The sequence below is a fragment of the Nansenia antarctica genome, assembly GCF_963989245.1.
Source record: "Nansenia antarctica genome assembly, chromosome: 20".
Lineage (NCBI taxonomy): Eukaryota > Metazoa > Chordata > Actinopteri > Argentiniformes > Microstomatidae > Nansenia > Nansenia antarctica.
This window is the reverse complement of record NC_137693.1, coordinates 17080639-17152727: the sequence shown is the minus strand read 5'-3', so window position 1 is coordinate 17152727 and position 72089 is coordinate 17080639. Positions and strand designations below refer to the sequence as shown.

At 47.4% G+C, this 72089-nt stretch overlaps 2 protein-coding genes across 2 annotated transcripts; both read right to left on the bottom strand.

The window, feature by feature from the left end:
- Positions 1-28081: 28081 nt before the first annotated feature.
- Positions 28082-29259, bottom strand: LOC308174392 (meiosis expressed gene 1 protein homolog; the record flags this gene model as incomplete). The annotated part of the gene is made up of 2 exons (XM_080549471.1): positions 28082-28216; positions 29107-29259. 2 exons carry the CDS (start codon positions 29257-29259, stop codon positions 28082-28084), a joined length of 288 nt encoding a protein of 95 aa, XP_080405597.1.
- A 35827-nt stretch (positions 29260-65086) lies between these two features.
- Positions 65087-71029, bottom strand: zbed4l2 (zinc finger BED-type containing 4-like 2; the record flags this gene model as incomplete). The annotated part of the gene is made up of 3 exons (XM_080549470.1): positions 65087-65141; positions 68763-70051; positions 70847-71029. 3 exons carry the CDS (start codon positions 71027-71029, stop codon positions 65087-65089), a joined length of 1527 nt encoding a protein of 508 aa, XP_080405596.1.
- Positions 71030-72089: the final 1060 nt, after the last annotated feature.

Sequence of the window (72089 nt, the reverse complement as noted above, 5' to 3'; positions counted from 1 at the left end):
TTTGGGAGCCCATGTTGGGTCCCTACGTTTCAGCCACAGCCAGTGACTGCTCCGTTCTGCTGCAGTGGACAGTTCTTTAATTGCCTTCCGTTGGGCCTGTCCTCTGATCCCTACTGCCCTCAGGAGCCTTGTGGTGGAGCTGGCTACAAAGCCTCTGCAGCCCACCTCCACTGGCCACACCTTCACGTTCCAGCCCCGCCCCTCTGCTTCGACTCCTAAATTGGCATACCGCAGCCTCTTCCGTTCAAATGCCTCATCGATGGCCTCCTCCCATGGGACCGTCAGTTCTACGATGAAGACACGCCGGCAGGACTTGGACCAGAGGACTAGGTCTGGGCGCAGGTTGGTCGCTGCAATTTCGGGTGGGAAGGTGAGCCTCTGGCTGAGGTCTACCCGCATTTCCCAATCCCGGGCTGCGTTCAGTGGGCCTGAGTCTGGAGGTGATGGCTTGGTCCGCTGTTTCTCCCCTTCCCGGATGAAGATTGTTTTCCGTGGAAAGGTAGTCTGGGCATTTAGAGGCATGGCGTTGGTGGTTACCCTCTTGTGCTCAAGTTCGGCAGCCAAGCACTTTAGCACTTGGTTGTGGCGCCAGGTGTATCTTCCTTGAGTTAGACTGGTCTTGCAACCCACCAAGATGTGTTTGAGGCTTGCTGGGGCTGCACACTGGAGACAGGCTGGGTCCTCTCCATACCAGAGATGTAGGTTGGTAGGAGAGGGCAGGACATCATACACACACACACACACACACACACAGACATCATCACATACTCCATCCCCTTGGTCCGGACCATGAAAGGCAAAAGGGCGTTCTCATTTGCAGCCCCTTCCTCTTGGAATTCATTACAGCAGAGTCTGAAACTGTCTCAGCTGATCCCTCTCTCCAGTTTCAAGCTCTTGCTGAGAGGCATACAGTGCGAGTCCATGATTTGTTCTTGCTATTAAGTTGACCCTCCCTTTTGCCCATTACTGACCCCTCCCTGTCCCTAGATCTTTAGCTGTCTAGTTTTAGGTTTTTGTAGTTTTAGTTTAGTTTTAGATTATCTTAGACTGTTTTAGACTAGTTTTAGTTTTAGACTATGTCGTTTTAGTTTAGTTTTAGACTATGTAGGCCAGGTTTTGTATTGTATTTGTTTGTGGTGGATGTTGTATGCCTGTGAACAGGTCACACTTGAAAATGAGCCCTTGGGGCTCAATGTGTTTCTTACCTGTATAAATAAAGGTTAAATAAAATAAAATAGAAAAAAAAAATACATTTGGATGCGGTGATGTCATAATCAAAAAGTGCATCGTAGCAACGGAATGTTTGAGTTAAAATGTTTGGTTGATAGGTGCCAGAATTCAGTTTTGGTGGTAACAGCCCTAAGACTAGACCTGAAACGTATTACTCCAAGCTAATATTCTAGACTTTTCCAAAATGAGCTTTTACGTCCAGCAACTTCATCCACTTGCACCCCCATGCATGGCTCAAGGTAGACAGCATCTTCCTTTGCCACAAAGTAAGAACAGTTTCATGTCTTATTTCATTGATTTGTTACCATTTGAATAATAATAAAAAAAAATGTTTTACCAAATAAAGCTGTTTTGTGTATCAGTCAATGTGACTTGATGTTGACCAATATTGAATGTGTATTCTAGTGCCTGGTCCTGGTCACCAGCAGGTGCAGCACATAGATCTCTGTCTCCAAGAGCGGGACTACATGGAGCAGTGCCAGCAGAACCAGTTCCACTGCAGTTCCATGGCTCAAGGTAGACAGCATCTTCCTTTGCCACAAAGTAAGAACAGTTTCATGTCTTATTTCATTGATTTGTTACCATTTTAATAATAATTTAAAAAAATGTTTTACCAAATAAAGCTGTTTTGTGTATCAGTCAATGTGACTTGTTGACCAATATTGAATGTGTATTCTAGTGCCTGGTCCTGGTCACCAGCAGGTGCAGCACATAGATCTCTGTCTCCAAGAGCGGGACTACATGGAGCAGTGCCAGCAGAACCAGTTCCACTACTACATCTCTGAGCTACAGTACTACCTCTGGCTGTTACAACACGACCCAATGGTTCTCCACTACCTGCCTGAGGAGAAAAGGGGGCGTATGTTCAGCTTCTTCTTAGAGCAGAGGGACAGAGCTATGCGGGTACGCTCAGTGGAGAGAGAGGTCAACAAGAGCACAGTAACACAGCTGAGGAAGAGAAAGGCCCAGGAGGAATGGACGGTGCCTCCTCAGAAGAAACAGTGTGTGGGTTCAAACCAGCAGCTGCTTTTCGCTGAGGAAGAGATGGAGAAACTGGAGGCCATTCCAGGGATCCTGGACCTGGCTGTGAAGATGGGCTTCCTGTCTGCATCTGACTAGTTAACTTTAACCCTCTGATTGGTAGCCCTTCCTGACTGAATAATACACATTTATTTATTTAGTAGTAATATGATAATATGTTAGATAATATATGTTATGTTATAAGATATTTATATCAGGTATGTATTTATCATGTTAGGGTTTAATTATGAAGATAGATGAAAGCACAGGTGGGTATACCTGCTGGGCATTGCTGCCTGTCGCACCTCCGACGGTGCCAGTGGGCTGACTGCAGGGTCGTCAGCCGGGAGCCACCCTTCACTGATGTTTCGCTCCTTTAATCCCGGAACATCTCAAGGTGGTGGAGCAGTGACAGGGACGTCTCCCTGCCACTCCCTGCAGCCAGCCCTAGGATCCTCCTTTCCCCCACGCCTTGTCCTTTCTTCTGAGCCAGAGCCAGAAGCTCCCTTGTTCAGCCTCCTCCGCCAGGTCTTTGAGCGCCTTTCTCAGCTTGGATCCTGTGATCCCCAGCGACCTCAGGAGCCGCTGTGTAGATGTTCCTGTATAGCCTCTGCACCCAACTTCCACAGGATAGGTGACTGCCCTCCACCCTGCTTGCGAGCACGCAGCTGCCAAGTCTGTGTACTTTTCCTTCTTTCTCTCGAAGGCAGCCTCCATCCCCTCTTCCCATGGAACGGTCAGCTCCGCCATGATGACTGTCCTCATCGGGGTAGACCAGAGTACGACATCTGGCCGAAGGGAGGTTGATGTGATCTCGTGTGGGAACTTCAGCTGTAGATCGAGGTCAGCTCTCATGTTCCACTCTCCTCCAGTAGACAGGAGGGACCACTGCTTCGTGCTGCTGCCCTGACTTTTTCCCCCTTGCCGGACAAACTGGATCCGCTGCTGTGATGTGACTGGGCTGCTCTTGTTTGATTCCAGTCTGCGTGCTTCCAGAATTTCCGCTAGTTTGCGCAGCACCCGGTCGTGCCGCCATCTGTACCGACCCTGCGTCAGTCCCGCCTTGCATCCAGAGAGGATGTGTCGCAAGTTTGGGTTGTTGGCGTTGCAGAGTTGGCAGGTCTCCTCTGTGCCGTACCAGAGGTGCAGGTTCCGGGAACTGGGAAGGGTGTCGTAGGTGGCCCTGATCGAGAAGCTCAACCTTGCTTGGGGCAGCCTCCACATATCCTTCCATGTGATGGCTCTGTTGATCACAGCCTCCCACGTTGTCCACCTTCCTTGCTGTTGTTGGCCCACGGCTCTGATTTTGTAGCACTCCTCTTCGATCTTTACGACTTCGGAGATCACTAGATCTTTCCTTTCCTTCCTCGTTGCCTTGGACCACATCTTGGGTGCTGATCCCCATCCAAACCCAGTCCTGCCTGGCTGCAGCACCCCGACGATCTCCTGGTGTTTCAAGCGATTGATGGCCTGGTCAACTGCCTGCGTGGCATCCCACTTGCGTCCTGTGCGAACCTGGGCCTTGCTGTGTTGGACAAACGGGTCGGGTGAGTCTCTCAGCTCGAACACGAGTCTCACCTTCTCCTGTTTATAGCCCAGGCTGATGGATTTCAGTGGGAGCTTCAGTGTGGTTCTTCCAAACAGCGCTGTATTAGTGAGGCAGCGGGGAAGGCCCAGCCACTTGCGGATGTAGTTGTTGGCTTTTGCGTCCAACTTCAGCACTGTTGTTAAAGTGATGTCACACAACTTCAGGGGCCACATGAGACGTTGGTATAAGGTGAACTGGTAACACCACACCTTGAATTTTCCTGGCAGGAGGCTTTGGTCAATCTTCTTCAGGCCGTCCAAGAGCTGGGAAGTGACAGAAGAAGCCATGTGCTTGTCAGAAAGGTCAGCCGTGTAGAGCCTTCCGAGGCTTCGCACAGGATGGTCCACTAGCAGCGGGATATTCTCGCCATCCACTGAGAAAGAGATGTTGTCATTCCGGACTCCTTTCCTGATTGAGAGACTGCGGGACTTAGTTGGTTTTATCCTCATCCGGGCCCATGTTAGGAGCTCCTCAAACCTCTTCAGAAGTCTCGCTGTGCACGCTGCAGTCTGAAGGAGTGTGGTGACATCATCCATATAGCTCCGTAGGGCTGGGAGTCGCAGACCTGACTGGGATCTGACTCCTCGGACCATCTGTCTTCCGCCGATTAGGATGATCTCAAACGCTGCTGTGAAAAGGATGGGGGAGATCGAACAACCCATCGCTATCCCTTTCTCCAGCCGGTGCCAACACGTTGAGAACTCCTGGGTTGTGTAGCATACATGGGAGTTGTTAAAGTAGGTTGCTAGTAGGCTCTGGATGCACGGTGGTATGTGGAAGAATTTGAGGGCAAAGTGGATGAGCTGGTGGGGAACAGACCCATATGCATTTGCAAGGTCCAGCCAAACGACGTGCAGGTCTGATTTGCTCCGCTTCGCTGTCTGGATCTGTTCCCAGATCATAGCCGAGTGCTCCACGCAGCCAGGAAATCCTGGGACGCCTGCCTTCTGACAGCTGGTGTCGATGTAATTGTTTGCCAGGAGGTAGCTGGTCATGCGCTTTGCCATCACTGAGAAGAAAATCTTCCCCTCCACATTCAATAAGGCTATGCCTCTGAATTGGCTGATGTTATGGGAGTCTTTCTCTTTCGGGATGAAGGTAGTGACTGCTCTGCTCCATGCTGAAGGGATGGATTCTGTTTTCCAGGCAATGCCCATTAGTCTCCACAAAAGCTTCAGGGTCATTGGGCAGTTCTTGTATACCCTATAGGAGACGCCATTTGGTCCGGGTGCAGATGCAGCTCTCGCATGCTCCACCACCTGCTTGACTTCAGACCATCTGGGGGGAGTGGTGTCAAACTGAGAAGAGGGCTCGGGTGGGAGCGGTACGTGCCCTGGGGAACCAAGGGGACTCTCCTTTTGGCTGTCACTGAGCTGGTCCTTGATGTGTTCCTCCAGCTCCTGCTCGGTGGTCTGCAGCTTCCCCGATTTCGTCTCCTCAAGCAAACCCCCGGCGTACTTGAACGGGTCCCGGAAGAAGTTCGTCCTTGCCTTTTCCTTGTTGCTTCTATGTTTCCTGATCCTTTCAGCTCGCCTCAGGTGGGTGAGTCTGGTTCTGATCTGACTCCAGAGGTTCTGCAAGCCCTCCTTCTCCTCTTCCTCAGCTCTCCTCCATGCCTTCCGCAAACGTCGCCGCTCCTTTACCAGCTGGAGGATTTCTCTCTCCCGTCTCCCGCTCTGCCTAGGAACGGTCCTCCTCTGAGGCATCTCTCCAAATCTTCCCTTGCCTTCCTCATAGATGATATGGCCGAAGATGTTCAGCTTGGACGTTGCGCTGCCTCTTAGACTGTTCTGGAGGGTGGTATGTAAGCTTTCGTCGAAGCTTCTCCATGAATCCTTGTCGCTGGCCTTTGGCCACTTGATCTTGGGTTTCCGGTCTGGCTTCTCTGGGGTTTCTTTGGTGGATTCTCTACCTGACGTTCTGCTCTGATGCTCCTGTTGTGGGTCGTGCAGATGTGGTTGCAAATCCTGCTGGGGAGGCTGTTCTTGCTCTCTCTCACTGGATGCAATGGTGGGATCAGTAGCACTGTGGTGCTCAACCTGGCTCTGATTCCTCCTTGTCTGACCTGCTGGCGCAGTGCAAGCTTGCATCTGGTAGCTGCCGCCGCATTTTGTCCTCCCCTGGTGGATCCGCAGGCCCAAGTAGGTTGTTACTTTGGACCACCCACAGCTGCATTCTCTCAGGATCCTTTGATCGTTAGTCGTTGCCGTTCCAGTCGTTACCGTGTTATCTGTCCTGATTGGTCCATCTTCCATCCCGCCTCTCGGTGGACCGCCGGGTTGTTTTTTCCTTATTCTGCTTGTAGTTAGTTTGGGGAGTCCCTGTAGCAAGGCTACAAGGACGTGTTTAAAGGGTAACTAGCCCCGCCACCCCCGGTGCAGTCTTTCCTGCATATAAAAATACAAATAAACATAAATAAAATATAATAAATAAAAAATAATTTCACTTATCAAAGTTGTGATGTGTTTTTCTTTAGTTAAACTTGAGTCCAATTGAGTCTGAAAACACACACTCTCTCTCTCTCTCACACACACACACAGACACACACACACACACACACACACGCACGCACACACACACACACACACACACACACACACACACACACACACACACACACAGACATCATCACATACGCCATCCCCTTGGTCCGGACCATGAAAGGCAAAAAGGCGTTCTCATTTGCAGCCCCTTCCTCTTGGAATTCATTACAGCAGAGTCTGAAACTGTCTCAGCTGATCCCTCTCTCCAGTTTCAAGCTCTTGCTGAGAGGCATACAGTGCGAGTCCATGATTTGTTCTTGCTATTAAGTTGACCCTCCCTTTTGCCCATTACTGACCCCTCCCTGTCCCTAGATCTTTAGCTGTCTAGTTTTAGGTTTTTGTAGTTTTAGTTTAGTTTTAGATTATCTTAGACTGTTTTAGACTAGTTTTAGTTTTAGACTATGTAGTTTTAGTTTAGTTTTAGACTATGTAGGCCAGGTTTTGTATTGTATTTGTTTGTGGTGGATGTTGTATGCCTGTGAACAGGTCACACTTGAAAATGAGCCCTTGGGGCTCAATGTGTTTCTTACCTGTATAAATAAAGGTTAAATAAAATAAAATAGAAAAAAAAATACATTTGGATGCGGTGATGTCATAATCAAAAAGTGCATCGTAGCAACGGAATGTTTGAGTTAAAATGTTTGGTTGATATGTGCCAGAATTCAGTTTTGGTGGTAACAGCCCTAAGACTAGACCTGAAACGTATTACTCCAAGCTAATATTCTAGACTTTTCCAAAATGAGCTTTTACGTCCAGCAACTTCATCCACTTGCACCCCCATGCATGGCTCAAGGTAGACAGCATCTTCCTTTGCCACAAAGTAAGAACAGTTTCATGTCTTATTTCATTGATTTGTTACCATTTGAATAATAAAAAATAAAAATGTTTTACCAAATAAAGCTGTTTTGTGTATCAGTCAATGTGACTTGATGTTGACCAATATTGAATGTGTATTCTAGTGCCTGGTCCTGGTCACCAGCAGGTGCAGCACATAGATCTCTGTCTCCAAGAGCGGGACTACATGGAGCAGTGCCAGCAGAACCAGTTCCACTGCAGTTCCATGGCTCAAGGTAGACAGCATCTTCCTTTGCCCCAAAGTAAGAACAGTTTCATGTCTTATTTCATTGATTTGTTACCATTTTAATAATAATAATAAAAAATGTTTTACCAAATAAAGCTGTTTTGTGTATCAGTCAATGTGACTTGTTGACCAATATTGAATGTGTATTCTAGTGCCTGGTCCTGGTCACCAGCAGGTGCAGCACATAGATCTCTGTCTCCAAGAGCGGGACTACATGGAGCAGTGCCAGCAGAACCAGTTCCACTACTACGTCTCTGAGCTACAGTACTGCCTCTGGCTGTTACAACACGACCCAATGGTTCTCCACTACCTGCCTGAGGAGAAAAGGGGGCGTATGTTCAGCTTCTTCTTAGAGCAGAGGGACAGAGCTATGCGGGTACGCTCAGTGGAGAGAGAGGTCAACAAGAGCACAGTAACACAGCTGAGGAAGAGAAAGGCCCAGGAGGAATGGACGGTGCCTCCTCAGAAGAAACAGTGTGTGGGTTCAAACCAGCAGCTGCTTTTCGCTGAGGAAGAGATGGAGAAACTGGAGGCCATTCCAGGGATCCTGGACCTGGCTGTGAAGATGGGCTTCCTGTCTGCATCTGACTAGTTAACTTTAACCCTCTGATTGGTAGCCCTTCCTGACTGAATAATACACATTTATTTATTTAGTAGTAATATGATCATATGTTAGATAATATATGTTATGTTATAAGATATTTATATCAGGTATGTATTTATCATGTTAGGGTTTAATTATGAATACATATAAAAATACAAATAAAGATAAATAAAATATAATAAATAAAAAATAATTTCACTTATCAAAGTTGTGATGTGTTTTTCTTTAGTTAAACTTGAGTCCAATTGAGTCTGAAAACACACACTCTCTCTCTCTCTCTCTCACACACACACACACACACACACACACACACACACACACACACACACACACACACACACACACACACACACACAGACATCATCACATACTCCATCCCCTTGGTCCGGACCATGAAAGGCAAAAGGGCGTTCTCATTTGCAGCCCCTTCCTCTTGGAATTCATTACAGCAGAGTCTGAAACTGTCTCAGCTGATCCCTCTCTCCAGTTTCAAGCTCTTGCTGAGAGGCATACAGTGCGAGTCCATGATTTGTTCTTGCTATTAAGTTGACCCTCCCTTTTGCCCATTACTGAGCCCTCCCTGTCCCTAGATCTTTTGCTGTCTAGTTTTAGGTTTTTGTAGTTTTAGTTTAGTTTTAGATTATCTTAGACTGTTTTAGACTAGTTTTAGTTTTAGACTATGTAGTTTTAGTTTAGTTTTAGACTATGTAGGCCAGGTTTTGTATTGTATTTGTTTGTGGTGGATGTTGTATGCCTGTGAACAGGTCACACTTGAAAATGAGCCCTTGGGGCTCAATGTGTTTCTTACCTGTATAAATAAAGGTTAAATAAAATAAAATATTTAAAAAAATACATTTGGATGCGGTGATGTCATAATCAAAAAGTGCATCGTAGCAACGGAATGTTTGAGTTAAAATGTTTGGTTGATAGGTGCCAGAATTCAGTTTTGGTGGTAACAGCCCTAAGACTAGACCTGAAACGTATTACTCCAAGCTAATATTCTAGACTTTTCCAAAATGAGCTTTTACGTCCAGCAACTTCATCCACTTGCACCCCCATGCATGGCTCAAGGTAGACAGCATCTTCCTTTGCCACAAAGTAAGAACAGTTTCATGTCTTATTTCATTAATTTGTTACCATTTGAATAATAATTAAAAAAAATGTTTTACCAAATAAAGCTGTTTTGTGTATCAGTCAATGTGACTTAATGTTGACCAATGTTGAATGTGTATTCTAGTGCCTGGTCCTGGTCACCAGCAGGTGCAGCACATAGATCTCTGTCTCCAAGAGCGGGACTACATGGAGCAGTGCCAGCAGAACCAGTTCCACTGCAGTTCCATGGCTCAAGGTAGACAGCATCTTCCTTTGCCACAAAGTAAGAACAGTTTCATGTCTTATTTCATTGATTTGTTACCATTTTAATAATAATTTAAAAAAAAATGTTTTACCAAATAAAGCTGTTTTGTGTATCAGTCAATGTGACTTGTTGACCAATATTGAATGTGTATTCTAGTGCCTGGTCCTGGTCACCAGCAGGTGCAGCACATAGATCTCTGTCTCCAAGAGCGGGACAACATGGAGCAGTGCCAGCAGAACCAGTTCCACTACTACGTCTCTGAGCTACAGTACTACCTCTGGCTGTTACAACACGACCCAATGGTTCTCCACTACCTGCCTGAGGAGAAAAGGGGGCGTATGTTCAGCTTCTTCTTAGAGCAGAGGGACAGAGCTATGCGGGTACGCTCAGTGGAGAGAGAGGTCAACAAGAGCACAGTAACACAACTGAGGAAGAGAAAGGCCCAGGAGGAATGGACGGTGCCTCCTCAGAAGAAACAGTGTGTGGGTTCAAACCAGCAGCTGCTTTTCGCTGAGGAAGAGATGGAGAAACTGGAGGCCATTTCAGGGATCCTGGACCTGGCTGTGAAGATGGGCTTCCTGTCTGCATCTGACTAGTTAACTTTAACCCTCTGATTGGTAGCCCTTCCTGACTGAATAATACACATTTATTTATTTAGTAGTAATATGATAATATGTTAGATAATATATGTTATGTTATAAGATATTTATATCAGGTATGTATTTATCATGTTAGGGTTTAATTATGAATACATATAAAAATACAAATAAACATAAATAAAATATAATAAATAAAAAATAATTTCACTTATCAAAGTTGTGATGTGTTTTTCTTTAGTTAAACTTGAGTCCAATTGAGTCTGAAAACACACACTCTCTCTCTCTCACACACACACACACACACACACACACACACACACACACACACACAGACATCATCACATACTCCATCCCCTTGGTCCGGCCCATGAAAGGCAAAAGGGCGTTCTCATTTGCAGCCCCTTCCTCTTGGAATTCATTACAGCAGAGTCTGAAACTGTCTCAGCTGATCCCTCTCTCCAGTTTCAAGCTCTTGCTGAGAGGCATACAGTGCGAGTCCATGATTTGTTCTTGCTATTAAGTTGACCCTCCCTTTTGCCCATTACTGACCCCTCCCTGTCCCTAGATCTTTAGCTGTCTAGTTTTAGGTTTTTGTAGTTTTAGTTTAGTTTTAGATTATCTTAGACTGTTTTAGACTAGTTTTAGTTTTAGACTATGTAGTTTTAGTTTAGTTTTAGACTATGTAGGCCAGGTTTTGTATTGTATTTGTTTGTGGTGGATGTTGTATGCCTGTGAACAGGTCACACTTGAAAATGAGCCCTTGGGGCTCAATGTGTTTCTTACCTGTATAAATAAAGGTTAAATAAAATAAAATAGAAAAAAAAAATACATTTGGATGCGGTGATGTCATAATCAAAAAGTGCATCGTAGCAACGGAATGTATGAGTTAAAATGTTTGGTTGATAGGTGCCAGAATTCAGTTTTGGTGATAACAGCCCTAAGACTAGACCTGAAACGTATTACTCCAAGCTAATATTCTAGACTTTTCCAAAATGAGCTTTTACGTCCAGCAACTTCATCCACTTGCACCCCCATGCATGGCTCAAGGTAGACAGCATCTTCCTTTGCCACAAAGTAAGAACAGTTTCATGTCTTATTTCATTGATTTGTTACCATTTTAATAATAATTAAAAAAAATGTTTTACCAAATAAAGCTGTTTTGTGTATCAGTCAATGTGACTTGTTGACCAATATTGAATGTGTATTCTAGTGCCTGGTCCTGGTCACCAGCAGGTGCAGCACATAGATCTCTGTCTCCAAGAGCGGGACTACATGGAGCAGTGCCAGCAGAACCAGTTCCACTGCAGTTCCATGGCTCAAGGTAGACAGCATCTTCCTTTGCCACAAAGTAAGAACAGTTTCATGTCTTATTTCATTGATTTGTTACCATTTTAATAATAATTTAAAAAAATGTTTTACCAAATAAAGCTGTTTTGTGCATCAGTCAATGTGACTTGTTGACCAATATTGAATGTGTATTCTAGTGCCTGGTCCTGGTCACCAGCAGGTGCAGCACATAGATCTCTGTCTCCAAGAGCGGGACTACATGGAGCAGTGCCAGCAGAACCAGTTCCACTACTACGTTTCTGAGCTACAGTACTACCTCTGGCTGTTACAACACGACCCAATGGTTCTCCACTACCATAGACGGATCATTAAAAAATGGGCCCCTGGGCCTGGACGTGTAGAAAGGCCCCCCCCCCCTCCCCAGCGCAAACACATTTTTTTTTTAGAGCGCAAGTAAACACAATGCCAACAGCATATAAGACATAGCCTACGTTTACCTGCATCTCAACAGATTTTACAGCGGAGGAACACTCAAAGCCAACAGCACAATAACTAGAAAAAATTCACCTGTATTTCAACGACACAGGATTTACAACACAGGCATGCCACACTCACTTTTTTTTGAAGATCTAAGATGCCCAAGTAGTTTCCATTGTGTGGGGAATCTAGCAATTCTTCACGCCCCCTAAATGCGAGACCCCTCTCCCCTAAGAACTTGATGACGGAGACAACTCTCCTAAGCACCTCTCTCCAATATTGCCTCTCTCCATCGATTTGCTTCATAAGGTTGGCGTCCACGGTGGCACATGTGATTCTCTGATGCATGGCAAGCATGCAGGCTCGATGTTCTTCACTTCTCTCGTGCTCGCCGATTCGCTCTGGGTGTTTCCAGTCACAATAGCCAGTAACGAATGCAGCATGTGACTTAGTGGACAACAGCTTGCATGCAAAACAATAAATATTTCCTGTGAATGGGGAATACGTAATCCACTCTCTATCAACCACTTGGCTATTGGGCAAAATGCATTTCAGCTGTTCATTTGTTAATACTCTGGATTTGCCACCAATCCCACTATCCCTTACAGACGCTAGATAATGTGCACGCCGATTCTGGAACACTTTAACTCCTCTGTCAATTAGAACCGCTTTGGCCCGCTTACTTTGAGTGATCTCCCACAAAGCTGGGTCAGTTACGGTTTCAAACCAAGCCTCGCTCTCCTCTCTTTGAGGAGTCTGTAACTGATCCTCCATGTTAGTAGGCGGCGGAGGCGACACGCGTCGCCGTTTGGCCTCTTGAGCACCGGCCTGCTCCTCTTCCTCACTCGCCAGCACCAACAGTTACCCTGGTGGTGCAGCATTCGCACTAGCACTAGCAGTGCTGCTGACTGGCTCTGGCTGTTGCTCATCTCCCACGATGGGCTCGTCAGCCTCCCCCGCAACCCTAATGTTGTTCTCTTCATTTGTTTTAATATTCTTGAAAAAATGTGAAATTCGAGGAACATGATGTAAAATATCAGATTGTTTTGCTTCTTTTTCTTTTTTTATCTTTCGTTTAGCTGCTCCACTTAATGTGTGAAGGTGCTCCATTTTACCTGTGCGTTGTCAGTCTCAAGTTCATTGTTATTGACATTGACCTCGCGACCTGCACCAGTGTGACCTCGTGACCTGTCCCCGGTACACAAACTTTAATGGCGCCCTCTAGTGTCTAGTTTCTATAGCCTACTCATTAATCTAATGGGAATGTAGCCTGTATTCGCATTATAATCTGAGTAGGCTATAGAAACTATGTAGCCCACACAAGCTTCTCTTTTTTTTGCAAGACGTGGGCCCCTAACAATAAAATTGTTCAAAATAGTATATTCAAAAGTATATTAAAAATAGTTTTTTTACGTTCATATAAGGAATCTCATTTGTCCCAGTTACAGTAGGACATTTTCTACCGGCATCCCTGCGACAAGAAATGCAAAGGGCCCCCTGATCTCTGGGGCCCCTGGGCCTGGGCCCGGTAGGCCCGTTCAGTAATATGTCTTTGTCCACTACCTGCCTGAGGAGAAAAGGGGGCGTATGTTCAGCTTCTTCTTAGAGCAGAGGGACAGAGCTATGCGGGTACGCTCAGTGGAGAGAGAGGTCAACAAGAGCACAGTAACACAGCTGAGGAAGAGAAAGGCCCAGGAGGAATGGACGGTGCCTCCTCAGAAGAAACAGTGTGTAGGTTCAAACCAACAGCTGCTTTTCGCTGAGGAAGAGATGGAGAAACTGGAGGCCATTCCAGGTATCCTGGACCTGGCTGTGAAGATGGGCTTCCTGTCTGCATCTGACTAGTTAACTTTAACCCTCTGATTGGTAGCCCTTCCTGACTGAATAATACACATTTATTTATTTAGTAGTAATATGATAATATGTTAGATAATATATGTTATGTTATAAGATATTTATATCAGGTATGTATTTATCATGTTAGGGTTTAATTATGAAGATAGATGAAAGCACAGGTGGGTATACCTGCTGGGCATTGCTGCCTGTCGCACCTCCGACGGTGCCAGTGGGCTGACTGCAGGGTCATCAGCCGGGAGCCACCCTTCACTGATGTTTCGCTCCTTTAATCCCGGAACATCTCAAGGTGGTGGAGCAGTGACAGGGACGTCTCCCTGCCACTCCCTGCAGCCAGCCCTAGGATCCTCCTTTCCCCCACGCCTTGTCCGTTCTTCTGAGCCAGAGCCAGAAGCTCCCTTGTTCAGCCTCCTCCGCCATGTCTTTGAGCGCCTTTCTCAGCTTGGATCCTGTGATCCCCAGCGACCTCAGGAGCCGCTGTGTAGATGTTCCTGTATAGCCTCTGCACCCAACTTCCACAGGATAGGTGACTGCCCTCCACCCTGCTTGCGAGCACGCAGCTGCCAAGTCTGTGTACTTTTCCTTCTTTCTCTCGAAGGCAGCCTCCATCCCCTCTTCCCATGGAACGGTCAGCTCTGCCATGATGACTGTCCTCATCGGGGTAGACCAGAGTACGACATCTGGCCGAAGGGAGGTTGATGTGATCTCGTGTGGGAACTTCAGCTGTCGATCGAGGTCAGCTCTCATGTTCCACTCTCCTCCAGGAGACAGGAGGGACCACTGCTTCGTGCTGCTGCCCTGACTTTTTCCCCCTTGCCGGACAAACTGGATCCGCTGCTGTTATGTGACTGGGCTGCTCTTGTTTGATTCCAGTCTGCGTGCTTCCAGAATTTCCGCTAGTTTGCGCAGCACCAGGTCGTGCCGCCATCTGTACCGACCCTGCGTCAGTCCCACCTTGAATCCAGAGAGGATGTGTCGCAAGTTTGGGTTGTTGGCGTTGCAGAGTTGGCAGGTCTCCTCTGTGCCGTACCAGAGGTGCAGGTTCCGGGAACTGGGAAGGGTGTCGTAGGTGGCCCTGATCGAGAAGCTCAACCTTGCTTGGGGCAGCCTCCACATATCCTTCCATGTGATGGCTCTGTTGATCACAGCCTCCCACGTTGTCCACCTTCCTTGCTGTTGTTGGCCCACGGCTCTGATTTTGTAGCACTCCTCTTCGATCTTTACGACTTCGGAGATCACTAGATCTTTCCTTTCCTTCCTCGTTGCCTTGGACCACATCTTGGGTGCTGATCCCCATCCAAACCCAGTCCTGCCTGGCTGCAGCACCCCGACGATCTCCTGGTGTTTCAAGCGATTGATGGCCTGGTCAACTGCCTGCGTGGCATCCCACTTGCGTCCTGTGCGAACCTGGGCCTTGCTGTGTTGGACAAACGAGTCGGGTGAGTCTCTCAGCTCGAACACGAGTCTCACCTTCTCCTGTTTATAGCCCAGGCTGATGGATTTCAGTGGGAGCTTCAGTGTGGTTCTTCCAAACAGCGCTGTATTAGTGAGGCAGCGGGGAAGGCCCAGCCACTTGCGGATGTAGTTGTTGGCTTTTGCGTCCAACTTCAGCACTGTTGTTAAAGTGATGTCACACAACTTCAGGGGCCACATGAGACGTTGGTATAAGGTGAACTGGTAACACCACACCTTGAATTTTCCTGGCAGGAGGCTTTGGTCGATCTTCTTCAGGCCGTCCAAGAGCTGGGAAGTGACAGAAGAAGCCATGTGCTTGTCAGAAAGGTCAGCCGTATAGAGCCTTCCGAGGCTTCGCACAGGATGGTCCACTAGCAGCGGGATCTTCTCGCCATCCACTGAGAAAGAGATGTTGTCATTCCGGACTCCTTTCCTGATTGAGAGACTGCGGGACTTAGTTGGTTTTATCCTCATACGGGCCCATGTTAGGAGCTCCTCAAACCTCTTCAGAAGTCTCGCTGTGCACGCTGCTGTCTGAAGGAGTGTGGTGACATCATCCATATAGCTCCGTAGGGCTGGGAGTCGCAGACCTGACTGTGATCTGACTCCTCGGACCATCTGTCTTCCGCCGATTAGGATGATCTCAAACGCTGCTGTGAAAAGGATGGGGGAGATCGAACAACCCATCGCTATCCCTTTCTCCAGCCGGTGCCAACACGTTGAGAACTCCTGGGTTGTGTAGCATACATGGAAGTTGTTAAAGTAGGTTGCTAGTAGGCTCTGGATGCACGGTGGTATGTGGAAGAATTTGAGGGCAAAGTGGATGAGCTGGTGGGGAACAGACCCATATGCATTTGCAAGGTCCAGCCAAACGACGTGCAGGTCTGATTTGCTCCGCTTCGCTGTCTGGATCTGTTCCCAGATCATAGCCGAGTGCTCCATGCAGCCAGGAAATCCTGGGACGCCTGCCTTCTGACAGCTGGTGTCGATGTAATTGTTTGCCAGGAGGTAGCTGGTCATGCGCTTTGCCATCACTGAGAAGAAAATCTTCCCCTCCACATTCAATAAGGCTATGCCTCTGAATTGGCTGATGTTATGGGAGTCTTTCTCTTTCGGGATGAAGGTAGTGACTGCTCTGCTCCATGCTGAAGGGATGGATTCTGTTTTCCAGGCAATGCCCATTAGTCTCCACAAAAGCTTCAGGGTCATTGGGCAGTTCTTGTATACCCTATAGGAGACGCCATTTGGTCCGGGTGCAGATGCAGCTCTCGCATGCTCCACCACCTGCTTGACTTCAGACCATCTGGGGGGAGTGGTGTCAAACTGAGAAGAGGGCTCGGGTGGGAGCGGTACGTTCCCTGGGGAACCAAGGGGACTCTCCTTTTGGCTGTCACTGAGCTGGTCCTTGATGTGTTCCTCCAGCTCCTGCTCGGTGGTCTGCAGCTTCCCCGATTTCGTCTCCTCAAGCAAACCCCGGGCGTACTTGAACGGGTCCCGGAAGAAGTTCGTCCTTGCCTTTTCCTTGTTGCTTCTACGTTTCCTGATCCTTTCAGCTCGCCTCAGGTGGGTGAGTCTGGTTCTGATCTGACTCCAGAGGTTCTGCAAGCCCTCCTTCTCCTCTTCCTCAGCTCTCCTCCATGCCTTCCGCAAACGTTGCCGCTCCTTTACCAGCTGGAGGATTTCTCTCTCCCGTCTCCCGCTCTGCCTAGGAACGGTCCTCCTCTGAGGCATCTCTCCAAATCTTCCCTTGCCTTCCTCATAGATGATATGGCCGAAGATGTTCAGCTTGGACGTTGTGCTGCCTCTTAGACTGTTCTGGAGGGTGGTATGTAAGCTTTCGTCGAAGCTTCTCCATGAATCCTTGTCGCTGGCCTTTGGCCACTTGATCTTGGGTTTCCGGTCTGGCTTCTCTGGGGTTTCTTTGGTGGATTCTCTACCTGACGTTCTGCTCTGATGCTCCTGTTGTGGGTCGTGCAGATGTGGTTGCAAATCCTGCTGGGGAGGCTGTTCTTGCTCTCTCTCACTGGATGCAATGGTGGGATCAGTAGCACTGTGGTGCTCAACCTGGCTCTGATTCCTCCTTGTCTGACCTGCTGGCGCAGTGCAAGCTTGCATCTGGTAGCTGCCGCCGCATTTTGTCCTCCCCTGGTGGATCCGCAGGCCCAAGTAGGTTGTTACTTTGGACCACCCACAGCTGCATTCTCTCAGGATCCTTTGATTGTTAGTCGTTGCCGTTCCAGTCGTTACCGTGTTATCTGTCCTGATTGGTCCATCTTCCATCCCGCCTCTCGGTGGACCGCCGGGTTGTTTTTTCCTTATTCTGCTTGTAGTTAGTTTGGGGAGTCCCTGTAGCAAGGCTACAAGGACGTGTTTAAAGGGTAACTAGCCCCGCCACCCCCGTTGCAGTCTTTCCTGCATATAAAAATACAAATAAACATAAATAAAATATAATAAAAAAAAAAAAAAAACACTTATCAAAGTTGTGATGTGTTTTTCTTTAGTTAAACTTGAGTCCAATTGAGTCTGAAAACACACACTCTCTCTCTCTCACACACACACACACAGACACACACACACACACACACACACACGCACACACACACACACACACACACACACACACACACACACACACACACAGACATCATCACATACTCCATCCCCTTGGTCCGGACCATGAAAGGCAAAAGGGCGTTCTCATTTGCAGCCCCTTCCTCTTGGAATTCATTACAGCAGAGTCTGAAACTGTCTCAGCTGATCCCTCTCTCCAGTTTCAAGCTCTTGCTGAGAGGCATACAGTGCGAGTCCATGATTTGTTCTTGCTATTAAGTTGACCCTCCCTTTTGCCCATTACTGACCCCTCCCTGTCCCTAGATCTTTAGCTGTCTAGTTTTAGGTTTTTGTAGTTTTAGTTTAGTTTTAGATTATCTTAGACTGTTTTAGACTAGTTTTAGTTTTAGACTATGTAGTTTTAGTTTAGTTTTAGACTATGTAGGCCAGGTTTTGTATTGTATTTGTTTGTGGTGGATGTTGTATGCCTGTGAACAGGTCACACTTGAAAATGAGCCCTTGGGGCTCAATGTGTTTCTTACCTGTATAAATAAAGGTTAAATAAAATAAAATAGAAAAAAAAAATACATTTGGATGCGGTGATGTCATAATCAAAAAGTGCATCGTAGCAACGGAATGTTTGAGTTAAAATGTTTGGTTGATAGGTGCCAGAATTCAGTTTTGGTGGTAACAGCCCTAAGACTAGACCTGAAACGTATTACTCCAAGCTAATATTCTAGACTTTTCCAAAATGAGCTTTTACGTCCAGCAACTTCATCCACTTGCACCCCCATGCATGGCTCAAGGTAGACAGCATCTTCCTTTGCCACAAAGTAAGAACAGTTTCATGTCTTATTTCATTGATTTGTTACCATTTGAAAAAAAAAAAAAAATGTTTTACCAAATAAAGCTGTTTTGTGTATCAGTCAATGTGACTTGATGTTGACCAATATTGAATGTGTATTCTAGTGCCTGGTCCTGGTCACCAGCAGGTGCAGCACATAGATCTCTGTCTCCAAGAGCGGGACTACATGGAGCAGTGCCAGCAGAACCAGTTCCACTGCAGTTCCGTGGCTCAAGGTGTTACGTTTCTCTAAAGGTTCTGTATGTATACAATAGTGTCGGGTCCAGGTGCGGTGTAAGTAAACAAAGACACGGAGATGTAATAAAATAAAGACTCTCTTTACTGAGGTGTATAGTTCGCAGGTACAAACATAAACTTTCAGACGGAACAACAAAAAGGGGAGCAGTAGGGCTCAGCACGTATGCAATAATAACTAAGGAACTGAGGTCAATAATAAAGTACATGGAAACTAAAGTTTGAGCAAAGGGCTCCAAAGGAGGTACAAGGTTTCCACCAAGCAAACAAAGTCAAGGCTCAATCACGTTCCGGGTAACGGATACGTGAAGTGGTAATACGTACACAGGATACTGAAGCATACCAAACGGGGTAACACAAGTGATCGACGAACAAGGGAACAGGGAAAAGGGACACACCTAAATACCCACATACAAACATACAACAGGTGACAGGTATTAGCAATTAGTTCCAATAAAGTCCAGCCACCAGTAGGTGGTGTCGGAGAGTCGGAGACTCCCCTGGTGATAGTGCCCCCCCCCGACGAGCGGCACCAGCCGATCACCCGGGTGCCTCGGGATGGAGCAGGCGAAAGTCAGAAATAAGACTAGGGTCCAATATGTCCCGCCGAGGCACCCAGGTACGCTCCTCCGGCCCATATCCCTCCCAGTCCACAAGAAACTGGACACCCCTACCCACCTTCCGGGAGTTGATGATCCTGTTGACCGTGTAGGCAGGTTGTCCATCAATGAGATGGGGCAGGGGGGCGGGGCGGGGTGGAGGGGCCATGGGGGAGAAAACAACGGGCTTGAGGAGTGATACATGGAAGGTGGGGTGAACTCGCATGGAGGGTGGGAGTAGCAGTCTGTAGGCCACGGCATTGACCCGCCGCACCACCTTAAACGGCCCCACGAAGCGAGGAGCCAACTTGCGTGACTCCACCCGGAGGGGGAGATCCCGGGTAGACAGCCAGACCCTCTGACCAGGACGGAAGACCGGGGCAGGACGGCGCCTGCGGTTGGCCTGGCGTTGGGACCTGTCCGAAGCCCGCACAAGCGCCGCCCTCACCCGCCTCCAGGTACGGCGACAGCGGCTGACATGGGCTTGGACCGATGGTACAGCTGCCTCCTCCTCCTGCTCAGGGAAAAGGGGGGGCTGATACCCGTACTGGCATTGGAAAGGGGAGAGGCCAGTGGAGGAGCAGAGGAGGTTGTTGTGGGCGTATTCAGCCCACGCCAGCCGCCAGTTCCATGTCGCCGGATTGCTGGAGACGTAGCACCTCAAGACCCCCTCCAGGTCCTGGTTGACGCGCTCCGTCTGCCCATTGGATTGGGGGTGGAACCCGGAGGACAGGCTGACGGAGGCGCCAAGGCTGGTGGCGAATGCCTTCCAGAACCTGGAGGCGAATTGAGGACCCCGGTCGGATACCATGTCCAGGGGTAGTCCGTGCACCCGGAAGACATGCTGGACCACTAGCTCCGCCGTCTCTTGGGCCGTGGGGAGTTTGGGGAGGGGGATGAAGTGCGCCGCCTTAGAGAACCGGTCTACCACCACGAGTATGGCGGTGAACCCATCAGATGGGGGTAGACCCGATATAAAATCGAGGGCTATGTGCGACCAGGGACGTTTGGGGATGGACAGGGGGTGTAGGAGTCCCGGCGGCCGTTGCCGGGAGGCTTTACTGCGCGCGCATAGGGCACAGGCTGCCACAAACGCACGCGTGTCCCCCTCCGCTGTGGGCCACCAGAACCTCCTTCGTATGAAGTCCAATGTCCTGGTGGCCCCTGGGTGACTGGTGAGGGAGGAGGCGTGCGCCCACTGCAGCAGTCGTGCGCGCGCAGTCCTCGGAACGTAAAGCCTCCCCGGCGGACCCCCGCCCGGGTCAGGCTCCCGCCTCAGCGCTGTTCTCACTACCCTGTCGATTCCCCAGGACACGGGGGCGACGACCAGGCCAGTGGGAACGATCGAATCCGTACTCTCCACCAGGTCCACAGGATCGAACTGCCTCGACAGTGCATCGGGCTTGGTGTTCTTAGAGCCCGGTCGATAGGAGATCATGAACTGGAACCTGGTGAAGAATAACGCCCACCTGGCCTGTCGGGAGTTGAGGCGCTTGGCCCCCTGGATATAGGCCAGGTTCTTGTGGTCCGTCCAAACCATAAAAGGATGCACGGCCCCCTCCAACCAGTGCCTCCATTCCTCCAGCGCGAGTTTGATGGCAAGCAACTCGCGGTTCCCCACGTCGTAGTTGCGCTCCGGCGCGGACAGCCTGCGAGAAAAAAAGGCACAGGGGTGAGTCTTACTGTCTTTAGTAACCCTTTGTGAGAGAACCGCCCCCACTGCAATGTCCGAAGCGTCCACCTCCACTACGAACGGTTGGGACGGGTCCGGGTGCACCAGGATGGGCGCTGAGGTGAAGCGCTGTTTAAATGCCGTGAAAGCGGTGTCCGCCTCCGGGGACCAAGAAAAGGGGCGTAGGCTAGTCTGGGTGAGGGCTGTCAACGGGGCCGCTAAGGCGCTAAACCCGCGAATGAACCTCCTATAAAAGTTTGCGAAACCTAAAAAGCGTTGTAAGTGCTTGAGAGAGGAGGGCCGTGGCCAGTCCAACATCGCACTGACCTTTCCGGGATCCATCAGTAAATTCCCCTTGTCCACCACGAAGCCCAGAAAGGAGACAGTGTCCACATGGAACTCGCACTTTTCTACTTTAACAAAAAGTTTGTGATGGAGAAGGCGTTCGAGCACCTGCCGCACATGTATTCGGTGTTGGGCTAGGTCCTTGGAAAAAAATTAAATGTCGTCGAGGTAGACGAACACCGAGTGGTCGAGGAGGTCTCGTAGGACATCATTAACAAGCGCTTGAAATACCGCTGGCGCGTTGGCAAGGCCGAACGGCATTACTAAGTACTCATAATGTCCTCTGGGGGTGTTAAAAGCTGTTTTCCACTCGTCCCCCTCCCGGATCCTCACTAAGTTATACGCGTTTCGTAAGTCCAGCTTAGTGAAGACCCGGGCCCCCTGCAAGGACTCAAAGGCCGTCGTCATCAACGGAAGGGGGTATCTGTTTTTCACCGTGACGTTGTTTAACCCCCTATAGTCAATGCACGGCCTCTGCCCCCCGTCCTTCTTGGCCACAAAGAAAAACCCTGCACCCGCCGGGGAGGTGGAAGGGCGAATGTGGCCCGCGGCGAGTGCGTCGTCGATGTACTCCTTCATGGCCAGGGTCTCAGGTCCGGAGAGGGAGAACAATCTCCCCCGAGGGGGCGTGGTGCCGGGCAGGAGGTCGATGGCACAGTCGTAAGCCCTGTGGGGGGGTAGTTCCCTAGCCCGCTGATTACTAAAAACCTCCCCCAGATCCCAATAGACCTGGGGAACGCCCACTACGGCCGGAGCCACTGGAATGTCTGTAGACCCCGCCGCTAGCGTGGAAAAGGGTCTAGGGGCTGTAGCTAGGGAGTGGGATGGGACTGGGAATGGGGCTGGCAACGAGACTGGGAAATGGAGTGGGGTTCTGGGAGGGTTGGTGATTCGCCCCGTGGACCAGTTAATGTTGTGGTTGTGCACCGCCAGCCAGGGGTGCCCCAGGACCAGAGGACAGTCAGGAGACTCAATAATAAAAAACTGGATCAGCTCCCACTGTTCTCGCTCCACCTGGAGACGAATAGGTGGTGTGCACTGGGTAATGAAGCCGGTCCCCAGAGGCCGGCCGTCCAGGGCGCGGACCGGTAATGGAACGGGAAGGTCCTTGAGAGCTAGTCCCCACTCGTGGGCTAAGCCTGTGTCCATAAGGTTCCCCGCCGCCCCCGAGTCCACCAACGCCCACACCCGTCGTATGCGGCGTCCCCCCTCTAACGTTACCCCCAAAAAAGTCTGGTGATCGCCCATTGCAGAAGGTGATTCATGGCTCACCAATGCCCCTCCCGACATTAGCGAGCCCTCCCGTTTCCCGGCTTCTCCGGGCACGTAGCGACTAGGTGTCCAGCCCGCCCGCAATACAGACAGCGCCCCTCTCTCTGACGCCGCTGTCGCTCGGTCTGGGAAAGGCGTGCCGCTCCTAACTGCATTGGCTCCTCGTAGGTTGGCTCCTCCATGAAGCCACTGGGTGGTTTCACACCCGGCGTTAGGTGGGAGGGCGCGCCCCTAGCCGAGCCTCTCTCGCGGTCCCGCTCCCGGCGTCTATTATCCACCCGCCGAGAGAGGTCGACTAAGTCGTCCAGCTGCTCAGGCAGCTCTCGGAAGGACAACTCGTCCTTCATGACCTCCGAGAGCCCCTGAGCATACAGGACGACCACAGCGCGCTCCTCCCACCCGGTCTCTCTGGCCAGGGTGCGGAACTCCACGGAATAGTCCGCCACCGTGCGATGACCCTGTCGACAGGCGGTGAGTCTCCTGCCTGCCTCGTAGGTAGAGAGTACCCGGGTGTGATCGAAGACTTTACGCAGCTCTGCTATGAAGAGCTGGGAACTGGCACATATCGCAGTCCCCCTCTCCCACTCTGCCGTCGCCCAGGACAGGGCACGTCCCGTTAGCAGAGTGGTGATATAGGCCACCCGGGACTGCTCGGTGGGAAAGGAGGTCGGCTGTAGGTTGAACACTAAGGTGCACTGTGTGATGAACTCTCGGCAGCCCTCTGGACGTCCGTCGTACCTCTCTGGAGGTGGAAGGCGAGGCTCACGAGGTGTAGGCGGAGGTGTAGGGACCAGTAGTGGAGGTAGGGCTGCTGCGGCGTTGGCTGCGGCGGCGACCAGTTCAGCGTTGTCCTGGCGGTCCACCAGGCTCTGGACGGTGAGGGACAGCTGGCGGAGATGTTCACTCATCTCCCTGAGGAGACGTTCATGCTGGGTCAGCATGGCACCTTGGGTGGCCAGTACGGTGCGAAGTTGTAATACATCCGCTGGATCCATAGTGGTTTGTCGATCTGTTACGTTTCTCTAAAGGTTCTGTATGTATACAATAGTGTCGGGTCCAGGTGCGGTGTAAGTAAACAAAGACACGGAGATGTAATAAAATAAAGAGTCTCTTTACTGAGACGTATAGTTCGCAGGTACAAACATAAACTTTCAGACGGAACAACAAAAAGGGGAGCAGTAGGGCTCAGCACGTATGCAATAATAACTAAGGAACTGAGGTCAATAATAAAGTACACGGAAACTAAAGTTTGAGCAAAGGGCTCCAAAGGAGGTACAAGGTTTCCACCAAGCAAACAAAGTCAAGGCTCAATCACGTTCCGGGTAACGGATACGTGAAGTGGTAATACGTACACAGGAAACTGAAGCATACCAAACGGGGTAACACAAGTGATCGACGAACAAGGGAACAGGGCAAAGGGACACACCTAAATACCCACATACAAACATACAACAGGTGACAGGTATTAGCAATTAGTTCCAATAAAGTCCAGCCACCAGTAGGTGGTGTCGGAGAGTCGGAGACTCCCCTGGTGACATCAAGGTAGACAGCATCTTCCTTTGCCACAAAGTAAGAACAGTTTCATGTCTTATTTAATAAAAAATATTGTATGTTTTACCAAATAAAGCTGTTTTGTGTATCAGTCAATGTGACTTGTTGACCAATATTGAATGTGTATTCTAGTGCCTGGTCCTGGTCACCAGCAGGTGCAGCACATAGATCTCTGTCTCCAAGAGCGGGACTACATGGAGCAGTGCCAGCAGAACCAGTTCCACTGCAGTTCCATGGCTCAAGGTAGACAGCATCTTCCTTTGCCACAAAGTAAGAACAGTTTCATGTCTTATTTCTTTGATTTGTTACCATTTTAATAATAATAATAATACAAAATGTTTTACCAAATAAAGCTGTTTTGTGCATCAGTCAATGTGACTTGTTGACCAATATTGAATGTGTATTCTAGTGCCTGGTCCTGGTCACCAGCAGGTGCAGCACATAGATCTCTGTCTCCAAGAGCGGGACTACATGGAGCAGTGCCAGCAGAACCAGTTCCACTGCAGTTCCATGGCTCAAGGTAGACAGCATCTTCCTTCTCCACAAAGTAAGAACAGTTTCATGTCTTATTTCATTGATTTGTTACCATTTTAATAATAATAAAAAAAAAATGTTTTACCAAATAAAGCTGTTTTGTGTATCAGTCAATGTGACTTGTTGACCAATATTGCATGTGTATTCTAGTGCCTGGTCCTGGTCACCAGCAGGTGCAGCACATAGATCTCTGTCCCCAAGAGCGGGACTACATGGAGCAGTGCCAGCAGAACCAGTTCCACTGCTACATCTCTGAGCTACAGTACTACCTCTGGCTGTTACAACACGACCCAATGGTTATCCACTACCTGCCTGAGGAGAAAAGGGGGCGTATGTTCAGCTTCTTCTTAGAGCAGAGGGACAGAGCTATGCGGGTACGCTCAGTGGAGAGAGAGGTCAACAAGAGCACAGTAACACAGCTGAGGAAGAGAAAGGCCCAGGAGGAATGGACGGTGCCTCCTCAGAAGAAACAGTGTGTGGGTTCAAACCAGCAGCTACTTTTCGCTGAGGAAGAGATGGAGAAACTGGAGGCCATTCCAGGGATCCTGGACCTGGCTTTGAAGATGGGCTTCCTGTCTGCATCTGACTAGTTAACTTTAACCCTCTGATTGGTAGCCCTTCCTGACTGAATAATACACATTTATTTATTTAGTAGTAATATGATAATATGTTAGATAATATATGTTATGTTATAAGATATTTATATCAGGTATGTATTTATCATGTTAGGGTTTAATTATGAATACATATAAAAATACAAATAAACATAAATAAAATATAATAAATAAAAAATAATTTCACTTATCAAAGTTGTGATGTGTTTTTCTTTAGTTAAACTTGAGTCCAATTGAGTCTGAAAACACACACTCTCTCTCACACACACACACACACACACACACACACACACAGACACACACACACACACACACACACACACACACACACACACACACACACACACACACACACACACAGACATCATCACATACTCCATCCCCTTGGTCCGGCCCATGAAGGGCAAAAGGGCGTTCTCATTTGCAGCCCCTTCCTCTTGGAATTCATTACAGCAGAGTCTGAAACTGTCTCAGCTGATCCCTCTCTCCAGTTTCAAGCTCTTGCTGAGAGGCATACAGTGCGAGTCCATGATTTGTTCTTGCTATTAAGTTGACCCTCCCTTTTGCCCATTACTGACCCCTCCCTGTCCCTAGATCTTTAGCTGTCTAGTTTTAGGTTTTTGTAGTTTTAGTTTAGTTTTAGATTATCTTAGACTGTTTTAGACTAGTTTTAGTTTTAGACTATGTAGTTTTAGTTTAGTTTTAGACTATGTAGGCCAGGTTTTGTATTGTATTTGTTTGTGGTGGATGTTGTATGCCTGTGAACAGGTCACACTTGAAAATGAGCCCTTGGGGCTCAATGTGTTTCTTACCTGTATAAATAAAGGTTAAATAAAATAAAATAGACATTTTTTTTACATTTGGATGCGGTGATGTCATAATCAAAAAGTGCATCGTAGCAACGGAATGTTTGAGTTAAAATGTTTGGTTGATAGGTGCCAGAATTCAGTTTTGGTGATAACAGCCCTAAGACTAGACCTGAAACGTATTACTCCAAGCTAATATTCTAGACTTTTCCAAAATGAGCTTTTACGTCCAGCAACTTCATCCACTTGCACCCCCATGCATGGCTCAAGGTAGACAGCATCTTCCTTTGCCACAAAGTAAGAACAGTTTCATGTCTTATTTCATTGATTTGTTACCATTTGAATAATAATAAAAAAAAATGTTTTACCAAATAAAGCTGTTTTGTGTATCAGTCAATGTGACTTGATGTTGACCAATATTGAATGTGTATTCTAGTGCCTGGTCCTGGTCACCAGCAGGTGCAGCACATAGATCTCTGTCTCCAAGAGCGGGACTACATGGAGCAGTGCCAGCAGAACCAGTTCTACTGCAGTTCCATGGCTCAAGGTAGACAGCATCTTCCTTTGCCACAAAGTAAGAACAGTTTCATGTCTTATTTCATTGATTTGTTACCATTTTAATAATAATAATAATACAAAATGTTTTACCAAATAAAGCTGTTTTGTGCATCAGTCAATGTGACTTGTTGACCAATATTGAATGTGTATTCTAGTGCCTGGTCCTGGTCACCAGCAGGTGCAGCACATAGATCTCTGTCTCCAAGAGCGGGACTACATGGAGCAGTGCCAGCAGAACCAGTTCCACTGCAGTTCCATGGCTCAAGGTAGACAGCATCTTCCTTTGCCACAAAGTAAGAACAGTTTCATGTCTTATTTCATTGATTTGTTACCATTTTAATAATAATTAAAAAAAAATGTTTTACCAAATAAAGCTGTTTTGTGTATCAGTCAATGTGACTTGTTGACCAATATTGAATGTGTATTCTAGTGCCTGGTCCTGGTCACCAGCAGGTGCAGCACATCGATCTCTGTCTCCAAGAGCGGGACTACATGGAGCAGTGCCAGCAGAACCAGTTCCACTACTACGTCTCTGAGCTACAGTACTACCTCTGGCTGTTACAACACGACCCAATGGTTCTCCACTACCTGCCTGAGGAGAAAAGGGGGCGTATGTTCAGCTTCTTCTTAGAGCAGAGGGACAGAGCTATGCGGGTACGCTCAGTGGAGAGAGAGGTCAACAAGAGCACAGTAACATAGCTGAGGAAGAGAAAGGCCCAGGAGGAATGGACGGTGCCTCCTCAGAAGAAACAGTGTGTGGGTTCAAACCAGCAGCTACTTTTCGCTGAGGAAGAGATGGAGAAACTGGAGGCCATTCCAGGGATCCTGGACCTGGCTGTGAAGATGGGCTTCCTGTCTGCATCTGACTAGTTAACTTTAACCCTCTGATTGGTAGCCCTTCCTGACTGAATAATACACATTTATTTATTTAGTAGTAATATGATAATATGTTAGATAATATATGTTATGTTATAAGATATTTATATCAGGTATGTATTTATCATGTTAGGGTTTAATTATGAATACATATAAAAATACAAATAAACATAAATAAAATATAATAAATAAAAAATAATTTCACTTATCAAAGTTGTGATGTGTTTTTCTTTAGTTAAACTTGAGTCCAATTGAGTCTGAAAACACACACTCTCTCTCTCTCTCTCTCTCACACACACACACACACACACAGACACACACACACACACACTCACACACACACACACACACACACACACACACACACACACACACACACACTCACACACAAATCAAGCCGTTTTCAGACAGCCTCATATCTTTATTCAGCTGCCAGTTTCTGCCGTGATGACATCGTCTTCTTTAAAAACATGTAGAAAGTCATTAGAAACGGAGGAGAGATGCTGGAGCCTATTCACTGTAGGAGTAGACCTTCACCTTGTGGACCTCCCTGTCCTCACACTCCCGCTTCCTGTTGTAGTAGTAGAAGGTGTTGTCTCTCCGCTGGAGCTTCTTCACAAAGCCTGTCTCAGGCCACCTGTCAATCTAGAGACAGAGACACCTGTCAATCTACACACACAGACACCTGTCAATATACACACACACAGACACCAGTCAATCTACACACAGAGACAATTACACCTGTCAATCTACACACACAGACACCTGTCAATCTAGAGACAGAGACACCTGTCAATCTACACACACAGACACCTGTCAATCTAGAGACAGAGACACCTGTCAATCTGCACACAGAGAGACAATTACACGATCTACACACACAGACAGCTGTCAATCTACACACAGACACCTGTCAATCTACACACACAGAGACAATTACACCTGTCAATCTACACACACAGACACCTGTCAATCTACACACACAGACACCTGTCAATCTACACACACAGAGACAATTACACCTGTCAATCTACACACCTGTCAATCTAGAGACAGAGACACCTGTCAATCTAGAGACAGAGACAATTACACATGTCAATCTACACACACAGAGACAATTACACATGTCAATTTACACACACACAGACACCTGTCAATCTACACACACAGACATCTGTCAATCTACACACACAGAGACAATTACACCTGTCAATCTACACACATAGAGACAATATTATTATATATATTATTATATCATCCTTATATCACTATTTGCATTTTTGGTTGGATGCTAAACTGCATTTCGTTGTATAGTACTCTGCGATGACAATAAAGTTAAATCTAATCTAGATTCCTAACCCTAAAAATTCCAGTCTGAACATAACATACGCCATTGAGCTGACGCTTTTATCCAAAGACATTACAGTAATCCTTTTTTTATATCAGTAGAGTAGCCTATATAAATATATAAACATTATATTATATGAACATATAAAAAGAACGTTTTAATTGGAATAAATAAACAAGTTATTTACCAAGTCGACTTGCTTCACTTGTTTGTATTCCAGTTCGTCTCTATAGCCCGCCTGTTGGAATCTGTACAGGTTCTCCACCTCGTCCGTCCACTGCTTGGCCCGGCTCATGGACTTGGGCCTGGCGTTGCCATCGAAGTAGGCATCGAAGGACATTGTGCTGCAGGGGGGTTAGGGTCTGCAGACCTAACAGAGGAGGAAATAGAGGGCTTGTGTAAAGATGTGCTATTAGCTGGAATACTAGCTAATCCAATAGCTGATTAAAATATTTGTTTTTATTTATTTAAAATAACTAAAACATTTCTCCAGCTCGGGAACTTCAGGGACATACTGTTACGGCTGGGCCGTCACACACGCCCTCCCCCGCCCCCACAGCTCGAGCACCCGCCCCCACAACTCGAGCACAGCGTGCTCTCCGCCGCAGGTGAAGCTCGTTCCCGGTGATTGGAGGGTTATCCAGCCACAGTCAAACCAACACACCTGTCTCCACTCCCAATCAACCCTCTGGCTACATCTACCCTGGACTCCCTTCATTCATCGTCAGTTCTTCCCTAAGAATGGCCTGGCAAGTATCCTCTATTACCAGTCGTGTACTTTGCTCTCGTTACGATTTTTGTCATACCTTTTTGTACTGGCCTACCGTAGAGACTGACGCTGTTTCTCTGTTTCTCTACAGCCCACGCCAGCCACTACCCCCAGCCCGCCAGGCTGAAACCCCCGGACTCATCATCTGTTTTTCCACCCGCCTGCACTGTAAATAAATACCCTACGGGGCTAACACTGTATTCTGCCTCCGGTGTCGTGTCCTTGAGCCCCCTCGCTCCCGTGTCATAACAGAAGAACTGACCATGCAATTGGGCTCAGACGACACGAAGGACCGGGCACCATCTCCCACCCCTGGATCCGGTCCGACGGCTATCCAGATCCTCGCTGAACACACTCACCTCCTCCAGGCGGCCGCTACAGCGTGCCAGGCCCTGAACACTCGCATTACAACCCAGGAGGCTAACCAGGAGCACCGCGCCACCCAGATGCAGCACCTCATCACTACGACCCAAGCGCTTACGGCACAGGTGGCCGCGCTCGCAGCCTTTGCCCCCCCCCCTGCTCTCCCTGACCCTGCCCAGCTACCGGCACCACCTACTGGACAGCCACGGGAGCCCCACCTAGCCAGCCCCCGCCCCTTCGACGGAGCCTTCGCCCAGTTCCGAGGCTTCATCCTCCAGTGCGAGTTGGTGTTCTCTCATCAGCCCAGCCAGTTCTGGTCGCCGGCAGCCCGGGTGGCGTTCATCACCAACCTCACCACCGGCGACGCCCTGAATTGGGTCCAGGCCACCCTCTGCGCCCGCCCTGACCTGTTCGGTGACTACGCTACCTTCCTCACGGAGTTCAAGAGGGTTTTCGACCACCCCACTGCAGGACAGGAGGTCGGGGCGCGACTGATTCACTCCACCAGGGGAACCGGACCGCGGCGGCCTACTCTACCGAGTTTCGCACCCTGGCAGCCGGAAGCGGATGGAATGACAGGGCACTGCGATCTGCTTTCCGCCAGGGGCTGAGTGAGGCCATCAAGGACTTTATGGACGCCCAGCTGGCCCGCTCAGCTGCCGTTCCCCTCGTTGCCCTCGAGACCCCCCTCTCCGTCTCAGCCCTAGACGGACACAGCCTGGGGCCTCTCACCCACCGCTCTACACCCCTCTCCTTGACCGTCTCTGGGAACCATGTGGAGGAGATCCGATTCTACATCCTCAAAACCCCCCAGTCCCCGCTCATCCTGGGACGACCGTGGCTCGAGCTCCACATTCCCCATGTCAGCTATGGTGAGGGACGTATCCTGAGCTGGAGTACCGCATGTTACGCCCGGTGCCTCCGTGCCGCCCATACCCCCTCGTCGCCTCTGCGACCGCCTCCGGCTCCCCCTGACCTCTCCTCCATCCCAGAGGTCTACCACGACCTCGGAGAGGCCTTCAGCAAGGAGCGTGCTCGCACCCTGCCCCCTCACCGGCCCTACGACTGTGCCGTCGAGCTCCGCCCTGGCAACAAACTTCCGGTCAGTCGCCTCTACAACCTTGCCCCCCCGGAGAAGGCAGCCATGGATACCTACATCTCCGACTGTCTGGCTGAGGGGCTCATCCGTCCATCACACTCCCCGGTGGTAGCGGGGTTTTTCTTCGTTAAGAAGAAGGATGGAACCCTCAGGCCATGCATTGACTACCGTGAGCTCAATGCCATCACCGTCCGGAACACCTATCCTCTCCCCCTCATGAGCTCCAACTTTGAGCCCCTCCTTGGGGCCACCATCTTCACTAAGCTGGACCTCCGGAACGCCTACCATCTGGTCCGGATTCGTGAGGGTGACGAGTGGAAGACGGCGTTCAAGACCCCCCGTGGCCACTATGAGTACCTTGTCATGCCCTTTGGTCTCACTAACGCCCCCTCCGTCTTTCAGGCCCTCATGAACGACGTCCTCAGGGACATGCTGGACATCTTTGTCGTCCTCTACCTGGATGACATCCTCGTATTCTCCAGGAACCCTGAGGAGCATGTCCAACATGTCCGCCTAGTCCTCCAGCGCCTACTGGAGAATCGCCTTTTTATTAAGGCTGAGAAGTGCTCTTTCCACACTCACTCTGTGGAATTCCTGGGGCTAATCGTGGAGGGTGGGTTGACTCGCCCTGACCCCAAGAAGACTCGGGCCGTCGTCGAGTGGGGCCAACCTACCACCCGGAAACAGCTGCAGTCATTCCTCGGCTTTGCCAACTTCTACCGGCGATTCATCCGGGACTTCAGCCGGGTAGCCGCCCCCCTCACTGCCCTCACCTCCCCCCTGCGCCAGTTCACGTGGACACCAGCAGCCAGCGCTGCCTTCAGTGACCTGAAGAGGCTCTTCACCTCGGCGCCGGTCCTAATCAACCCAGACCCCTCTAGGCCCTTCATTGTGGAAGTGGACGCCTCAGACACGGGCGTCGGTGGCGTGCTCTCTCAACGATCGGAGGACCAGACCGTGCACCCCTGCGCCTTCTACTCCCGCCGTTATACCTCCGCCGAGGCCAACTACGACATCGGGAACCGCGAGCTGCTGGCGGTGGTGGAGGCGTTCCACGAGTGGCGGCACTGGCTGGAGGGCGCAGAGCACCCCTTCACCGTCTGGTCGGACCACAAGAACCTAACCTACATCAAGTCGGCCAGGCGGTTGAACTCCCGTCAGGCACGCTGGGCCCTGTTCCTCGGGCGGTTTAACTTCCACCTCACGTTCCGTCCGGGCTCCCTGAACGCCAAGGCTGACTCCCTTTCTCGGCTCCATGCCGCAGAGGAGGAACCCACCACTCCTGACACCATCGTTCCATCCTCCCGGGTCGTTGGAGTGGTCACCCTGGAGATCGAGGCGGTGGTCAGAGCTGCACAGCGCACCCAGCCAGATCCCCGACCGGGGTCCCCCGGCCGTCTCTTCGTCCCGGACGCCGTCAGGACCAAGGTGATGCAGTGGGGCCACGCCAGCCGCTTCGCCTGCCATCCTGGGGCCCTACGCACACTGTCCTTCCTGCGCCGGCGGTTCTGGTGGTCCACCATGGCCGCGAACGTCAGGGAATTCGTCTCGGCCTGCCCTACCTGCGCTCGCAGCAAGGCATCCCACCGGCCGCCTTCAGGACTGCTGCGGCCTCTACACGTGCCCGGTCGACCGTGGTCCCACCTCGCCATGGACTTCGTGACCGGCCTTCCCCCGTCTCTAGGAAACACGGTCATCCTCACCATCGTGGACCGCTTCTCCAAGTCCGTGCGGTTGGTAGCTCTGGCAAAGCTACCGACCTCGGCGGAGACGGCGGAGCTACTCACCACCCACGTCTTCCGGCTTTACGGGCTTCCCCAGGATGTGGTTTCCGACCGTGGCCCCCAGTTCACATCCAAGGTGTGGCAGGCCTTCTGTTCTGGGATTGGGGCCACGACCAGCCTCTCCTCCGGCTACCATCCCCAGACCAATGGGCAGGCGGAGAGAGCCAACCAGAGCCTGGAGTCGGCACTCCGCTGCATGTCCTCCCTCCATCCATCCTCCTGGAGCAAGGACCTACCCTGGGTGGAGTACTCTCTGAACGCCATGGTGAATGAAGCCACCGGCCGGTCCCCCTTCGAGTGCTCCTTGGGGTACCAGCCACCCCTGCTTTCTACCCAGGAGGGCGAAGCGTCGGTACCATCGGTCCAGGCACACCTCCTTCGCTGTCGTCGGGTCTGGACCTCCGTACGCTCGGCCTTGCTTCGGGCCACCGCCCGAACTACCCGAAGCGCCAACCGTCGTCGCACTCCAGCTCCGGTGTACCAGGTGGGCCAGAGGGTCTGGCTCTCCACGGCGGATCTCCCCCTCAATGTCCCCTCCCGGAAGTTGGCGTCGAGATACATCGGCCCCTACGCCATCGACCGGGTCATCAACCCCGCTGCCATCCGGCTGGTCCTCCCTCACTCCCTCCGTCGGATCCACCCGGTGTTCCACGTCTCCCGGGTTAAGCCCCATGTCGCCAGCGACCTGATGCCACCAGCCCCTGCACCGCCCCCTCCTCAGTTGGTGGATGGCCACCCCCAGTGGGCGGTAAGGAGGCTCCTCAGGGCTCGTCGCTGTGGCCGGGGTTTCCAGTACCTGGTGGACTGGGAAGGATATGGCCCAGAGGAACGGAGCTGGATTCCCCGGTCCCAGATCATGTCCCCAGTCCTCCTCAGGGACTTCTATCGGGCCCACCCGGAGGCTCCGGGCCGGTCGCCAGGAGGCTCCCCCTCGGGGGGGGGTCCTGTTACGGCTGGGCCGTCACACACGCCCTCCCCCGCCCCCACAGCTCGAGCACCCGCCCCCACAACTCGAGCACAGCGTGCTCTCCGCCGCAGGTGAAGCTCGTTCCCGGTGATTGGAGGGTTATCCAGCCACAGTCAAACCAACACACCTGTCTCCACTCCCAATCAACCCTCTGGCTACATCTACCCTGGACTCCCTTCATTCATCGTCAGTTCTTCCCTAAGAATGGCCTGGCAAGTATCCTCTATTACCAGTCGTGTACTTTGCTCTCGTTACGATTTTTGTCATACCTTTTTGTACTGGCCTACCGTAGAGACTGACGCTGTTTCTCTGTTTCTCTACAGCCCACGCCAGCCACTACCCCCAGCCCGCCAGGCTGAAACCCCCGGACTCATCATCTGTTTTTCCACCCGCCTGCACTGTAAATAAATACCCTACGGGGCTAACACTGTATTCTGCCTCCGGTGTTGTGTCCTTGAGCCCCCTCGCTCCCGTGTCATAACACATACAAACACACCGAAATCACACAGTCATTGAGTTGTACATTCAATTAAAATACAATAACATAGTTAAAAGAGGACACTTGTACTGCAACCTAATAGGCGTACAATAAGGTGGATTCATGAGTACCTATATTCAGATAATTACAGATAGTTTGGCTAGGTAGAAAACGTGCCAACTGGTAGACCACCACATCAAATAATAGCAGTAGAGCACACGGCGATCAGAGGTCAGTTAAAATCGGGAGTCCAACTTTCTTATGGGCTGCATAAACAGGTGAAATTGTTGTCCCCAATAATTTAGAGATTTAGTCCGATTCCCACATTTACAAATAGCATTTCACCTCTACCCTAATTTTGTAATTTCGACGCAGACGTTTATGTCATAGCCGAATGTTCCCATCACATTATTCAGATGTGTCCAGAGGCATCAGTAGATGTATGTACACAGCGAACCCCCTGAGTCATCAGTGACAGCCAGGAAAGACTGGATGACAACCATGAAGAGTGTGGTGACTACTGGAGAGTCAGTGACAGCTCGGAGAGACGGCGACCGGGGGCAGAACGGGCTGGCAACCCAATCTGTGTCCTCTGAGAGGAGGACCCTAACAAAGCTACGATGAACTTAATGGAAAAATACCCCCAGGGGTGCCCGAGAGGGGGGGAGGATGAGCACCCCAGTCGGACGGACACAACGGTAACAGACTTAGGCAATGGACAAACGACTATGAGCAAGCAGTGTACATGCGGTAAAATCTGCAAGAACATCCATGGCTTAAAGATCCACCGAGCGAGGATGAAATGCCCGTTAGGAGTAGAAGCAACACAACGCACAGGTGTTCAACCTGGTGAGACGCAGGAGGTGCCAGGCCCGGAGTCACCCCATAGTGCCCAGAACCTCCAAGTGTTGCAGTCTAACCCCTCGAGCATCAAGTCCGACCGGAGGCGGATCAAATGGCCAGCAGCTAGCATGACTTCACTGTGGAAGCAGTTCGATGACGATGTCGACCAAATTCTGGAGGTAACGGTGAAGGGCGAGGCTGACAGGAAGCTACAGGCGATGACAACAATCATTGTCAGCATTGCAGCTGAACGGTTCGGCGTGGAGGAGAAGAAAAGCTCCGGAACATCTTACATAAAGAACCAAAGAGCTGCAAAGATCCATAACATCAGGCAGGAGATGAAAGCGCTGAAGTCCCAGTACAAGGTGGCAGGAGAGGAGGAACGCACTGGCCTGGCCCAGCTAATGTGCATCCTACGGAAAAACATCAGGATTCTCCGCCGGGCTGAGTGGCATCGGAGGCGGCGGCGTGAGAGGGCACGTAAACGTGCTGCATTCATAGCCAACCCCTTCAAGTTCATGAAGGATTTGCTCGGGCAGAAGCGCAGTGGCAAACTGGCCTCCTCGCAGGAAGAGATAGACCATCATCTGAAGCAGACGTACAGCGATCCCGCAAGAGAGCAGGAGTTGGGAGAGTGCAACATCCTCATAGACCCCCCTGAACCGGAAGAGCAATTCGACATGTCGGAGCTGCAGCTGAAGGAAGTCAGGGAGGTTGTCCGCAAAGCAAGGGCAAGCTCTGCTCCAGGACCGAGTGGCACTTCATACAAAGTGTACAAGAACTGTCCCAAACTCCTGCTGCGTCTGTGGAAAATGTGTGGAGTCTTCTGGAGAAGGGGGAGGATACCTGAACAATGGAGAGTGGCTGAAGGGGTTTGGATCCCGAAGGAGGAAAACTCCACTCAGCTAGACCAGTTCCGCATCATCTCCCTGCTGTGTGTTGAGGCAAAGGTTTTCTTCAGCACTGTTTCCAGACGGCTGTGTACCTACCTGGCAAAGAACACCTACATCGATACATCCGTCCAGAAGGGCGGTGTGTCAGGAATGCCAGGTTGTCTGGAGCATACCGGCGTGGTGACACAGCTCATTCGGGAGGCCCGAGAGAACAAAGGCAACCTGTCAGTGTTGTGGCTTGACCTGGCAAATGCATTCGGCTCCATTCCACACAAGCTGGTTCAGTTCACCTTGACGAAGCATCATGTCCCCAGCAGGTGCAGAGACCTCATCGCTGATTACTACAGCAATTTCAGGATGAGGGTCTCTTCAGGAGCAATAACATCCAGTTGGCACAAGGTGGAGATCGGTATCATCACAGGGTGCACTATCTCTGTGACACTGTTCTCCCTAGCCATGAACATGCTCACCAAGTCTGCTGAGCCAGAGTGCAGAGGGCCCCGAACGAATTCCGGACAACGGCAACCACCCATCAGGGCATTCATGGATGACCTCACAGTCACGACAGAATCAGTCCCAGGCTGCCGGTGGATTCTGAAGGGACTCGAAAAGCTAGTGGGGTGGGCCCGGATGCGTTTCAAACCCGCCAAATCAAGATCTATGGTGCTGAGGAAAGGGAAAGTGGAGGACAAGTTCCGGTTTACCATCACAGGCACAGCCATCCCAACTATCACAGAGAAGCCAGTCAAGAGCTTGGGCAAGGTTTTTGACTTCTCTCTGAGGGACACAATATCCATCAAGTCGACCTGCACTGAGTTGGATGGCTGGCTGAAATCCGTGGACAAGTCAGGCCTACCCGGGAAGTTTAAAGCCTGGGTTTACCAACATGGCATTCTTCCCAGGATCCTGTGGCCCCTCCTTGTCTATGCGGTCCCTATCTCAACAGTGGAGACCTTAGAGAGGAGGGTCAGCAACCACCTCCGGAGATGGCTTGGATTACCAAGGAGTTTGAGCAGCACCGCACTCTATGGGAACACCAACAAACTGCAACTGCCCTTCAAATCCTTGGAGGAGGAATTCAAGGTGACAAGAGCCAGAGAAGTGGTTCAGTACAGGGACTCAAGTGATCCGAAGGTGGCTAATGCAGGGATCCAAGTGAGGACTGGCAGGAAGTGGAGGGCAGAGGAAGCTGTTCAAGAGGCAGAGGCGAGGCTGCGTCACAGGAGCTTGGTGGGAGTGGTCACACGAGGTCGAGCTGGGCTTGGATCCTTTCCAACTCCCCAAATGAACACCAGGGGGAAGGAAAAGCGCCGCCTTGTTCAGGAGGAGGTGAGAGCAGCAGTGGAGGAGACAAGAACCTGCAAGGCAGTGGGAATGAAGCAACAGGGAGCTTGGACGAGATGGGAGAATGCGATTGAGAGTGTAGTGTATTTTCATATGACGTAGCCATGGCAACCCAACGGCCACGTAGTGAAAGCAACACAGTAGGAGACTCTGTTTGACTCCCTCTTTACTCATCCAGGGCTTGCTTGAGGGCAGAAACATATTTGTCATTTATCTGATTCGTTCCCCTATTCACTAGATAACCGTCCGTTTGTGTTGTTTCTGTTAGGAGAGATAGGGAGAGACACACGGTGGCCTTTTGACAATGCATGTGCAGAGGATGGAATGTCATCATGGGAGGATAATTGCATTGGGGTCCGAGTCAGCAAGACGGCCATAACATAGGTTACATTGGAATTGTATTAGACCATAGGGTGAGTTGCATTATAATAAGACAATGACATCCTATTTGCAGGACGGAGAATGGCCTCACCTACTACCAAATTAAAGTGACGTGGACTCTGTTTAGTTGGCTCAGCGAAATAATAGTGACAGGGTATAAAGCCCGCTACGCAGATGGACTCTGCCTCTTTATTTTTTCACATCCATCCTGTGACCGATTCGGACCATCAGCTCCATTGAGGGGCCATGCTGTGTAACCTGCTTTTTTGAATAAACAAGTCTTAAATTTGCTCAAGAACTCTTCTTCATTTTTAGTAAGTAACAGATACCAAAATATATACGAAATAATGGCGAGACTAGCCCACGAGTTAATTAATAGCTTATAAGTAATTATAGTGACCGTCAATTTTTACATCTCTTCATTCAGCGCCTGGAGGTAAGTACCATTCTCTCTTTCTCTGTCTCTCCCTCTGTGACCCATTGACTTCTGCTTCCCCCCCCTTTCTCTGCTCTTTCTCTGTCTCTCCCTCTCCCTCTGCCTCTCTCTCTCTCTCTCTCTGTCTCTCTCTCTCTCTCTCTCTCTCTCCCTCTCCCTCTGCCTTTCTCTCATTCTCTCTCTCTCTCTCTCTGTCTCCCTCCCTCTCTCTCTCTCCCTCTGCCTTTCTCAAATTGGTTCCCTTTCTCTCTCTCTCTCTGTCTCCCTCCCTCTCTCTCTCTCCCTCTGCCTTTCTCAAATTGGTTCCCTTTCTCTCTCTCTCTCTGTCTCCCTCTCTCTCTCCCTCTGCCTTTCTCAAATTGGTTCCCTTCCTCTCTCACTCTCTCTCTCCCTCTGCCTTTCTCAAATTGGTTCCCTTCCTCTCTCACTCTCTCTCTCTAACTGTCCCTCTCTCTCTCTCTGTCAGACTTCCAGCTTTGATGTAATTAAATGGTCTTAAAGCTGTAAACAAAAGAATTTAGATTTGTGTTGAGTATCTGTTAGAAATATAAGATAATTACAATTGGATTGAATTTAAAGAGCCGGATTTAGAAATCTGTAATTGTACATAAATGTGTAATTGTACGATATTGTAGAAGTATCGTGTGTATTGTGGAGCAAAGGATGAATTGCTTCAGTGCGCGTTTTGCGAATGCGCTGTCAGTAGAGTACTAAAGGAAGACGAACTTTAGTAAGTGTCTATATGAAAAGTGTAGGCTTGTCGACAGGAAATTAACGGAAGACGTTTTGTTAATGGGTCGGCAATATTGATATCTTGTGATAAATCAGAAGAGAGTCTGATAATTGTGTTATTGTAATTGTACGATACTTTATCGTGTGTGTGGTATAACAGGATTGTTATGAGTGTAAAGGAATCTGAATTCCTAGTTTGAAAGAGCATAGTCCGTGTTTGTGAGAAGACAAGAGGACCATTGTCAGCTAATTACTTTAGTGCCGTCGAGCCTTATGCCTGCAAGCGCTCAAGGCGTTCAAGTACAGAGGCTGTGGAAAAAAGGCATTAGAAAATGTTAGAATGAGATTGGTTTGGTGAATAATAAGCATTCCTTTAGAAAGGAACCTGAATTACATTACTTATTTCTTGCAGATAAAATTGGATTCATTTCGCATGGGTTGTGTCGTATTCTAAAAGATAAGGAAAGTGAATTGACCAGTGGGATAGAGTGGTTTGGAGAAATTTCATTGACAGGTCTGGGGAAGGAACTTGCTGCCATCTAGTGGACAGATTGTAATAGTCCAATGGTAACGTTTTCTTTCACAGGATTACATCAATGAAGTGTTAATGACTAAGTCTAATTAATTATGCATTCCTTTCAAATAACAAGTCGATTTCTTTACAGATTGTAATTAATAATTAATCATTTTATTCCTTCCAAAATAAATCGATTTCTTTACAGGTTGTTGTCACTATTCGTATTTTACATCTTTTTATTTCAAGTTAAGTTCTTTTTCACAGCTTTTGATTAAAGAAGAGCAGAACAGTTTATATCTGAGGATTGAGCAATCAAGGGTTTTGTGAATCAGAAAGCGTGACCTGCCTTTGTAATTTGATAAATTGTGTTGAACAGCCTTTGTAGTTTAATAATTAAAGTTGACCTGAACTATAATTAGTATTGATTAAGCAATTAAGTGATACACATTCATACACAATAAGGGAAAAACATTTAGATTAAAACTAAACTAAATTTGGATTGAATTGAATTGAAATTAAATTGAATTTAAATTTGAATTGAATGATTATTTAGTTATGATTATTAATAATTAATTAATATTAATTAATAGTGATAGTTGATTGTTAGTGATTAATTAGTTATAATTATTTAAATAATTTAAATTAAATTGAATTAAAAATTTTAATTAAATTTAAATTAAAACACACACACACATAGATTACATTTAAGTCAATAATACACAATACCACTGAAACAATCCGTTGTTCTGAATTGTAATGTTCTGTGTAGACAGTTGACGCAGTTAAAAGTTGGACTAGCATCTGTTTAGCAGATACGGCAACAGAAGGTGGGTTGTAAGAAAAGTACACCTTATAGCATATTTTCAGCATATTAAACAGTATAAATATTTCAGACATGGGAGCCAAACCCAGTAACATTGTGAGGGCTGTTAATACAGACAAGGGAATATTAGCAAATTCATCCCCTGTGGCTATAGTGGAAAAAATGAATCCTCTTGTTAAGGAGATTAGCAAAATGTCAACGAAATGGAATATTCGTTGGGCAGACATTGAACAACCATGGCCAGAAGAGGGCACCTTTGACTTACAATTAATTGCAACATTGGAGATACTTATCAATGCACATAAGGCGCATCAAAAAGGAAAGATTAGATCAGAGAAACGCAGGTTAGAGTTAGCTATTTTAGACCTCTTCAAGGTAGAGGGGCAGAAAGTAGCATTAGCTTGGAATGAGAAAACAGCTCACATGGATCCAGAAAAAAGAGATGAATTGGCCAAAGCAATGGAAGAGAAAGTGAACATTCCATTCTCACACACAGCTCCAATCTCCAGTCCTCCTCCCTATGCCAAGATACTGGAGGACAATTCTCAGCGGATCTACCCTCAGGTCCCCGTCCTAAGTACGAACGGAGCCTTCACTATCAAAGATGGGGGTGATAATGTACTAGAGAGGGGAAGAGCAAAAGTGACCGTGGATTTCGAACCAGAGAACAAGACAGATGACAGTAAAGATGGCAGTGGAGGTGAAGGCGAATGTTCCGGTGCTGACAGCAATGCACAGGGAGGTTACAGTGCTCAGATCAGAAAACTAATAGCCAGGGCCGAAAAACAGGGAAGGACAAGACGCTATAAAAAGGGAAAAGAAGAAAGTGGTTCTGAAGATGAGCAGGAGTCTCTGAAGATAGAGAAGAAGAAAGAGAGCTTAAAGCAAAAGAAGAGGATGTCGGAGGAAGAGGAGGAAGAAAGGGTGAAAAAGGATAAGGAGGAGTTAAGAAAGAGGGCAAGAAAACTCCAGAGAAGCCTAAGAGAGGAGGAAAGTTGTATACGACAGATAGAGGAACTGGAAGAACAGATAGCTCAAGTGACATCATTTCATACATCCCAGCCGAACCTCTCAAGAGAATATCGTCAAGTGTCATCACATCATACATCCCAGCCGAACCTCCCAAGGTCTACAGCGACACCAAGGTGGGACGAAAGAACGGAGCCACTAGTAAGCAATTATGGCCTTAGACCAAGAGGGAAGGCATCGGAGGAAGAGGAAATTCAGGGGATCTTCCCGGTGCTGTTTCGAGATAACAAGATAGAATATCGTCCTTGGGGTCATACAGATCTGTCTGAAGTGATCGAAAAACTCCCAGTCCTAGAAGATGGGGGTCACCCTTGGACTAACGAGATGGACGTGAGACTGACAGGGACGCAGGCCGCGATGGGAGACCTGAAAAGACTCTTAGCCTTTATTACAGGATTGGACACCATGCAGGAAATATTGACGAAGGCAGGACTTCATAAATATATCGGTACATCAGTTTATGACCCAGAGCTCTTCGCAGCAAACAGAGGCAGGCTGTGGAAGGCAATCAGAGAGACATACCCTACTCACATTCACCCAGACAATATCATTGTGATGCCACTGGGAGAAGATGAGAATCCCAGAGGTTATGTAGCCCGTGTGCACTCTCAATGGAGAAGTGTGACAGGGAAGGATGCCGAAGATAACCCGTTAGAAAAAGCCATAATCAGGGAAAAGATTCAACAAGGTCTCCCTACCCCAGTTAAGAACAAGTTAGCAGAAGTGGTGGGGCTACGACACATGAACAAGGCTGTTTATATAGACAACGTAGCACACCAAGTAGAATTATTTAGAAAGAAGATTCAGATACAGAAGGCACAAGACGAAGACTCACTCAGAAAACTAACTCAAGTACAATTGACTGAAGGCAAGAAAACCAGAGAGAGAGTGCAGACCATAGCCCTACAGGTCCCATCTCAGCCACAGCAACTGCAAACTGTCCCTCCCCAGTCATACCCACAGGGGCCACAAGGGGGGTATCCATACCCACAGGGGCCACCAGGGGTGCAAGTGGTTCCGTACCAGCCATACAACCAGCCTGGCCAAGGACCACCACAAGAGGGATGGACCGCAGCCGGGAAGAAGATGTTAGGACCATGTTTCCAATGCGGCCAGGATGGACACTTAGCCCGTACCTGCTGGAAGAAGAACCAGGGGGGCGCAGGGGGGAAACAAAAAGGAAGATATAGGCCCCCTGCTACACCGGCTCCAGGAGTGGTGAACCCCTACGGAGGCCCAGCAGCTGGGCTATAGGGGTGCCCAGAAGATCCGAGAAGGGGGTGCCAGCTGGTGGTGACGAACAGGCCTGAAGATGAACCTACCATATGGGTGTCGGTCAACCAACGTCCATTAGAATTGATGGTGGACAGTGGAGCAGCCTACACCTGTCTGAAGCCTGAAGATGCCACGCACCTTCCTATGTCTGGGAAATATGTGAAGACAATCGGATTCGAGGGAATTAAACAGCTGATCCCTACTACTGAGCTTGTAAGCTTAGAGTACAAAGGACAGAGAGCAGATCTGTCAATACTTGTATCAGAACACACGCCAATAGGGCTACTAGGGAGAGATGCACTATGCCAATTGAACTGTACAGTGAAATGCACACCTGACGGCTGTCGGGTGACAGTGCCACAAGAGAACAGACAGCTGTCTGTCATGATGGACAACAACGCATCTATGGTGTATTGGGTGGGAGGGCTTAGCCCAGACCTAATGGAACCAGCAAGGATGTGGGACAATTATATCCTGGCACACATGTCAGAGGCCAGAAGGCCTACTGATCCATTGCATTGTACACTCCAGTATTTTAGAGAAGTTGCAGATGCAAACCCAGATGAGTGGCTGAAGCATCAGCCAAAACAGGTACAGCTTAGTACAAGTTGTATAATCCTAGGCCCTCAGGGAGTGGCTATGAAGATAAACAGTGACACTTATCTAGATCAGGAGCATAAGATTGAGGGTAGCATCCCTCATGTGACACTTATGATATCTGAACACTATAAACAGAAGCATTTAGGGGCAATGATGGCAGACTCAGAAAAAGCCAGATTTGTAACGACAAAAGAAAACCCTGCTATCTGGAGGAGCATTGATGGACAGTTCACAAAACTGATGATCTCTGCTCAAGGAATAGGACATCCGCAGACTGTGAAGCTAATGAACCAGCTAATCCTTCCTGTACAACCTGAAAAAGACCTCAGAGAAGAAATGATACAGAATGTGCCAGCAGACCTGTGGGCAAAGAACAGTACAGACATTGGATTTGTGAAATCAGCTCGTCCATTGAGAGTTGAACTCATACCGGGTGCAAAACCCCCTTGGAAAAACCAATACCCATTGAAGCAGGAAGCAATTGATGGAATTGAGCCACAGATCAAAGGATTGTTAGAGGCAGGAGTCTTGAAGATAACTCAATATCCGTTAAGTAACACACCTCTTCTGCCAGTAACGAAACCTGATGGTTCATATCGTCTGGTACATGACCTACGGGCTGTGAATGAGGTAGTTGTCAGCTATCCAGCCGAAGTTCCTGATCCTCATGTGCTGTTGACTCAGATTCCATCTACAGCCAAAGTATTTACAGTGATTGATTTATGCGGGGCTTTCTTTTCTATACCTCTTAGTGTAGAAAGTCAAGGGTTATTTGGGTTTACCTACAAAGGTCAACATTATCAATATACCAGAATGCCACAAGGGTACAAACACAGTCCTCATGTTTTTAATCAGGTCTTGAAGGAGGACTTAGACGGGTTAGGGCAGACGATAAGTAGTACTGCCATTCAGTACATGGATGACATACTCCTTTGTGCCCCAGATGAAGAAACATGTCACAGGGATTCCGTTAAACTGTTAAAGGTTTTGGCGGAGAAGGGACACAAGGTGTCTAAAAAGAAGCTACAGTATTGCCAGGAAAAGGTAACTTACTTAGGACAATCTATTACACAGGGACATCGCAGTGTCACTAACGAACACTTGGAAGCTATTCAGAAGGCTCCAAAACCACGAACGGTTAGGGAAATGATGATGTTTTTGGGCATTACTGGGTATAGTTCAGCATGGGTGGAGGATTACACTAGACTGGTCGCTCCATTGAGGGGGATGATTAAGGAAACAGGTAGTGATAAACTCCAATGTTGCATTACTTGGACAAGGGAAGCTGATTTGGCGTTTGAGACAATTAAACACAAATTACAAGAAGCGCCAGCTTTAGCGCTTCCAGATTATTCCAAAGAATTTGGATTGTATGTTTCTTCTTCAGCCAAAGGGAAGTATGCCTGCGCTGTTCTTACGCAACCAACAGGCATTGGACCTAGTCCACAGCCCATAGCCTATTACTCTGTCGCATATTCAGAGGTAGAAATGGGTTTCGCGCCATGCTACAGAGCAATGGCCGGGGCATATCTTATGTACGAGAAGGCAACAACCTTAACAATGGGGTACCCAATTACCATTCTCTGCCACCACAGTCTAAGGAATCTTTTGAATCAAGGCAAGTATACTTTGACGATGCCTAGGATTAGGAATTATTACAGGATGTTGGAAAGAGAAGATGTAACATTACTAAGATGTAACACACTTAACCCAGCAGAGACCTTGCCAACCCCAGAAGATGGGGAACCACACGATTGTGTGAAGGAAGCTATGAGGTACTCTAAGCTTAGAGCAGATCTACTAGCTTTGCCTTTAAAGGAAGCTGACGTTGAGTATTGGACTGATGGATCTTGTTACCGGGTAGGAGAAAGTTTACGTGCTGGGTATGCCATAGTCCGATCCCAAAATTCAGGGTTCATTGTGGAACAAGCCGAGGCTGTTCCTCAGCCTTGTTCAGCTCAATTGGCTGAGTTAATTGCCCTCACAGAAGCATGCAACTTGGGAACCGGACGAAGAGTGACAGTGTACACCGACTCTGCCTACGCCCATAATGTGTGTCATCTACATGGAGCTGTATGGAAGGGACGGGGTTTTAAGAAAACTGATGGTTCGCCTATTCAGCACCACGCTCAAATCATGAAGCTGTTACAAGCCATGATGAAACCAAGGGAATTAGCCATAGTGAAGTGTGCCGCACACAGATCTGACTCATCACATGTCACACAAGGTAACAGGGCTGCAGATGATGCAGCCAAAGCCATTACAGGAGCAGACAAAGCAGGTAAAGTTCTGCTGGTCACACATGAAGCACAGTTGCAGGGCATGGTCACGCTTGAGGATTTGTTGATGTTACAGAGTGGGGCAAATGCGCTAGACAAAAACCTATGGTTAACAAGGGGGGCTAGTCAGGATGACACAGGTCTATGGAGAAATCATGAGGGACTGGTTGTGGCACCCCCAGATTTATTAGGCATGCTGATACAGGAAGCCCATGGATTAGCACATGTGGCCAGGGGGGAGGTAAGACGCAAGATCACCAAGGAATATGGTTTTTGGGCTCCATATTTATTGGAACAAATAGACCATATCCTTGGTCAATGTGTGGTCTGTTTGAAAAACAATATCAGACCTGGAATACCAGTGGGAACTGGGCATATCCCTACCCCAAACGGGCCAATGAAACATTTGGTGATTGACTATGTGGACATGATTCGTCCTGTTGCAGGATACAGGTACATGTTAGTTGTAGTGGACAGGTTCAGCAGATGGGTAGAAGCATGCCCCACTCGAAAAAAGGATGCTCAGTCTGTAGCAAAGTTCCTATGCAGGGAATTCATACCTAGGTTTGGAATTCCAGATAGGATAGCGTCAGACAATGGTAAGGAATTTGTGGATAAGACGGTAAAGCTTATACTACAAAAGTTGGGAATCAAGCAGAGATTTGGGTGTATTTACTCACCTCAAAGCCAGGGGATGGTAGAGAGGATGAACGGGGTCCTTAAGAACCGTCTTTCTAAGGTCTGTCAGCATACAGGTCTTAATTGGGTGGAAGGACTCCCTCTTGCATTGATGGCCTGTCGTTCCAGTGAGATTCGAGGGCTGCACTTGACTCCCCATGAACTGGCTATGGGGAGAATAATGACAGCTCCCTGTGCACGAACCAGTGGGAAAGGGCCAAGTTTGGCTCTCTTGGAGAGTGACATGAAAGCCTATGTACAGTACATGACTAACCGGCAAAAGAGTATCTCTTCTTATGTGCTCCACAAACAGGAACGTGAAGAGGAGGTGAACGCACAGGAGAGGAAGGACGCGTTGCAACCGGGTGACAAAGTATACGTGAAGGTCTACAGACGGAAGTGGCATGAGGCTCGACGGGAAGGACCATACGAGGTCGTTCGGTGCACTGGGACTGCCATCCAAATCAAGGGGTCCCCCACCTGGTACCACGTTCATCACTGCATCAAGGCACCCAATAAGGACGATGAGGGAGAGCCTCAGCAGGATGGTGAGGAGACCCCTGGGGACGAGGAAGTCCACAGCTTGGACATCCAGGCTGACGAAGATGTTGGTGAGTATCTGCGCCGTGATGCAGATGATGAGGGGGGCCTCGTCCCAGACCCTGTCCAGCCCAGAGACGAGTGGGCCAAGGGAGATCGTGAAGGATCCAGTGACTGCGACACCCCTCTTGGGGGTTCTACCAAGCCTGGTGTTGCCCCTGTTGTCACCCCTTCCGACCCTGACAATGCTCCAGACGGAGATGTCAGCAACCCGGGCGGCTGCCCGGACCAAGGTACCATTGAGAGACACAGACCTGTCAGTGATACACCCCAACCAGACAGATCCCGTGATACACAAAGGCCAATTAGGAGGAAACTCAAGCCATGCCGTTTCAGAGACTAATATAACCCTTAGTGTTCCTACCCCATTGACTTCCTTGGACAATGCTACACTTCACTCACACACTGTTATGCCTGGACGTCAGAAAAGATTTATCACATTAGGTAGAGCTTTTATTTGCCCACATTCACGTTGTACTGTTGATGATTGTTTGATCTATGCCTCGACTGAAGCGGCTGAGTGGTACTTACTGGATGCCAAATATATTACACTTACACAACAGTTAATGTCAACACTTGTGACATTAACTAATGTTGACAATGAGGTGAACTCGTATTGGTGTGCTAGACGTAATATCGGTGAACAGGTGTTTGACAAATCCAACAATTTCAAGGACAAAGTTTGTAGTAACATTCCTGACTTTCCACACGACTTTTTGGTGGACTGTAGGGAATTTGTGCATGAATATATTTTTCCAGTTGAGTTACCAGGAAAGGTTAAAAATGTTGCTGTAAAGGCTTCTACGAAGGCGATTGTAGTCGCTACTGACGATTATTTGTTGTATGATTCTAATCACCTGGGGACACGGTCCCACCCTAATTCTGCCACTAGTATCATGAAAGATTTTGCTTCAAAAATGAATTATTCTGATTGCTGGATTTGTCAACAGGTCCCTGTAAGTACATCTGCTCCTATGTTTTTCCCCATACCGTTAACTAAAGCAGAATGGTTTCATTATAATTGGCAGGGTTTAGCCCAATTTGTTTTACAGGGCAAGAACCAGAGCTCTTCTTGTCAGCCCAGCACGATTCTGGTTCCTTTAAATTCTTCCTATGCAGGTGTGGATATTGGTGTGTTGGAACGTCTGACAGCAGCAGTTAACGAACACCATAGGCCTAGCGGTGTGGGGAAGGTTATTATTGATAGGCTTACACATTTGTCACAACCAACAGGTCCGAAGAAGATATATATTATCCAAGCTATGTTCGTTCAATTGAATGGTACTGCATTGAGTCCTCATCTGTTATGTTCTGGGAGTGTGACTTCTACACGGTGGAGAGGTTCAGTTGTTATTTCTGGATTGAAATGTAAAGTTGTTGATTGTGCTATGGTGCCTCAAATGAAATTACATGATACCAATACTACCAGACGGCAGAAAGGCACCACGCAGCTTAAGGTCATGCCTCTCGTAAATATTACAACCTGTATTGACATACAATCTCGGCTCAAGGGCAGCGCGCTTCGTCAGCTAGGGGCCGCGTCTTGTATAGGTGGTGTCATTTTCCCGTATCCTGGTACGGAGCTTCAACTCCCGGAGGGTGTGTTTCTTGTGTGTGATAATAATGCATTCTCTAAGCTTCCTGCTTTGAGTGAGGGTCTTTGTTATTTAGCTCATCTGATACCTTTGATTAGGAAAGTTACTCGGGAAGAGATGTCTGTACTTCACAAACAAGCAACCCATCGTAGTCGTAGGGCGTTATCTACCGCTCAGAAGTTTTTTGGCCTAATATTCCCAAGTTATGGTGTCTACAACTCTCAGACTGAATTAAGTGCCCTATCATCCGTTCTTGAAAAACACATTAATGCTTCGGATGCTGTAGTATCTGCCCTGGCTACTGAATTGACTGAAACTAAGAATGTAGCTCTCCAAAATAGAATGGCTTTGGACATTATTTTGGCCAGTCAGGGTGGTACTTGTGCTTTGATAGGCGGTGAATGTTGCAGTTATATTTCGGATTCTGGTAACGCTCTGTATGATTTCCATGAATCTAACAAGAAGGGTATAGAGGATTTACATAAAGAACACGGTTGGAATACATTGGATTTCTTTGATTCTGCTTTTTCAGGTATTGGTAATATGATCAGGTCCGTCGCTATTATTCTTGTTGTCATTATCATCTGTATTATGTTACTTGGTATTTTAATCAAATGTTTTGGAAAGTGTATTTCTGATGTTCCGGTTAATGCTTTAATGATGGCCGACATAGCTGATGAGCAAAAGCTGGATTCTGCTTTGCTTTCTGATTTTGTTTCCTCTTTTGATGATTTGTTTATTAAGTGATGTTTTGTGATTGTTTGCTTCGGTTCCTGTTTGTTTCTTTCTATATCATGTGATTGATGTCGGTTGTGAAGTGATGTAATGGTTACGCGACAATGGAAGCTCCTGACTATGAAAGTGTTATCAATCTGAGACAGCGGTAAAGGCTGTTCTCCAACTGGGGCCATGTGCTAGCAACCTCTGACCCTGCCGCTTCGGACGAGGGAAACATCGGTCGTTGGAAATTTCTGTATCTCAGTTTTTGTATTATGCATGATGAACTGAGTGATGTGTTGATGTGTTGATGTGTTGATGTGTTGATGTGTTGATGTAGTTGATGGGTTGATGTAGTTTTTCTGTCTGTCGTTTAGTTTCGGAACACACTCTGCGTGTTCCGAGGGGGGCTGTGTAGTGTATTTTCATATGACGTAGCCATGGCAACCCAACGGCCACGTAGTGAAAGCAACACAGTAGGAGACTCTGTTTGACTCCCTCTTTACTCATCCAGGGCTTGCTTGAGGGCAGAAACATATTTGTCATTTATCTGATTCGTTCCCCTATTCACTAGATAACCGTCCGTTTGTGTTGTTTCTGTTAGGAGAGATAGGGAGAGACACACGGTGGCCTTTTGACAATGCATGTGCAGAGGATGGAATGTCATCATGGGAGGATAATTGCATTGGGGTCCGAGTCAGCAAGACGGCCATAACATAGGTTACATTGGAATTGTATTAGACCATAGGGTGAGTTGCATTATAATAAGACAATGACATCCTATTTGCAGGACGGAGAATGGCCTCACCTACTACCAAATTAAAGTGACGTGGACTCTGTTTAGTTGGCTCAGCGAAATAATAGTGACAGGGTATAAAGCCCGCTACGCAGATGGACTCTGCCTCTTTATTTTTTCACATCCATCCTGTGACCGATTCGGACCATCAGCTCCATTGAGGGGCCATGCTGTGTAACCTGCTTTTTTGAATAAACAAGTCTTAAATTTGCTCAAGAACTCTTCTTCATTTTTAGTAAGTAACAGATACCAAAATATATACGAAAAGAGGAAGGTGACCTGGGCTGAGCTTTGGAAAGCCGAGCCTCACCGCATCAAATTCCTCATCCAGGCAGTCTATGATGTGCTTCCAAGCCCGTCAAATCTGCACACATGGGGCATAGCAGAGACACCAGCATGCCAACTGTTTTCCAAGCGAGGAACCCTGGAACACATCCTCAGCTGCTGTACAAGGGCCCTTGGAGATGGACGGTACAGGTGGAGGCATGACCAAGTCCTGAAGACCATTGCTGAAGCCATCAGTGCAGGACTTGTGTGGGCAAAGCAGTTCCGACCCTCCAAGAAAACCATCGCCTTTGTCAGAGCTGGGGAGCAGCCAACCCCTGCCAGGAAAACATCTGCAGGCATCTTGACCTCTGCAAGAGACTGGCAGCTGTTGGTTGACCTTGAACATCAGCTGAAGTTCCCCAGCCACATTGCAGTCACCACCCTGCGACCAGACATTGTTCTCTTTTCTGAGTCCACCAGGCAAGCAGTGCTGCTGGAACTGACAGTCCCGTGGGAAGACCGCTTGGAAGAAGCCTTTGAGAGGAAGCTCTCCAAGTACGCGGGACTGGTCAGTGACTGCCAGCAGGCTGGGTGGAGAGCGAGGTGTTTCCCAGTAGAGGTTGGTTGCAGAGGATTTGCAGCCCGTTCCTTGGCCAGAGCCTTCAGCAGTTTGGGCATCGATGGAGAGAGAAAGAGAAGAGCCATCCGCAGTACCACCAATGCGGCAGAGAGAGCCTCTAGATGGCTGTGGCTCAAAAGAGGAGAGCCATGGAGTCATGGTAGCTAGTTAGCCATCTGGACACAAGCTGGGGTCTGATCAGCCCCGGCTGGGTCACCTGGAGGAGGGTGTATGATGTTGAAAGACCCGAAACGCCCGATGATTCCAGGAACATCACTGAAGATGTGTCCAGAGGCATCAGTAGATGTATGTACACAGATTCAGATTCAGGTTCAGATAACGTTTATTGCCATTATGCATACACACATAGGAATTTGCTTTGGCGTTACAGTAGGTGCGTTTATGCTTTTTTCCACATGTATACATGAACAAAAACAAGTGCAAAACGAGTCTAACATGTTCAAGAATTATATTATGTCCCAGACCTACAGCTGCTTTTCATCGTGCTGTTGTAATATCTGAATGGTATCTAACTGAAGCTGAATGGCCCCTCCAGGGCTGCCAAGTTTCACCAAAAGTTTGGAGTGAGATTTTTTGGCGGTGAAGCGACCCAAAACTGTGCACGTTTTGGCAGCGGCGGCCCCTCTCTCCCACCCAATTATTTGTGCTAGTTTCCTGCAATTTTACATGTTGTTCATAATAAACCAGCACAAGAAATGAAATAATTAACATTTTATAAAACAAGAAAAAAATTCAGACAATATATCATATTTATGAAATCTTAATAAACAAATACAGTAGCCTACAGACTCTAAAAGAAAAATTGGCCCCATCAACAGGACTCAGCCCCTTGGTCAGCAGCAGAAAGACCCGTGGTCATCATCTTATACAGTGCATTGCTCATAGATGGCTATCATGTTATACAGTACATACCAGGGTTTTTCCTGGGTCAGAATGAGGGCTTGGTGGGTGATTTTGTGCGCGCATTGCGCGCCCACATTTTTTTTGAGGGACCCCCAATTGTTGTATTTGTATTGTAAATTGTAATTATTATATTATACCTGGTTATGTTACAGTAGAGAAACAAAAACAGTTACCAAAACTGAGTATTTACTAGCTTGGCAAAAGATTGGCGTGGTGCAACCGAAATTAGTAAACAACTAGTTTGAAACTAAGTAGTAACAACTAGGGGTTTAGTAACTACTAAATGCCTGCATTAGTAATGACTTACGTCATATTGGTGCAACCCAGTCCAGTAGGCTACCAGATACGATGTTGTAATGTATGCACATATTTTGCTACCACGGTTGCCAGACGGAATTGACAATGTCCAGCCCAACCGGTCTAAAAGCTGCCGAATCCACCCGTCCAGTGTGACCAAAAGTAGCCCAATCTGGCAACACTGCTTGCTACGTTCTTGCAGCTCGCGTGAACAGAGGTTCTTCCATCAGCGCTCGCCTGCAGCTTCGATTGCAGACTCAAGTTAACGCGCGTGCAGAAAGATGCCACGAAACTCATGTCCGGTAGCTTTCTTTCAAGGAATTTCAAAAATAAAAGTCCCGTAAAACAATTGTTATTTCTCGCCGTGAGAAATAGAGATGCGGCGTGAGAGCTTGAGAACTGGTTGAAATGCGTGAGTCTCACAGCGATTGCGTGAGACTTGGCAGCTCTGCCCCTCACTGCCTCACATAGCTATAAATTATGTTTCCATTGGGGAATTTGTATCTACCCTTGAATGCTCTTGTTGGGTTTATAAAGAGCACTATTAAATCCATTAGTCTATTAAATCCAAATCCAGCACTATTTAGTCCATTAAAGGATTATAGCACCAGTTTATAGCCTATATTATTAATCGCATTGGAGTGAGTGAAGAGCCTTGCTGGACTTAATGGAGAGGAACGTTTGACCTCCTCAAGCATAATTCAAGCCTCAGAACATACTGTGCTATGAACTCTAATGTGCACCAATGTAGCAACATCAACCAACCTCAAAGAGACTTTATCAAACATTGTACTAATCCAGCAGTAACTCTGACATGAAAGGATTTTGAAAAACAAACAATTAAATAGGTCCACAGTCTCCTGATTTTTGTTGTTGATTGTTCTAACTATGTGTGTTTGACCGGATGCTCCGATGCCGTTGGTCAGATAGTAGTGGAGAGAGAACAGGGTGTGGCTGGGGTGGCTGTGGTCTTTAATAACCTTCCTGGTCTTCCTCAGACACCTGCTGGAGTAGATGTCCATATGGTTGGGAGCTCAGTCCCTGTGATGTACTGTGCCGTTGTCACCACCCTGTGAAGGGCCTTGTGGTCATGGGAGGTTCAGCTGCCATACCAGGCAGTTATGCAGCCAGACAGGATCCTCTCCATGGTGCACCTAATAGAAGTTGGGGTGGCTATGCCGAATTTCCTCAGCCTGACTTTTTTTGGTTGGGAGGAAAACTACCAGTGTCACTGTAATAGAATCGACACAGTGCCACTTATTCAAGTCATGTATTCATTAGACAATTAATTAGTTATTAAAGACATGGTAACCATGGCAACTCAACATTTGGGTAGCGAGCATTACCGTTGTTGTAGCAAACCAATAGGGAGTGGTGGGAACCCCTGACAGGTTCCATAAGACTTCTATATTGTAAGATGAGGGAAATGTGTAATCTATGGGGCAATATCCCTTTAAGAAGCGTACTGAGAAATGTCAGGATATTTTACCGAGCTCTGACTCAATCCAGGAATATTAATGAAGATGAATTCTAAGCTCCACAACTTTTGGCATTTTTAGTTCGCCCTGGAGCGTGGATTCTCTTACCGTGAGAATTGGGGGATTGTTAATGTATGACCCCCCCCCCGTTTTGTTCTTTTTCAACGCACACACACACACACACACACACACACATGTGTATTTGTATTTGGGCACATATTTGCACTCACGGCCTTTGTGGCTTTGGAGTGAAACTCCTCGCTCTTCATACTCCTGAGGTGTCCCACACTGCAAGAGGAGGACACGCGTCTATGCGGCGCTCCAGCAGAGGATCCGTCCTCATCAGAGACTGAGCTGATCGTCAGAGGCCCGTAGACCATCTACATGTGGCCCACCGAAGATTAAAAAAATAATAATAATAATATGAAAAATATATGAAATATATTTTAAATAAATACTTTATTTATGACTGTCTTGTATCACGTTGCTTATTACATATTAAGGGTTTTTACCATCCTTTTTTTTTTTTTTACACAAGGTGTATTACCCCAAGAAAAAGATGACACCTGGTGGTTGTTTTGCCGAGCCTGCTGTACTTGGTGGATTGGGAGGGTTAGATGATAGTAGAAGTAGGCCTACCGTGTCCCCCATGAGTGACTACTGTAACAACAACAATAATTTTACCACTTTGAGAGGAATTCCTCATATGTATCCTATTTGTCAGTTTTTGGAGTGTTTGTCATTGTATTCTAGTTGACCTGACATGGATGTTGTTTGTTTAAAACGTTTATATTGATCGCAGACTATAAGGGTCGAGGTTAGTTGCTAGCTCGAGTTGCTCAACAATGTGCATGTTTTTTTATTTATTTTACAAACATCATTGGCAACAGACAAACAGTTTGGGGGCAGGAGATGGGCACCTTAAGCTACTGTGTGCTGGACTGCAGAGTCGGCGCGTGTCCCCCTACTCGTCCTGAACACGTCTGGGAGGAAAAGGCGGGAAAGGAGGCGCCCGCGCCAAGCGTCATAGCAAAGTTCTCCGTGATAACATGAGAGACTCCTGTGAGTAACAACCATAATCATGTTACCACTTTGAGAGGAATTCCTCATATATATTCTATTTGGCAGTTTTTGGAGTGCCTGCCTGTGTATTCTAGTTGACAAGACATGGATGTTGTTTGTTTAAAATGTTTATGCTAGCTCGAGAGCTCGAGAGCTAGCATCTGTATTTAGCTACTGTGCGCAGGGTTGCCAGATGGGGCGGATTACCCTCGAATGGGCTACTTTTGATCACACTGGGCCGGAAAAAGGCAGTTGGGCTGGATAAATAAAATTTAAGCGATATCAAAATGTCAGTACCTGAATGTTACAAAATGTGTTAAGTTAAAACGCACACCCTAGTAGCTACATACAATGTGCATTTTTTTAAACGTTATTTTACAAACATCATTGGCAACAGACAAACAGTTTGGGGGCAGGAGATGGGCACCTGCCGAATAGTAATTAGTGGTTTTTTGACAATTATAGGTTTGGGGCTGGTTTTTGGTCGATTAGGCGATTTTTAGACTGTGGTTAGGCTGGAAAATGTCAACCTATCTGGAAACCCTGGTTCGCCCTGTCACACTGACAAGGAAACAGAGGATGAGAAGGTGAATGTGATGTTGGAAGGTGAGATTAGCGAGGGACATGGTCTTTGCTGATCATTTCTGAGTTTGAGAGTATTTAATTGTACACCTACTTAGTAGCTGAAGTTTGCCAGCAATATTAGAGCAACTTTAATAAGTTTGGAATTTAGCTGGCATAGCTATCAAGACATTTCTGAGGTGATTATAGCTAGCTAGCTAATTATCGTCATCATATTTGGCTTTTTTTCACTTGAGGTTTTTGGTGAGGAGGTGCGATGCGTTTGTCTAATTCTCTAAATTTGCAGGATGTGGACAAGGTAATCAAATCCATCCGTGACAATTGAAAAGTACAAAACATGCTGTCAATATTATTATATCTTTCTTGGATGATATTTGAGTGATCGTAAATTGCTCAACAGTGAACGTTCTTAGAGCAACAATGTTGAAGCAGCACAGTTATCACTGAGCGTCACGGGAGTAACGCAGCTAAAAGCCTGAGCTCCAAAATGTCTTAAAAAAAACCTTTTTAAACCTAAATTATATTTACACAGATAATGTCATATAGACAATGACATACTAATACTTTTGTCTCTTTGTAAGACTACACTTTTGATTGTAAAACCACAAATGGAGGACACGGAATACGCTGAGGGGTGTCTGCAACCTCTTTCATCAATTGAAGCTCTCCTCAACGCCCCCAATCCCTCGCCTCCTCCCTGCCACCCATACCTAGAGCATTGGATGGGCCGTGAGACAGATGTAAATAGAGAGATAGGTGAGTACATTGGATGGGCCGTGAGACAGATGTAAATAGAGAGATAGGTGAGTACATTGGATGGGCCGTGAGACAAATGTAAATAGAGAGATAGGTGAGTACATTGGATGGGCCGTGAGACAGATGTAAATAGAGAGATAGGTGAGTAGCCGGGCCCACCTGTGTTGATAGTCACACACATCGTAGAATTAGTTTAAGACATGGTTGTTGTCTATGGGGGGTGTTTATGAATGAACGATAAGTGGACAATCCCTTGTTGTGTACCTTTTTGGGACTGATGTTTCTTATCTTCATTAGCAGCTGTCTCAGCCAATGCCCCATGTCCTTTAATGGCGGGTGAGGGCCCTCTGTTGGCGTCTGAGGTATGTTCACCAACAGCACCTGTCCGGATGTCACCTCATGAGTGTTCACTCTGTCATAAAATGTTTGGAACAGCCAATGCACTCAACAAACACCTGCTGAGCCACCAGCAGGGGAGACCACACGTCTGTCCCGTCTGCCAGCGAGGCTTTAAACGCCACGATCACCTGTGAGTCACAAACCCTTCCTCCTTTCTGAGATGAAGTCATTTACCCTTTCTCCTGTCTGTGAATCATGTACCCTTTCTCCTGTCTGTGAATCATGTACCCTTTCTCCTGTCTGTGAATCATGTACCCTTTCTCCTGTCTGTGAATCATGTACCCTTTCTCCTGTCTGTGAATCATGTACCCTTTCTCCTGTCTGTGAATCATGTACCCTTTCTCCTGTCTGTGAATCATGTACCCTTTCTCCTGTCTGTGAATCATGTACCCTTTCTCCTGTCTGTGAATCATTTACCCTTTCTCCTGTCTGTGAATCATGTACCCTTTCTCCTGTCTGTGAATCATGTACCCTTTCTCCTGTCTGTGAATCATGTACCCTTTCTCCTGTCTGTGAATCATGTACCCTTTCTCCTGTCTGTGAATCATGTACCCTTTCTCCTGTCTGTGAATCATGTACCCTTTCTCCTGTCTGTGAATCATGTACCCTTTCTCCTGTCTGTGAATCATGTACCCTTTCTCCTGTCTGTGAATCATGTACCCTTTCTCCTGTCTGTGAATCATGTACCCTTTCTCCTGTCTGTGAATCATGTACCCTTTCCCCTGTCTGTGAATCATGTACCCTTTCTCCTGTCTGTGAATCATGTACCCTTTCTCCTGTCTGTGAATCATGTACCCTTTCTCCTGTCTGTGAATCATGTACCCTTTCTCCTGTCTGTGAATCATGTACCCTTTCTCCTGTCTGTGAATCATGTACCCTTTCTCCTGTCTGTGAATCATGTACCCTTTCTCCTGTCTGTGAATCATGTACCCTTTCTCCTGTCTGTGAATCATGTACCCTTTCTCCTGTCTGTGAATCATTTACCCTTTCTCCTGTCTGTGAATCATGTACCCTTTCTCCTGTCTGTGAATCATGTACCCTTTCTCCTGTCTGAGATGAAGTCATTTACCCTTTCTCCTGTCTGAGATGAAGCCATTTCAAATGATGAAACATACCCCTTGAATTTGATGAATATGACTTGTATGTTATTTACCGTAATACCTTACCATGACTTAATATATTATATATGACCTAATATATTACTCCATCATTTATGTTTTTATTTTTATGGGAGACTTTGTAAACAAGTGATGTAGAAACAGATATGTTGGTTCCAGAATTACATGAATCACAAGAAAAAGAAAAACAACAAGTCATTCCCTGTCATTCCACCTGAATACTTGTTCCATATAAATTAAATCTTATGGGGTGCATTTGTGTTGGCTGGTATGCTCTTAGATTGTGGCTTTGGTCTATAATATAGTACTTTAAAAAACAATTGTTTCATTGTAATGCACCTGATGCAATATCATTCTTCTTCACAGTAATGACCACATCTTAACTCATCAAAAACGGAAGCAGTTTCGATGTGTTGAACCTGGGTGCCGGAAGAGCTACTATGATTCTCACTCCCTGAAGCGCCACTTTATCTCTCAGCACTGTGCTTCCCTCATCCAGCCCACGTCTCAAAGCCTCCCCCATCCGGCCCACTCCACTATGGCAAAGTGGAAGCCTGTGGATAGTGCTACATATTTGGGAGGCTCCGTAGCTCACACTAATTCCCACTCCCACATGTTCCTCTCTCCGCCCAAGCTTGTGTTAGAGCAGAACGGCTCAGATTGCTCTGGCTCTGGCAGCTACAACAGTTACAAGACATTTGAACCTCAAAGTGGCCTGCAAGTGAACAACTACTCAGCGCAAAACCTTTCTCAAGCAGAATCGGTCTCCGTCCTGGACCCATGGAGGCCAGGGTCAGATAAAGGTCCTTGTAATGACTGCACAGGTGACCTACACCCAACACACTGGGCCCCTGGTAACACAGCTACTGCTGCATCACTACCTCCTGAAGTGGAAGGCCCCGGTCCTCACAGCTGGGAAAGTGGATTTGACTTCCCTGTGTCTGACCTCCAAGCGCTAGAAGAAATATTGTCATATCCCTGCGACGAGGCAGGTCATTCTAGACGAGGCAGCAACGAGGCAGTGAAGCCTTCCCCTGCAGCAGAGAATTCCTCTCAGATCAAACAGCATCAGTCTGATGTGATGAAGGAGACTTGTGGCCAGACTGAAGGGAAAGCCCAAGTTCAACCTCAGTTTCATTCTTTGGGAAGTGTGAATCCCACAGCATCCTCTGACTCAAATGCAGCCTCCAAGTCTGTTCCCCATGCTGCTGTCGGTCGCTCCAGCTCAGCTCTTCCGACCAACCCTGTTCCACCTCCACCAGCGATTGTCCCTCCTGCTCTCTACAGTGTGGTGAAGTCAAAGAGGAAGAGAGGGAGACGGAAAATGGTAAGGGCGGAGGATGTGCCTGCCCCGCCTCTCCCTTCACCTTGCCCCACGTCTCTCTTAGCTCGTCAACGTCCCCGCCCTCGCCCGCTCTACCTGGTCTCCCCGAGCCAGGTGGCCATGGCCTCTTTCAGCACAGAACTCACCTCCTGTCAGCCCTTCAAGGTATGTATCCTACTACTCATAGTGCTCAATGATCATCAATACTGTATGTCTCTGAAATGGTTTTAATTACTACATACTGCTAAATAATATTCCAAGGCTTTATGGGCGGTTATTTTTTTAGGATGAAACATCTGTCCGAAGTAGTAGTTGAAGTAGTAGTAGTAGAAGTAGTAGTAGTAGAAGTAGTAGTAGTAGTAGTAGTAGAAGTAGTAGAAGTAGTAGTAGTAGTAGTAGTAGTAGTAGTAGTAGTAGTAGTAGTAGTAGAAGTAGTAGTAGTAGTAGTAGTAGTAGTAGTAGTAGTAGTAGTAGTAGTAGTAGTAGTAGTAGAAGTAGTAGTAGTAGTAGTAGTAGTAGTAGAAGTAGTAGTAGTAGTAGTAGTAGTAGTAGAAGTAGTAGAAGTAGTAGTAGTAGTAGTAGTAGTAGTAGTAGTAGTAGAAGTAGTAGAAGTAGTAGTAGTAGTAGTAGTAGTAGTAGTAATAGTAGTAGTAGTAGTAGTAGTAGTAGCAGCAGCAGTAGTAGTAGGATAGTAGTAGTAGTAAGTAAAACTTTATTTATATAGCGCATGAAATGCAACTCAAAGCACTAGTAGTAGTAGTAGTAGTAGTAGTAGTAGTAGTAGTAGTAGTAGTAGTAGTAGTAGTAGTAGTAGTAGTAGTAGAGCTGTATTCGGTTCTGTGTTCCACAGGGAGGAAATGCCAGTATGCTAGGAGACGGACAGAAGGGTAGTGACAGGTAAGTTCATTTGAAATGATGATAACTGCATTACCGGTACATTATAAAATAAGAGACAGAAATAGGGAGATTTATCTGTCAAAATAAAGCAAAAAAGCAGTAATACTTTGTGTCTCTACTGGTGTTTTGTCCTGTCAGGATGCCCCCTAGCTCTCACCCCCCCATCAACCATGACAGCAAGGCCAGACTCTCAGATGGACCCTCCTTTAAAACAGAACTTCTCTCCCCTGAGGTACTGCTCTCCTGGTGGCCCGTACCCGAATCGCAACAGAGTTTAGACGAAGCCACGGCCATTTGACATACACGATGCGTGATGGAGGCAAGAGGGAGATGTTGATGCTGGATCACAGTTAGGGTTAGGGTTAATGTTAGGGTTAGGAAAATGTATGCTAGCTATGGTTAGGGTTAGGGTTAAGGTTAGGGTTAGGGTTAGGAAAATGTATGCTAGCTATGGTTAGGGTTAGGGTTAGGAAAATGTATGCTAGCTATGGTTAGGGTTAGGGTTAGGGTTACGGCCGAGAGCTGCGGTGTCCATAGCAACGCAGCAGGCGACGCGCACATCATGCGGAAGTGGGCGTGGTTTTGTCTAAACTCTGTTGCGATTTGTGTCGCCTCCCGGTGGCGAATTGGCGAAACCTAGGATGGTAGGGGGTGGCAGGGCAATACCGCTACCTGATTGGTTGGCGAAGCACTCCCTCATTGCCCCCTCATTGGCTGGCAATACCGCTACCTGATTGGTTGGCGAAGCACTCCCTCATTGCCTACGGCGACCAGACGTCCCCGATTTCCGGGGACAGACCCCGGTTTAGGTGACCTGTCCCCGGCAACAAACTGTCCCCGGGAAAGTCCCCGTTTCAAGCATTTCATTTTCCCCCCCATTTTTTAAAAATCTTGTCTTGTATTGTCACCGAACCTGCTGCCAAGGGTCCTACCCAGGGGCGGCGCTAGGGGGTGGCTACTTGGGCTCAAGCCCCGGATGTTTTCTGAAAAGCCCCGAATGTTTTACTTTAAAAAAAAATAAAAAAAATTAAAAACTCTCGTGAGTAACGTGCAGTACCGGAGTCCAACAGAGACCTGAAGAAGACGTGATCTCAATCAGTGCCTGACTTTGTAAGCATGGATATCCCAAAGTTTTTTTTCAACAAAACAAGCGCCAAGAACTGTTGCAGCAGCAGTATCAGCAGCTGACAACAATGACATCACCAGCAGTGATGACATAGATGATGTTTCAGGTTTGTGAATCTTATTAGAAAGGTGACTGACTCACTGACACTACTTTTCCGGTTTGCTAATGCTAGCTGGCTATCATAACATAACGTTATGTTTATAATGAAAATGAAACATAGCAAGGTACTGTTACGGTACATGGTAAGAAATCAAACAAAGGATAATACTTATACAAATAAAGTGAATAACAGGCTGATAGTCTTTGATATCTGCACTCTGGTTGACTGAGTAACAAGTGAAAAAGAATGATGTAACATTAATGTTACAGCTAGTAAACATGAAGTAACCACATTAAGTATGCCCTTATGGTAGTATGTATGTATACAGAACATGACTCAAATCTATCCTAAGATGTAACGCTAACTAACTAAGTTTGTTTAATGTCCCAGGGGGGATTTGATTTCACAGTACTATACACAGGCCAACAATACATGTAATATATCGTCATATAACACAGGACAAGACAATCAATACAATATAAGTGGTGAGCCCAGAGTCTGCCCTGATATACATACTGTAACATAACTAGCCTCAGCCCATCAATTCTGTAATTCTATACAAATATAAATGATGGTGACTGACGTGTGTGTGTGTGTGTGTGTGTGTGTGTGTGTGTGTGTGTGTTTACTGTCTATTTTGTAATACAGCCTTTTGTCCGCTTTAAGGTGGTGGTAAGTTGAAGGTTGAAGGCAATTTTTTCCGCCGCGCTCTGCGCGCACATTATATTCTCCCTCTGTGCTAAGCCCCGGATCTCCTACAATCCTAAATCCGCCTCTGGTCCTACCCATGGGGTCCTCCACCCCTTTATAACGTCAATGTATGCATATTACCCGTTAATGGACGATCGTTACATTCAATAGAAAGCATTTCAGCCCCGATTGTTCCCCATTAACGAGCTCATTATGATTGAATGGAGCAATAACAAGGTCATTCTTCACCACTCAGTGAATTACTATTATTATAATAAAGCTGCTGGAACCTCAATTTGCTGTCCCAATTCTGGGGTTTGTCATAACATTAATATTTAACACCTATGCTCTGTGCTGCAGTCCTGGAATTGGAATAGTTCAATCTAATCAGACTAGTGGAGAAGAGCTTATGGGGTGGGTGGCTATTATTATTAATAAGATAATACAATGAAATATATGCAGTGGGTGTATAAAGTTGTTTTAAATTATTAATAAAAATACAATACAATATACAGAATTTTGACAACATCATTAGTCTTATGTTAGGCTTAAACATTATGTTAGGCTTAAAGTATGAGTAGGGTAGTGGAGATAAAAAATTGGCATAAAAAGCACAATAGTGTGTACAAATTCACCAGAATGCAGGAAATTAAGTGTTAAATCCTCATTTTTTCTGGGGGAGGACCCCCAGACCCCCCCGCTTGGTTGATGGTTGGCTCGTAAACCTGAACAGTTCTAAGAATTACTTTTAATACCACTTACAGTACACTGACACTAATGTTGAGAGGCACATTCCAGTTGTTACACTTGAGTATTCTTGCTTGAATGTGTATACATTGGTCAAAATAAGGTCAAAATAAATGAAACAGCAATTGTCCCCGTTTCTGTATTTCATCATGATAAAATGTATACATTTTTCCTAAAAAGTTGGAAATGTCCCCAGATTGCATCTCAGAAATCTGGTCACCTTATCATTGCCCCCTATATATAATCTAAGAGAGTTCAAGTTTAAACAACTCCTAAAGTTCTGAAATGTTCCTGAAATGTTCTGCTCCTTTGATACTGTATTTCCCCTGTGTGGTTGCTTATGCAGTAATATGGTTTGTGGGTGGTTAATATCAGAATAAAACATGCAGACTGCAGAATGAGTGTTTCTGGTTTATTTTATGAAGCTGTGTATTTTTACACTGTGTTGCCCAGTCAATAAACATGTTTCCTTATGACTTCTAACTTCTCTGGGCGTGCATTTCAACCCGTTCACACCCCGCATGCTAGCGTTTACGTTAGCCCAAGTTATAGCTTATAGCAAGGAGTCTGGCTTTAGATGGTAGACTCGCCAGCCAATGAGGGGGCAATGAGGGAGTGCTTCGCCAACCAATCAGGTAGCGGTATTGCCAGCCAATGAGGGGGCAATGAGGGAGTGCTTCGCCAACCAATCAGGTAGCGGTATTGCCCTGCCACCCCCTACTATCCTAGGTTTCGCAAATTCGCCTCCCGGTGCTGTTATTGACATCCTGATACTAATACTTTTGTTACATGTAACGATGAATTGAAAATCAAGGACCCCAATTGAAATAAGCCAGTGGCTTTCTTGGGTTTTTATCCTATTAGTTTGACCTTGTATGTAATATGTACTTTCATGTACCTACTTCTGCAAACATTCTAATAAAGTTTTCAATCAATCAATCAAAGAGGTAAAGGGCAATGTATAGGATGGCGAGTAAGCACATTTTTGTTAGGTAACTTCATTATGGCTGTATGGTGAATAGATCTGAAGCCCTGATGCCTTTATGTGGCAATGTGGATATTCCCTGCAGCCTGAAGAGAGAAGACCCACGTTTCAGATGTCTCCCTCTCGATCAGACCATGTGCCTCTGTCTCCACTGGTCATTCCTGTCTCAGTTCCAGTCTCTGCAAAGACTGACTCTGACATGGCACATTCAGATACACTACATGTAAGTATTGTAGAATTACAAATGAATAAGGTTACATTTCCAGTGCAAAGTTATTAATAATCAATAAACCGGGAAGTGAGATGAAAAACATTGAGCTTGCATCTTTATTTACTGGAGAGCAAAATGGGAAACAAAGCAATCAACTGGATATACTGAAACCTCTGGTTGTCTTAACAGACAATCAACTGGATATACTGAAACCTCTGGTTGTCTTAACAGACATACTGAAACCTCTGGTTGTCTTAACAGACATACTGAAACCTCTGGTTGTCTTAACATACTGAAACCTCTGGTTGTCTTAACATACTGAAACCTCTGGTTGTCTTAACATACTGAAACCTCTGGTTGTCTTAACATACTGAAACCTCTGGTTGTCTTAACATACTGAAACCTCTGGTTGTCTTAACAGACAGAGGAACCACAGGGCGGGGCAGGGAGGCCGAAGACAAATTGCCGTTTTGACTTCCTGAAGAGTCTCATCATCCCTCCTCCCATGCTTCCCCCGCCGTCCCCATGGAGGCCCCTAGGCGAGGAGGGCGGGGCGGGTCTGTGGTGGCGTGCAGCGGGTGGCTACCACAGCCAGCTACGCTCCCCGTTGTACCTGGCAGATCACCTGGTGAACGCCGGCCTCCAGCCTCCTCCCTACACACCCCCGCCCATGCTGAACCCCCTGCGCCCAGGGACGGGCCTGTACTTCAACACCCTGCCTCCGCCTCCCCCCGGCCCTCCTCCTCCCACCTACACCGCCACTTTAGGTCTGTTTCTATCCACAATGGAGGATCCAGATACGGTTGTCATAGTTATAAGAATGACAGTGTGTTTGTATTTGTGTCGCTTCTGATCCTCAGATGGAACAGATGGGATTTCAATGGTGATGGATGACACAGTCGCCAGCATACAGCCGTATGTTTTTCCCCATGTTTGATTTCAAAGTTTAAATGTTTCAGTTGTTGAGACACAATCACATATTCCATATATACTGTTGGGCCTGTCATTTCTAGGAGGATCAATGTGGGCCAACGCTTCCAGGCTGAGATCCCACCTACTCGTAACGTGTTGTTGATGCTTTACGACGACCACCCTGCTCAGCTGGTGTGGGCTCCATGGGGAGACATATCCAGCAACCCGGAAACACAGAGAAGCGGTGTGTCTTTCTCTCCCGTTCTCATGTGTGCTGTACGCATCATTGGGTGATACATTGGTCTAAAGCTAAACTGAGCAACTGTACTTGTAGTAAGTCCACCCAATGTTGGAAACCAAACATGATTCACACTACACTTAAAGGTCCAGTATGTAACATTCAAGCTTTCTAAAAGCTTCAAGAAATATTTGATTTACGAACACTGTTTTGGTCTGGAAAAATCACCTTAAAAAATGTCCTACCCAACACTTGGTTTGCATACAAATACTGCCTGGGGTGTTTTAGGGGAGTGGACTTATTTTGAGCTTTCTGTCTCTGGTGGCTGCCTCTTCGAATCGCGCACGCACGCAGAAACACAGCAGCTAATGTCCGACACTGCAAGTCCATTTCGGGGGGTTATATTATTATTAGAGAGGGTGTTGTTGTTTGACTGCTTAATTCACTGTGTTTCCAGTGACTGAACTGATGGAGTTGAGCTGTTCCAGTGTGCTGCCAGGAGGGGGCACCAACACAGAGTTTGCCCTTCACTGTCTGCATGAGGTGCAGGGAGACATATTGGTGAGCAGTGAGTACAGCTATCTTAAGCTCCAAACAAAGAAAATCTTGATTCAGAATAAGTAATGGTCTAACATGTGTCCCTAGGCTGCACTGGATCTACTGTTAATCAGAGGAGACTTCCGTTCCTCAACACACCCCTTGAGTAACTATCACTATCCAGGTACCCAACTCCATAGCTCTGATGTCGTGGCACGATTGCTGTAAAACATGATTCTATTTTCTTAGATGTTAAGAAGAAACAAAGCAAGCGATATATTAAACAGTTTCAGTATGTGGTCCTCTTACCTTGGTTGTTATCAGTATTGAGCCTATGACTTACAGGGTCAGACCATTGGAGTTCTCATGAAAAGAGACTTATCCGTAAAGCTCTACTCACCCATGAAAAGGACTTCCAGCTTATTCACAGTGAGGTATGACAGTGAGGTACTGTGAGGTACAGTCAGTTGAACTTCAGCTGGACAGGGTTTAGACAGACAGAGGACTAAGTCAGTTGTCTATCACCACAGCTACAGACTAAGTCAGTTGTCTATCACCACAGCTACAGTCTAAGTCAGTTGTCTCCACCACAGCTACAGACTAAGTCAGTTGTCTCCCACCACAGCTACAGACTAAGTCAGTTGTCTCCCACCACCACAGCTACAGACTAAGTCAGTTGTCTATCACCACAGCTACAGACTAAGTCAGTTGTCTCCACCACAGCTACAGACTAAGTCAGTTGTCTCCCACCACAGCTACAGACTAAGTCAGTTGTCTCCCACCACAGCTACAGACTAAGTCAGTTGTCTCCCACCACCACAGCTACAGACTAAGTCAGTTGTCTCCCACCACAGCTACAGACTAAGTCAGTGTCCCAGTGTGTGGAGTACTACTACGCCATGAAGAAACTCAAAAACTTCAAGCAACACAACCGAGGTTCCGACAGAAAGGAAGGAGTTGGAGCTGAGTCTGTGAGTACAGTATTACATATGTTATAGAGACAACAATTAGATGCACCCTAGTTGGGTATACACTACATGTTACCACTGTTAGTATGGATACACCAAATAGGCATACTTCGGGGGAATAGATACTAATAGGCTGGCAATACTGATGACAACGGCAACGGCGGCACCGCACTGTCGCTCTGGTTCACTGCCTGTTGTTTTGCCCTGGACTCCCGGCCATCTCACCTGCCCCCCACCTCCCCCTGCCCTTCTCTCGTCTCACCTACACTCACTGAACCACAACCATCGCCTCACTGCTGCTGCTGCCACCAAGGCAGGCATTCTCCGCTGCCGCCGCCACATCCATCGAGGCTCCCAGCAACATCAACACCGGACTCTACACCACCCCCCCCCTCCCCCCTCCCCGTTCGCTGACTCTGTGTTCCATGTTACTTGTTGTTGTTACTTGTTGTTTTTGTGTTTCCCCATATGTATCCTATATTGTCAGCGTCTTTGAGCCTTGGAAAAGCGCTATATAAATGTAATAAATTATTATTATTAATAACATAGAGTACCATTTTCAATGATCAGTAAGTCAACCACTGTTCAGCGCAGTCATGCAGCAGGCCGGGTCTCCTGGGTACGTTGAGGATAACCAGACAGGCCGGCGTGGCCCTAGAAGGTCCTTAACCAAGCAAGACAGAACCAGAGGGTTGGAGGAGGAGCAGCCTACAGGAGGAGGTGCATTGGAGTACACCTGTCAAGTGTGTGGGCGGTCAGTACACCTGTCAAGTGTGTGGGCGGTCAGTGGAAACATACAGAAAACTTTGTATTTACTAGGGGGGCAAAGTTTAAGGAAGAAATACAGATATAAAGAAGTGGTTTTCCATTTGTCACATGAGAATTGTATCCAGTCTATATCGCTGTCGTCTTGAACTGCCCCTAGGTAGTCATGCCATGCTGGCTCATTGACCCCTACTCTCTCCTTTTGAGTACTAGTTTAGCTTGTTGTTCCTCCAAATTCACTCATGTCTGTTTGTCTGTGTGTCTGTCCGTCCACCCCCCCCCCTCCCACACACACACACACATTTTGTCCAGAGTCTTTGACAGGGTGAAGAGTCGTAGTGCTCATATGAAGACCCACCGGCAGCAGGAGAGGGAGTGGCTGACGAGGCGAGGCTGGTCCAGGACGTGTCCTGCAGAGGACCCAGCCCGGGTCTGACCTGGTCCCTGTCCTCTACACACCAGAGGAATCTGCTATACCTGTCCTCTACACACCAGAGGAACCTGCTATACCTGTCCTCTACACACCAGAGGAACCTGCTATACCTGTCCTCTACACACCAGAGGAACCTGCTATACCTGTCCTCTACACACCAGAGGAACCTGCTATACCTGTCCTCTACACACCAGGTCCCTGTCCCCTGTACATAGTTCATCTACACACCAGAGGAACCTGCTATACCTGTCCTCTACACACCAGAGGAACCTGCTATAGTACATAGTTCATCTACACACCAGAGGAACCTGCTATAGTACATAGATCTGGACTGTCTCAGTTTAGCTGTTTGAGTGAAAACCAGCAATTTACACATCCCCACAGTTAACTTCTAGGTTTATGGGTTGTCCAGTAATTATTTAGGTGAATAATTTAAGAATGATGTGTGAAACTAAAGAGAAGTTAGAATGGTTGAATATCCATTGCAATTCTCTTCTGTTGGAGCGCTGTTCAGTTCATTTTAGTTCACATTGTTTGGGATGTTTTAACATGACGTTTTCTTTTAGAGCAACCTGACCTGAAATTGTTTCAGTTCTATAATTAATTTTAAGAGTGGAATATGTGATTGTGTCACTGTTACCTTTACTTGGGATCCAACTCCACAATTTTGGATTTTATATTAGTTATTATTATTTATTTATTTACAAAAAGACTGTTAGCCTGACCTGAGTCATGTGTTCTCTTTTGAGAGTGTTGATGAGCACACTGACAGTGCTTAAGAATACAAGTACAAGATAAGGTTCCTTAATGTATTTAATTAGACACTGTTTCTTTAATCAAACATTTCTCACAACATTTCTACACAGTTAGTTTTTGAGACATTTTCATATGTACATGCTACAAATAAAGGCTTTTAAACCAGTGTCTTAACTTTATGTAAACCAGACAAGACAACATGCATGTTGTTATTCTTCAGCTGGATTGACCATAGAACAAATAACTTGAAATGAAATAACAAGCTTTTGGTAGGGTACAACTTTGTATGTTGATTTCTTAGCACTACAAGGACGATAACAAAGTACATTTTATAACACATTGTATTCCTGCGATGTAGATATGCAAACAATATTGTACATGAAAATACACATCACAAAATGGCTTTAATAATACCAAAAAGCTGCACAAATACCAGTAGTTAACTATGTAGTGGACTTTTTTTCACTAGATACCAAAAAGCCACCACCAGCCTATGCAGCACTTTTTGTTGAAAACAATAGTCATAATGCAGTTCACTGCTCCTCCCCTCCCAACCAAGCCTGGCTTTCATATGACACTAAAGACTGATATAGAGTCTCTCTTGTTTGATTGCCTCCATTCCTGTCATTGCCTCTCTCTCCATCCCCCAGGGACCTTCCCATCAGTCGCTCCACATCGTCACAGTTCTGGTGAAGGAAAAGAATGTGGTCCAAGTGCTGGGGCCCCAGCGTGGCTCTGCGTTGAGCAACTGGACTCTCTCTAGGAGCCAAGGCTCTGTCTGCAGGCACCGCAGTAGCAGGGATGGCCAGGTACTTACGGGCCAGCCTAGCCACAGCAGGGAAGCGACGCTCCTTGGAGCGCCACCAGTGGAGAGGAGACAGACTGCGTCTACAGAGTGGCTCTGCAATGTAGTTCTCTAGTTGTTGGTGGATCTCGGGCATTCGCTCTGTGGGGTCCTCTCCTAACAGGATGTCGTACATGCTCCGGGACACTGGGCTGGGCAAGTTCACTTTTAACGGGCTAGCCAGTCCTGTCACGGTGCTCACTCGCTTGGGACCATTTGCAGAGCTGCAGAGTGGGCTGACACCCTGCCCCGCTTTACTCACTTGGGACTGGATTGTTATGGAATCCACCTTCGGTTGCAACACGATAACGTCGCAGTCTTCATTCGATTCAAAGGAATCCGGTGGTGCATCTCTGGACTTGACAGAGTTTTCAGATCCCATATTCATCCCTCCCCCTCCTCTTCCATCCTCGTCTTCCTCCTCCTGCTCAACACCTCCTTTATCACTCTGAACGCTCATTTCCCCATCCTCCATTTGTGCTTGAGCAGATAACAGTTCCTTCACCTTATCGTGCAGCTTGCTACGTGCGTATGGGCTGAGGAAGCGCAGCTCCTTAAACCTCGGGTCCAAGAAGGAGGAGAGAATGGCGGGGCTGTCCAGCAGGGCGTCCTCTTTATCCAGTCTCCATCGTCTCTCGATCCCAGACAGCACTCTCTCCATGACCCCCCGAGCCACAGGGCAGCTGCTCTCTGCGATATGCTGTGCCAGGACACGGGATACACCATGCAGGCATGGCATAAGGGCAGAGATGGGGGCATTTATGTCTTCGCTCAAAAAAGAGCAAGCAATGCGCACCGTCCTAAGCACAGGTACCAGCTCCTGTAGGAGCCGCCACTGGTGGTCCGCCAAATTAGGAGCAGCTTTCCGCTCTTCCAGGACTGAGCTCACCACCCACTTCAGCTCTAGCAGGCTCTCACACATGTCAATGGCAGTTGCCCAGCGGCCTGGGTCATCCAAGACCAAACGAACACCTGCGTTATTTGCAGCCTGTGCTTTGTGGCTCAGTGCCATGGCAGCATGGGCATCGTGCTGGAAATGTGAGATGATTCTACGGACCTCTGAAAGAGCCTGGCTGGCTGGCTCCATCCACAGGCCTTCCTGAATGCAAAGATTGAGGGCCTCCCCTGCACAGTGCAATGTTACCCAGCCCTCTGGGAGATTCTGAGGTGACTGGCTTTGATCAGCAAAATAATTTTGATTTTCTCTATCAAGTCCCGTATTCTTAATTCCTCTGGGCTCAGAGGGAGTATGGGGAGTGTCGTGCACAACACAGAAAACAAAGTTCTCAGGGAGGTTGAATTCAGAGAGAATTGCCTTCAGGGTGTCCCCAAATTGATTGATACTTCCATTGGCCTCCTCTCTGAAGTCTGGCATGGGACGGGTCTCTAGCACACAATGGGCAGAGCGCCAGTTTTTGTCAACAAAATGTGCACTTACAGTGAAGAAGAGTCGACCGCCTCCTCCCACTTCACAGCCAGCTACTGACTGCCAGTATTCAGTGCAAAGAGTTAGGCCACGAGGTGCCAGGCCAGACTGGAGATACTGCTGAAGGTGCTGTTTGAGAGCATCATACCGATACCAAAGCAGGCTGCCAAGTTGGGAGGGAGTGGGCACCAGGTAGTGTGGTTCTAAGCAGCTCAATAAAAGACGAAATCCCTTCTCCTCCACCACAGACAGCGGTTGCAAGTCCCTGAACACCATTCCTAAGATGAGGTCAGTAAGGACCCCAACACGGTTGTTACTGCATTCCTTACTACCTTGTTTATGACATTCCTTGTTTTTACTAACGCTGTTGTTGTTGTTGTTGTTCACACTGTATGGTAATCCAGCGTGTGAGTTTGAGGGCTCCAGATCTGAGTTGGAGACAGGTACTGCGTTTGCGGCACTTCCTACATCTGGGTTAGCGAATGTGATCCGTGCACGTTTGGCCTCCCCTGGTTCAGCAGAGACGTCAGGGTCCTGCTGCTCTTCCTTGATGATGACGGTCAAAGATGGCTGGAACATGCAGGTGTTGACTGTGGTGCAGCTGGGCTGGGCCATGGGCTGATGGGATGTGGCTGGGATCGGGGCCACCATGGTGTTATCACTGTCTCGGATACCATGTCTGCGGACAAGATGCTCCCTCATAGAAGTTGTGCTGTTATGAAAAGACAACTGCCTCTTACAGACATTGCACTCAACATGGTTCCCGTTCAGCTGGGTGTAGTAGTTCCAAACTTTAGACGTGCGTCGGTCATTTGATATTGATATGTACAACGGTTGAGCCGCTCCACACTCTCCTCTCCTCTTTATACCTGGGTCCAGAGCGCTGGGTCGGGGTAGGCCTGGGAAATTCATGGGTGATGAGAGATCACTAGAAGAGAAACAGATGTTTGTCTTTGTTAGGTGCTGTTTGCTTTATAGTTTATTAATACATACATATAGGCTACAACATTTGAGATTTCGTGGATTTGATGGAGCTTCAATCAATTGTGATTAGGTATTTAAATAAAAGATGATTTCACCATTTAAAGTCACAACCTGACAGATTTACAGTGATTTATAGTTTATTAATACATACATATAGGCTACAAAGGTACATTTGAGATTTCGTGGATTTGATGGAGCTTCAATCAATTGTGATTAGGTATTTAAATAAAAAATGATTTCACCATTTAAAGTCACAACCTGACAGATGTACAGTGATTTCAAATAGTATATGTGAAAACCGCTTGATTCATACGACTTTAATGAGATGTAACAAAACACAGTAGCGCATGAGGAAATGTCAACGTGTTTGTTCAACATGTCTAATCTCTCTGCCGAATAAAAGTGTCCAAAGCTGCTCACCCACAAACATAATGTACAATACGTATCTAAGCCTAGGCTAAAGACTCAATCTGAATCGCATAGGGTCATATGTACCTTGGTCTCCGCCCGTCTCTGCACAGCGCACATCCAGACCATGTCGAGACCCTTGAACGGGAACTGAAATGCTGCTTTTGGAGTTGATTAAAAGTTGAAGTGCGCGTCTGAAAAACGAGAAAAGAAAACAATTTGCTCCAATGAATAATGCATTATTAAATATTAAGTGGTAGTATTGTTGTTGTTTTTTTATAGGATGATTATCCACATCCGTGGTAACGTTCGATAGTCC